This window comes from Perca flavescens, chromosome 8 (assembly GCF_004354835.1).
Source record: "Perca flavescens isolate YP-PL-M2 chromosome 8, PFLA_1.0, whole genome shotgun sequence".
In the NCBI taxonomy this organism is placed as follows: Eukaryota; Metazoa; Chordata; class Actinopteri; order Perciformes; family Percidae; genus Perca; species Perca flavescens.
In genome coordinates this window covers 10582825-10654913 of record NC_041338.1, presented here as the reverse complement: position 1 = coordinate 10654913, position 72089 = coordinate 10582825, and the positions used below count along the sequence as shown (strand labels likewise).

General features: G+C 40.6%; 2 protein-coding genes and 1 pseudogene across 8 annotated transcripts in view; 2 read left to right on the top strand and 1 right to left on the bottom strand.

Moving 5' to 3' along the window:
* Positions 1–11040, top strand: part of bmal1a (basic helix-loop-helix ARNT like 1a) — a 39977-nt gene extending 28937 nt beyond the window's left edge. For all 6 annotated transcript variants that reach the window (XM_028584900.1, XM_028584902.1, XM_028584904.1 and 3 more), the window contains 8 exons: positions 2565–2811; positions 4522–4628; positions 6025–6175; positions 6271–6350; positions 6515–6623; positions 7238–7331; positions 9073–9166; positions 9272–11040. In XM_028584900.1, coding sequence (XP_028440701.1) covers positions 2565–2811; positions 4522–4628; positions 6025–6175; positions 6271–6350; positions 6515–6623; positions 7238–7331; positions 9073–9166; positions 9272–9429 — 1040 coding nt within the window. In that variant the 3' untranslated portion in view covers positions 9430–11040. The remainder of the gene's footprint in view (positions 1–2564; positions 2812–4521; positions 4629–6024; positions 6176–6270; positions 6351–6514; positions 6624–7237; positions 7332–9072; positions 9167–9271) is intronic.
* An 8205-nt stretch (positions 11041–19245) lies between these two features.
* LOC114559675 (uncharacterized) lies at positions 19246–36029 on the top strand (annotated as a pseudogene).
* A 9230-nt stretch (positions 36030–45259) lies between these two features.
* Positions 45260–69811, bottom strand: LOC114559889 (BTB/POZ domain-containing protein 10). Of its 2 annotated transcripts, none has more exons than XM_028584889.1 (8): positions 69632–69811; positions 62181–62425; positions 61686–62007; positions 61102–61204; positions 53196–53316; positions 51143–51340; positions 49817–49927; positions 45260–46703 (listed from the first exon to the last, which is right to left on the bottom strand). In XM_028584889.1, the coding sequence occupies exons 2-8, from the start codon at positions 62365–62367 to the stop codon at positions 46231–46233; spliced, it is 1515 nt and encodes a 504-aa protein (XP_028440690.1). In that variant the 5' UTR covers positions 62368–62425; positions 69632–69811; the 3' UTR covers positions 45260–46230. The 2 variants fall into 2 exon arrangements, with proteins under 2 accessions (XP_028440690.1, XP_028440689.1); XM_028584888.1 differs by lacking the exon at positions 69632–69811 and adding an exon at positions 68169–68505.
* Positions 69812–72089: the final 2278 nt, after the last annotated feature.

The following is a 72089-nucleotide window of genomic DNA, read 5'->3' as shown; positions in this document are numbered from 1 at the left end:
AGGTCGAGTAGAGTCGAGCAGGTACCATGTAATGGAAAAACGCCAACAGTGTTTAAACAGTTATGTAAAAGGTCCTTGGACAACTATAGTAGTTGAGCCATTATGCATTGAACTACATCCTGCATTATTATTCTGATCAACATGAATGAATTGTCTTTTGAAGGAATTCAAACAAGTCTTTATCCTGTCACACTTTTAAGAGGGTTTTTCTTCTGCTTTCTGTCCAGCTCATTGTGTTATGTGTATTCCAGTGGCCTAAGAGCAGATAAAACATATGGCTGGCTGCATGTTGCCCTGCTTAGGCACTGACTCCCATTTGCAGATTGGCTGTGTTACTATTCATGTTGACTGTTTAGAGTGTAGCTGAATATTTCATACAGACAACTTTTATTCTTCCTCTGATGTCATGCTTTGTGTTTCACAATGGTGAAAAATTGAGTTCAGTCAAGTTATAAACTGACTAAACTAAAAACTAAACTAATCTTGTATTCTTATATTTTATAGATTATTTTTTTTTTTTTTTTTTAGAACATGAATCAACGTTCAGGCATGATACTGCGTGTAGGTCACCCATGTTTTGGCAGCGCTACGATCCCAATACACAATCACTGTAGTTATAAACATAAAACAGAAGAAAATGGACGTGAAGCAGGTTGCAGCTTCAAAAGTAAAGTGCAAGTAAAATGCAAGCCTTTTACGCTACCTGTAACAGCTGTATCTAATACAACTATAAAGAAGGGAATCTCTGTCCATCCGTCTGTCTGTCCGACCCACGTGGGCAAAAGAACAGTAGCAACACTGCTGGCTAAACTATTTAAAAATGGCGGGTTTGTTCAGGACACCCCAGTCTGTTCGCTAGTAATGATGACGCAGTGATTAATGACAATTTTCTCTGACCAGTCAGTAGTCTGCAGGTTTTCTCGTCACCTTTTGGTATTGCCTCAGCTCGCTTGGAACCTCGACGGAGGGGATACCAAAAAAACAGTACCTTTTGGCTAGTACCAGGTACTTTTTTTCATAATGGAAAAACAAAAAAGGCGAGTCGGGCAGGGGCCCGTTTCAGGAAGGAGATTTAACAAACTCTGAGTCTAACCCTGAACTCTGAGTTGATTTACCCTGAGATGGGAAACTCTGAGTTTTCGGTTCCAGAACAGCTGATTTGAGTTGGTTCAATCAACTCAGAGTAGGTTCACTCAGAGTTAAGCGCGTGCACCACCACAATAAAAATGCAGCATGAATGGAGCCATGATACTACGATTCACCATGGTAACAACCACAAACAAACTGGTCGACGGAACAACTCATGCATACTCATACAGTGAGTTTGAACATATATTTCGTTAAAAAAGCAACACAGTTTGTGATTGTGAGTAGCAGCGACTCGTGTTTTTCAGCTGCAGATGTAGTGTTTTGGGGGGCCCCCAGGCAACCACCATCTTCCTTTTATTTTTCACCCTTTTTACTCTACATCTGTTCAAAGATGAGCTTTCTACTCTAATATAATGCTGGATAGATTAATCAATAATAATGCATCATGTTTTAATTGTTGTATTTTGTAAGTAAAATCTGAATCTGCAACATAACCGGCAATATGTTTCTGTCAGGTAAATGTAGTACAATGTTTTCCTCTGAAGTAAAAGTACACAGTTAGTCAGTAGTATGCAGGTGAGTTTCATATTTTGTAAGTGCTTTGGGGGGCCTTCTGTAAGTTATTTCAGGGTACAGTGAGTTAGAATTGTAAGATATTAAATTTTTTTTTTATCTAAATATAATGAATCTATAGCTGTTAATACATCTATCGGCAGGTGCCGAACGGTTAAGTCTACTCTCAGTTTCCTGTGAACCAGAGTGTATTTTAACGGTGTTTATGATTGTGAGTAGGCGCCAGGTATGTGACGCAACCATGTCATGGCAGGTGTGTTGCTCAGGACCCAAGGAAGCGCAGTGTGGAGTGTGAAGTTGTTTGGATGAGCAGTTGTCAAGAAAGCTGCAAGCAGCAATACCACAGGCTAAGCAGTCGGACTGTTTTGAACAGGCACGTTTCGAAGGGACACTGCACATGCTTCAAATAGAAGTCTAATAAGACTGACACCTGGCAAATGTGACTGAAATTAATAATTTGGAGTACTTAGCCTTTAGACTGAGGAATGTCAAACTGTAGTTGTTGGAAGGAGATTGAACTAGCATCCCTAAAAAGGTCCCTTATGCTGTGCATATTAACCTAGATAATTTAGTGTCCTAATCTTAAACCTTGGACTGTGGAGAGAGTAATGTAATGTAATGGTACATTGGAGTTCGGCCTAGCCTGAGTATTTTCTTGTTGTCTTCCTCCTTATTTTTGTTCCACAACACACTGCAAAGGTTACTTTGTGAAGGCAAAATTCTTTTGCATGTGCAGTTTAAAAAGAATGTTTTTATCTCATCTGTTTTTAATCATTATAAATGTCAATTTAAATCTCAGCATATTTAAACTAAATAGGTTTTCTCAATCCGGTTTCATTACAGTTTCAAATGTGAGCCAAACCTCTAAAACTATTTCTGCCCCACTCTTCCTGTCTTTACAGCGGACCGTAAGAGCTTCTGCACTATTCACAGCACGGGATACCTAAAGAGCTGGCCGCCCACCAAGATGGGTCTCGACGAGGACAATGAGCCCGACAATGAGGGCTGCAACCTGAGCTGCTTGGTAGCCATAGGCCGCCTGCACCCCCACATTGTCCCCCAACCCAGCCTGGCAGACATCAGGGTAAAGCCCACAGAGTACGTCTCGCGGCACGCCATCGACGGCAAATTTGTCTTCGTTGACCAGAGGTGAGATGCAAGAGAGTGTCGGCGAACATTCAGCAGGGTTTATCTTGGATCAAGTTGAGACTACTTATTAATTTGTATGAAAGGAATAATATTAAATTCAACTTTTTCAACATATTCTATTTGAATTTAAATTTTGTATACATGGGCTACAACTTACATTATATTGTGCAACCCTGTGTTGTAAAATGACAAATAAATGAACCGTGTAAGTGGATCTGGCTCTATTAGCCAGGTGGCTATAGGACTAAAGGACACACAGCCTAAAATAAGAAGCTGTTCGGTGGTAAACTGGTTTGGTGCATTAACATTGAAAAGTACCACTGCTCATTGTTGGTGACTCAGGTTTGACACCCAACTAAGACTCAATTTCAGATTGGTGTATTTGGAAATATCAATAACAAATGACCAACAACTAGAGATGGGTACCGAAACTTGGTACTAAACGAACCCCGGGGCTAAATTATTAAAGACTGAAGTATAAATAAACTCCGACATTACCACTTTATTTATCTGTACTTTGATTTATGTTTTGGTATAATTTATTATCATGCTGTAGCATCTCCTCTGCTCTCTGTGCAGGTGCTGAGCTCCTCCAACTACGCTTTTTACTAGTGCTATGAAATCTTCGTAAATCTGTAATCTGAGTAAAGCCAATATTTTGCTCAACAAGCATAAATGTCTTTCAACACTTTGCCTGCGTTCCCATTTGGAACCATAGAGGCTTACTGTGCTCCATATGGAAATAGACAGACAGACAAGCGTTGCAATGCGCTTATGGTTAATACTCAGTTAGCATAGTTGTAACTTTATAGGCTGGCTCAAGGTAAAACTATACCTGACATTACCTGATACATCATACATCTGAGCTGTCCACGGTCTCATTCAGTAGTGGATGAGAGAGGCATGTGTATAAACCTATATGTTTTATACACGCGCTAGCTCGGCTAATAGCAAATTGTTACAAACAAACTAAAACAAAAGTCTATCTGTAAATGTCTAACTGTTTAGACCACATATCTTAAAATTAGGCAAATTCTTGTAAACTTAGCTGCTGGCTGAGACAGCTGCAGGGAATCACAGCTGCACAGGGCGGAGGACAGGAGGAAGGATGATACTGACTGATGTCTGTGTTCTTCATTCTTTCTAAACTTCACTCAGTATGTTGATGTCAGGAATATTATTTAATTTATTGCATTTTAGATTTGTTTCCAGTGAGATATTATTGAGTTGGAGACTTTGTATGTGCTAAACTAAATGACGCACAGCTCAAATGACCGGTCTATTACTGCATCATGTGGCAGCTTGAAAATATTTTTTTCTAAAAATAGATAGCAAAATAGCACATTTTACACTGCTAAGAGTTCACCAGTTTTGTGTGGGTTCAAGCTGGCTTTGTATGGTGTGTGGGGGTTGCATATGTGTGCGTCGTTGCTGCTAAAGAAATGGAGAGTGATGATGCGTTAATGGCCCATCAGTGCAAACAAAAGGATACAAACGTTCAGAGAGTTCGGTTTGGTGGTTATAGTAGCCCTAAAAAGCCTGTGGGTTATAGTGTTAATTGCTGGCCTTGAAAAAAACGAAAGAAGAGTTGCCTTTGCTGCGGATTAACATGTTGAGAACTTCTTTGCTTTCTTCCTCGTTCTGAGGAGCCACACATCAGCAACTGTAAATAAACACAACCTTTCTCTGTCTGTCTGTCTGTCCCTTCAGAGCCACAGCCATCCTAGCCTACCTGCCCCAGGAGCTGCTGGGAACCTCCTTCTATGAGTATTTCCACCAAGATGACATTGGCCACCTGGCAGAGTGCCACAGACAAGGTACCTGCTGTGGGATAGACAAAATATCTTCATGGATTTCAATGGTGAAGTGACTGAATGAAGTAAATGAGTCAAGTCTTCAGTATTCATGTTTCCATCAACATATTTTTATGCGCATTTTGAAGTATTGCATTATAAAATGTTGATGGAAACAGCAAAATTCGGGAAAACCTTTTTACGCTCGCTTGAGGTGGTTTTTGCCTTTTTCAAAAGAGTTAATGCACAAAATGGAAGAGTAAACAACTTTGCCAAATAAGTTGTGACGTGTAACTCACATGACTATAGTCCAGGTATTGGAAAGAAATGGGTCCCATCCAGTGCGGTGTACATTTGTGGCACAAGGTGAGTAATGGAGTTGCGGTGCGCTATAGGTTGTGCCTCAGCCACGTCGGGTATATTGACGAATTGGTTCAACAGCTTGAATCATATGGCCCTGCACACCGCGTAGACACAGCTGACACCAAATGTCTCTGCCACAACCCTGTATTCTGCACGGGTGGCCAACTTGTACCATGCTACCTCTCTTAGCTTCTTAAGTCTTTGATTTAGCAAGCCGATTTGCAATCTACAACTATGCGTAACGTCAACTTGTGACGAAACTACACTTTGCGTAGTTAAGTTTATTCGTTCTAAACCAGTTGATGGAAACGCTTCTAATTCGGATTTTCTTTTTTTTTCTTCTTTTTTGCGACATTTTAAAAGTTAGCTTAAAATTCGCTTGACAATTAGATGGAAATCTGAGTAGTGACTATGTTTACATGCATAAAAAAGTTTTTATCCCTTATTCCGAAAAAGACCATATTCCGACAAAGCTGTTTACATGGCTAATGAAAGTGAATATTCCACTAATATTCCCGTTTACATGTAGCCCTGCAAAATATGATTTTTTTCAAAGTTTACCAGCGGAGGCGGACTTGTTAGACCTTGCAAACACCGCATACCTCTTTCATTCCTTCAACCAGCTTCTTGAAAAGGTCGGCGATGTGTGCGCATATCCAAAAACCTGTTGATATCCAAGTCTTTGATGATGTTTAAAAGTAGCTGTGTTTCTCCTTCTTACCGGATCTGCAGCCTTGCAAACTGTTGGCTGGTTGGTTTGTGTACAGCAACTATAGAGCTGACCATAAGCCATAAATGGGCAAGAGGCGGTAAACTGCGGTTAAAAACCCAGATTGAGACGCATATTCCAAATGCGCTGTATACATGTCCAAAGAATGCCTCTAAAACCCGGATAATACTGGAATATCCCACGTCTTCTATTCGGACAAAGGCCTTATTCGGAATATCCAACCGGAATATGCTGTTTACATGACCTGTATCAAATTTGGAATATTTTCATATCGTACTCAATGTGTGTGTGTTTTTACTTACCACACCCTTATGATGCTGTCAACAGTGCTGCAGATGAGAGAGAAGATCAACACCAACTGTTACAAATTCAAGATCAAAGACGGCTCTTTCATCACGCTGAGGAGCCGATGGTTTAGCTTTATGAACCCCTGGACCAAGGAGGTGGAGTACATTGTCTCCACCAACACTGTTGTGTCGTAAGTAGACAAGAACACTCACACCTCATACAACTGATGAAGTACATAATTGGCTGTGAAATATCAGAACATTTCATGTGTGTTGATCTCTCCAGGTGTCCTATGATGGAAGGATCGGATTATCCTCAATCTGCTGCTTCACCACAGAGTATGGACAGTGTTCTCACCTCAGAGGGTAAAATACTAATTTAAACAAATGCACAGTGCTCCTTTACACCTGGCTGATTTATAAAAAAAACAACAAAAAAAACAGAGCCACTGTCAATAATCCCCCACTGGGAATTATTTATCTTTCACAATGAATAAAATCTCTTTTTCCTGATTGCTGTTGATTGGTAGGTGGAGGAAGGCGGGCACTGCAGACGGTCCCTGGCATCCCCGGTGGCACAAGAGCAGGAGCTGGCAAAATTGGACGCATGATTGCAGAGGAAGTGATGGAGATCCAGAGGTGGGAGATGAAATCAGTGTATTTCAGTCTCAAAACCAGTAAAGCTCACAAAGTCTGTTCATCCTTGACTGGAAAATCCCTGGCTCAGTGGGTAGAGCAGGCGCACATATACTGAGAGGTTTATGCCTCGACGCAGAGGTCCAGGGTTCGAATCTGACCTGTGACAATTTCCTGCATGTCTTCCCCCTCTCTCTCTCCCCTTTCTCACCTAGCTGTCCTGTCAAATTAAAGGCGGAAAACCCCAAAAAAATTATCCTTAAAAAAAAAAAAGTACCAGAAGTTCTTCACTGTGTAAAATAGGACAGTGTGTGTGTACACTGCTGGCTCCCCGCTTAGTTCTGAGTCCTCCAAACTAACGCAGACTCAGATGGCTGCTGTGGTGCTAAAATTATACCAATTGTCTCCATTGATAGATGTATTATCTACTTATTGCCATAGCAATGCTGACACATTCTAATTAAAGTGTTGAAAATTGCTGCATGTAGGTCACATTTGCACAAAGTGACAAACCATGACTCATTGCCATTTTTTTGCAATTGAGCTTGATGGTAAGGAAATAAACTCTATGAAATGTAAAGTATTTCAGTCATTGCAACCATCTTTGTCTCTATCAGGATTCGAGGCTCCTCCCCCTCCAGCTGTGGCTCCAGTCCTCTGAACATCACCAGCACCCCTCCACCTGACACATGCTCCCCAGGGGGCAAGAAGGTAACACACAGCAGAGATAGACACACAGAAATCTTTTGGAAATTTGCTTATTTGCTTTCTTGCCAAGAGTTACATGAGACAATTGATACCAATCTAGTGTTTGTACAATAAATATGACACTACAGCCAGCAGCTGGTTAGCTAAGCTTAGCATGAAGAATGGAAAATGGAGTGTAAACAGCTACCTTGGCTCTGTCAAAAGGCAACAAAATCCATCTACTGGCATGTCTAAAAGATCACTAATTAACATTTCATAACTTGTTTGTTGCCAAACAACCAGCGGAAACTCCAGGAAGTCACTGAAAAAGTGAATAAGATAATAATTTACTAACTATTAAAGTTAAAAATAAGATATTTGACATTTAAAAAACTAATGTTGGTCTATCGATTTGAAAGTTGCTCATCCAAAGTATCAAGATCTGGGTCAATCCGGGCATTTTTAATGGATTGTATCGGCTAAAATAAAGCTGATACTTCCTTTACTGTAGTCCACCTCAGCCAGCTACTTTTTTAGCGTTGATCTTATTTACGACAGCAGGACTCAATGCAATGTTGCCATTTTACCGACTTACTCTGTAGAAATTTGTGACTTTTAAAACCCCTTTTGTGGCGTACGTGGTGTAAGTACATGTATTGTACATGTCAAATGGCACCCTTCGGTGGTGAAAAATGAAGCCAATGCGCAAGTGCCAAAAACTGCCGTTCGTTGAGTGGCCACTTGAGGCTGGCTTCAAAAGGGTGTTGATCCCCATGTTAAAATGCCCAACTTTAAGTTTAAGTTGGCTGCTGTCACAAGAGGCAAGCGTAGAATGAAGGCTTCATTTAGCCCGGATCAGCTCCATCCATGCTCCACATATTTACCCATTTTTTGATTAGCTGACCTCGGGCACTGCCAAGATGGCGACAGGTGGAGTTACCAGAAGGTGAATTTGCCTTTGCTAGGATGGCGAAGGCATGTCCAGCCTCTTATTGGCTTACCCTGGTATTCTTACCCTAACCACTCTCACTCCTCATGCCTAAATCTAACCAATCCAACCAACGAAGGCAACAAGTACAAGCCAATCAGAGGCAGAATTGGGGCAGGTCATGCCTTCTCCATCCTAGGAAACGCAAACTCCATTTTGGCTCTTCAGAAATCAGTGGGTGACGTCACAGAGACTACGTATTTTACACAGTCTTTGGTACATGTATATGTACAGTACCAGTCAAAAGTTTGGACACACTTTCCCATTCAAGTGAATGAGAAAGCGTGTAAAAACTTTGGCTGGTACAGTTTGTATGTATATTTTATACAGTATATTCAGAAAGTATTGAGACCTTCACTTTTGCACATTTGTTCCAGCGTTATGCTAAAATCATTTCCCTCATCAATCTACACTCAATAGCCCATAATGACAAAACAAAAACAGGTTTTTGCAAATTCATAAAAAAATAAAAATAAATCTCTAGTCTGTTTCTTCTGCTGCTTTGACATGGGAATATGTCCATGGGGATCAATAAAGTCTTTTATATGCTACCTGATTATTATTAAACAAAACAACAAAAATTACTGTGTTGAGTGTTGTTAAGGAAACAGTGATGCATCTACAGTACATTCACACTGACCTGTCCTTTCCATGCCTTAGTGTCTGTTCTGTGGACAAACACAAAGATATTTGAGGATTGAATGGAAACCTTTTCAGCTCGGGTTGAAAGTGATCTGTGTTCACAGTAAACTGATATGTGCCTGTATGTGTCTATAGATTCAGAACGGAGGGACACCTGAGCAGCCGAGCACAGGGATTATTCCTGGCCCTGATTCTGTAGGCTACCCCTACTCTAACCAGTCCATCATGAGTGAGTTGGACACTAAACATTTTCGAATTTTATTTTTTTTTAGTTTTTTTTTTTTTTATCTCCTTTCCAAACATAATTTTTTGCAATGACTCTACTTCTGTTCAGGTGACAACTCCCACCTAAGTATAGACATCATGGACGAGCCTGGTTCCAGCAGCCCCAGCAACGACGAGGCGGCCATGGCGGTCATCATGTCCCTGCTGGAGGCGGACGCTGGCCTGGGCGGCCCCGTCGACTTCAGCGACCTGCCCTGGCCTTTGTGAGGAAGTTAAAAGGAAAGAAGGAAAGGGGGAGAGGGATACTCCCTCTTTAGCACCAGAGCCACTGATGAAAGAGTTCAGTCAGGTTGAATTCTGTCTGTCATGTTTCCTGCCCTCTGTACACAACTACACTGCAAAGAACCTTAGCACATTTTAATAGAAAAGGCTGTAGATACGAAGATATGTATTACACACAAGACTGTAGGCAGACCTTGGATTCCAATGGATTCCCTCCTCCAAATGATGCGTTAAGATGATCCACTTTGCAGTGTTAGTTGTCTCGCCACGTTTAGAGACCATTACTCTAACAACAGTCCAGAAAATGGCATCTCAAGTTACGGGATTGCGGTGCTAACATGTCTACTGATGGACTGAACTCTGTCTAACAGTGGCTCTGGGCTCTGTCATTGCCAGCTCAACAGCCAACGCCGAACCAACACAGAACTCCTGAGACATTCATAGATGGGGGTTGAAGTTTAATGTGGGGCGGAGTGGTGTTGGGTGGGGAGCGCTTGATCCTTCCGCAGCCCTCTCAACATCTCTAACTGTACGTCCGAGTCTCCTCGAAGGATGTTGGTGCCGTACAAACACGGCTGTGGTTGCACTCCCCTCCAAAAATGGCTTTATTTTTAGATGGCTGATCTCCAGCATGGGAAATGAACACACAACCGTTATCCTCTGATAATTTGCTCGGAAGATTCGTAGAGGTCCTTTATTCCCAAGCCACAGAATTCCACAAGCAGATAGTATTTCAGTTCATTTAAATAATGACAAAATCCTTTTTGAAAAAGCCACCTAGCTGCTGTTTCCTTAACTAACGTAAACTTTATCTTGTTTTTCTATAAGCTACTCATCCTCACTAAATTATATTTTCTGTATTTTTCCTGTAAGTTAAATTTGAAAGCTATCAAAAATAATACTCCTAAAGCTCTTGTTGTCATATGACTTGCTTAGTAGAGGTCTTCACAAGTAAAAAATGATGGACTCCATTAGGAACACCTAACATGATGTGCATAAATTTGCATGTGCATAAAAAAAATAGATTTTTATGCAACGCAAGGACACTCAGACCTGATCCAAAATTGTATTCGATCCAAACACACCAAAATAGAGACACTGGCAGCATGATGCGCCACCAGTTAATATAGTTAAAAGATGAAGTAAATAAGAACTTAAACTTCCATGTTTCTGGACCCATATAGCCTGTTAATCTGAGTCCCTATCTGACTGACTGTCCTGGCCAAATAAGTGGCAGGAAAATAATTAACTTACTTAGACTTTCTTTTTTTTATATCGGACCATATGGCTCAAATTTTGAAAATACATAGTGTCATATCGGACCGTTTTCCCTTTACTCAGATGAATGTATTCATTGTTTAACAACCATTGCTTTTATAATGGTTGTGTGTGTGATGAAGTTTCTTTGGGCCATTGTGCATTGCCTGACCTGCGATTCCGACCGTTGCCACTACACCAAAATCACCTCACAGCACTAATCCTGGACAGTTGAGCTGCGTCCCAATCCCATACTACATACTAATTGTAAGCAGGTTTTCACTATGTAGTGTGTTCACACTGGAAAAGCTATCAAATAAAGTATATTCAAAACAGTCAGCATGCATATTAAAGGCCCTGGAATTTTTGAGTGTGCTTTTGATGTGCACTTTTCTCCAAGAAGTCAATGCTCAAAGGAAATGGAGGAGCTGTTCAGAGCTAAAAAAAAATCCAAAGTAATTCTTGATGATGAAACAGCTTCAGAAAGACTTAAAGACAGGAAGACAGAAAACAAAAATAGAATCTGAAGTTGCATTCATTTGACATTAATTGTCCTAATAATTTCTTATATACTAAAAAATAAAAGCAGTATAAAATAACTATAAAAAAATTGTACAGAGTATACTGTACGTGGTACATGGAATTGAGACACAGTTTTGGTGTCAGGCCTGTCCAGGGTGTACCCCATCTCACACCTACTGCATGCTGGGATAGGCACCCTCCAAAGGATAATGGATGGACTGTACAGTTTATAATCTGGTTGCCTCAAAAACATTTTAATGATGATTGTCAGCAATATATTAATATGTCACATGCATGTGATGAAATCTAAAACCAAGTCGACTAGGATCCACTTAGGCAATACAACGGGTGCTTACACAACACAATATAATTTGGACCCAGTTCAGTTATTAGAAGCTGTCTGGAACTGTGAAGACCTCTACTGCTTTGTTCTCTAGTGTTCTCCTGCACATTTTAGCTGCAAAATCTCTGAAGGTCCTTAACGAGTGTTGATAGCAGGCAGTCAGCAGAAGAACTGTAGTGAAGCTCTGACTACTGTTTCAACAAACAATCAGACTTTAATGGAGAAAAAGAGGAGGTTAATTTAATCTGGTGGGAGCAGCGGCTTAGTGTGCAGCTGTGTGTTCATGGCTGTAACGGCACGCTTGATGTCTCTCTCAGAAGAGCTATTCAACTGCAAACCAAGACAATTTAAATGCAAAAATGTTCTTCACTGCCATTTTACTAAGGTCTACTCCTCTCAGACAGCTTTCTACAGGTAAACACATGTTGGCAGGCTAATTAGCATCACCCAGCTAACAGAGAAACCTGTGTTCTGGGTGACAGGTTACCCATCTACACCAATACCCATATGAAGCACTTAATAATGCAGTCAGACTTTTCAGTCACTAAACTCTATTCCTTCATCAAGAGGGCTTTTTTTTTTTTTTGACTTAATCTGAATATTTTAAAAATGAATCTTTTATGTCCGCCATCAGTACCTGGGCTGAAGTTTAGCCCTCAAAAAATGAAAACCGGTATAGCCACTTTCAAACTTGTTTTGCCGGTGTTGCGAGAAGTTAAAAAATAAACACCTCCAAGTTAAATTCTGCCGACAGATTTACAGTATTTTGATTTAAAAAAAAATAAATCTGTTTAGCACTTAATACGCAGATGTACTGTGGCTACATTTAACTGTCAATGAAAACTACCTTGTAAGGAGAGGGCTATAACGTAGACGAGGCGAGTATAAAAACCGATACATGTCTTAGAGATGGAGGCGACAGTAATCCTGCAGATTAGGTCTTTGTAACGGGGATAGAGCTAATCATGTCCTGTGACAGTTAACAAGGTCAGAAGGGACAGCCAGGGTGGAATTCTTCATTTCAGTGTCTGTTTTTCCTCTATGATAATGAGTATCCTCAACACAACCTTTAAACCTTGCCAGCTTTCTGCTGCTCCCAGGCATATAGATATACAGATATCTATCTAGATATCATATAGATATACAGATATAAATACATACATGCATGCATTGCATACATTGCAATGCAAACATCTTTCTGTATTAGATTTAAATATCTGGCTTAATATCAGTATCAATTTGTGGCTGAACATTTGGCACTCCTTCAAATTGAGATTCTCTCCATTGCAAAGCAGTTCCTGTGTTGCCCATCTGTGTAAATCCTTCAGTCAGTGTACACAGTTTGGTTGAAAAACTACTGTTGACATTGAAATACCTGGTGAGCTCAGGCTCCCCCCCCGTCCTCTTCCAATCAGGCAGTAGCTGGCGAGGTCCCCTCTGTATCTGTTCTAGTGGTTTTCTGTTTCAATGTTTTTACGCTACACACTACAATAAAGTGTTCCCCTTGTTGATATAGCCCTCCCCACCTGACAATAATGTATCAAATCTTTAAATATTATCATGTTAAGAGTATACTTTATGCAAATATATGAGTATGATGAGTGTATTGTATGTATCAGCAGTGAAATATTTTTAAAATAAAATTATTTGTTTCTGTCATTATGGCCTTGGTCTGTCAGTACAATGTGCTACTACATTTTTCCTCTCCATTTTGTTTCTTGTTTGTCAGTCATATACAAATCTGCTCCACATATTATTTTTTCAGTGGGTAAAAGTATTCTGTGTGTTCATTCATGGTTTACACGTGATCTGTTCTCTCCGTGCAGCCCATTGGTATTTATAAATGATGTTGCCATCCAGTGTGAAAGCTCTGCACACACAGAGAAAGGCTGAAGGAAATGTTGGCACTGCTTTCACAAGCCTCTTTATTAAACAGGCAGCTGTGAATAGGTCAGTGAACACCCCCCATGCTATAGAAAAAAACCCACAGAGCTACTTAGTTCAGAATGCCTGAAACCCTGTAAGCTTATTTGTGGTTTGATTTTTGTGACCCAAAAAGATATTTAAAGCATGAGCTTACACTTTAAACTTGTACATTAAATAATCATACTAACTATGGAAGCAGTGTATGCATATTTCTAGGGCTGCACAATTAATCGAATTTTAATCACGATCACGATTTTGGCTTCCCATGATCAAATTTACATGATCGAGCGATATTTAAGATATGTAATTGAGTTCATAGACTGCTCCGTATTAAAGTTTTTTTCCCCCAAAGCTCCATAAACCACTGTCTGATTACATGCCTCCATGAGCCAATCAGAGTTGTTCCCTGCACCGCACAGCTCAGTTTAGATGTAGACAGGAGGACAGAGAGTAACGTGAGGACAACAGATAGCAGTCGGTCATAAGTCGGTCACAAGGTTTACCGTTGAGCTGTCAGCATTTTAGCCGTGTTTAATCCAGTTCCTACTTTAGCTAACGGTAGGCTAACGTTACCTGCTGTGTAACATGTTATTAGTGTTTACTGTAGCTAACGGTAGGCTAACGTTACCTGCTGTGTAATGTGATATTAGTGTTTACTAGCGTCACATGCAGCCATGTTTCTGTTGCCTCTAACTTCTGTTTTGGAACATCAGAGCGCAACGCAGACATTTAAGTGGCACCGTAATCCGCGTTGCTATTTCGTCCGGTAGACGCCGGGCTCATCGGATTTTAACATGCGCCATTAACGTGAACAGAAAATTGCGTTGCCTGTATCTTTTCATGGCAAATGCGCATGTGTGGAAAGCAGGCGCACAACAGCTGGAATGACTCCGGCATAGTTTCCTTCAACAGAGGAGGAATGTAGCACAATATGGATGTGAAAGCATCCATATTGTCCTTATAATTAGCCTATGTGTGACAATACTTTTGTTTGTAGTTAAAATCAACAAATAATCGTGATTATTAATCGTGATCTCAATATTGATCAAAATAATCTTGATTATCATTTTGGCCATAATCGTGCAGCCCTAACTGAGTAAGGTCATCCTCAGCTACAGACGTTTCTTGATCAGTTGCCAAACCCTCAGTAAATATCCCATGCTAGTTTAAATGTTTAAACTCAAAAGGTTGATTACTTTGGTTCTGCATCCAAGACCTACTTGAGAACAACTACTGAGTTTTATGTATTTTTTAATGCTACTGCACAAACATTCTGGTTGAATTGGATTGGCAGACAATGAAAATGTGGTAGAAGGGCAGGACTCCCTGTTGCTTGTGTGTATATATAGTATATTCCTACATCTGGTTACAGTATTGATCCACAAAGGAGCTCCCAAAACCCTCAGAATGTCTTCTGTCATAATATGACAGCAGTGATGTGAGTAATACTGCACCAGCGGGTATGCAGAAAATCTCTGATGTGATTTAAAGCTAAAGCTCATTCCACTCTGATCAGCCTCTGGGCTACACTGTGTAGGCATGCACCATCTATCAGACATTTAATAATCACCTATAACTGCTTAAACATACAATATATGATGTTCTGCCGCAAGGGGTCTCTCAACTGAAAACATGGAAGTAAACACGGACATTTGATGACCTTGTGAAGTTTGGGAATTTTTGTCCTCATTGTTAACCACCATTGCCGTTTAAATGCATCTGTTTACAGATTAGTTAATGTATTAAAGTTGTATTTACGTTACGTAATTCTAATGAAATAGCTGCAGTTTTGTTCCGACGCGGCTGGTGCCTGGGGTCTGATGTGATCTGTGTTCCTTATTGCTGTTAGCATCGTTAACTGCGGTCAAACAAGTCGACACTCAGACCCCTGTAGTCAAATCAGCCAAAGCTAAAATTCTAGTGCACTCGTACTGACATTGACACCCCTGTGCCATGGCCTAAACTCTGTAACCCTCCTGCTCCATTCTGGTGATCTCGGAGACAAGCAGGTCCTTCTTCTCCTTGTCTGCTCTAGTCTATAAGCTGAGTTGGTCACAACATTCGAGGCATGCCTGCCCTGTCTGGACCCTGCCCACCATCTCCTGGTTTTGCAGTCTGCTCACCAACTTCTACTCAGCCCTCCATTTCCTTTCTGTTGCCATTCGGACATGCGCATCCCTCACTACCTTGTCAGAGGAGTCCCTTAACTCCATTACCAGTCTCGACTTCTCCTTCATGTATCAGAGGGTGATAAAATTCAGGGGTATGCAGTGAGTTCCAATGTAAGTATAGGCTTGAGTCTTTCTTGGCCAGGCCTTCTGACAGCTGCTGAAGGATAATTGTCCCCATCCCCTTGTCTGAGAGGCTTTCCAGGTTCAGATGTGCTGATCTGTGATGAGGGATGTTTTCCACTCCGATGCTGAAGGTGGCCTCGTCGTTTCGCTCCCCTTTCTTGACTTTGCTGCCAGCAAAAGGTAAAGTTCTGCAGCGTGAAGCACATCTACATGTCCTGGAAGTAGGTCATTACCATGGCCTCCCTTTGGGATAGAAACCACCACTGCCCTTTGCCACACAGATGGGATGCTCTTCTTGGTCCAGGCAACTCTCATGAGGATCCAAAGGATCCTCATGAGACAGTTATTGGACAGTTATTGGACAGTTATTATACAACTTGTACAGTATTCTAATGCTGATGCTAATATTGCTTGCATGATCACATGCCAGACCTCAATGAGTTTGGGTGGTGATGCATCAAACAGGGCAGATGGTTCTGGAGGCTTCGGTATGTAGTCTGGTGGGCCTAGGGGCTCGTTCCTTGAAGGGTCGCTGTACTGAGTGTGCATGCGTTCCTCTAGCTCTTCTTTAGAGGCTTCCATTGTTCCTCTGGCTTTTCCTTTCAGGAGCCCACATGCGTAGTGGAATGGATTCTTGAAGAAGTTTGCAATCTCCTTCTCTTTCCTTTTCTTTCATCGCCAGATGCGCTCTGCCCTCCCTAGGTTGGCAAGGCTTACTCTGATCAGGTTTATCTTGATATAAAGGACTGAGAAGTCTATCAAAACGGAGCAAACAGCTGGGTGGCGCCATTATCAATCCGCTCCACCAGGCAGTGCCTTCCAAGTAACAAAGAGCAAGCAATGAAGCATCTTTATTCTCTCAATTCAATTCAATTCAATTCAATTTTATTTATAGTATCAAATCATAACAAGAGTTATATCAAGACCCTTTACAGATAGAGTAAGTCAAGAACACACTATAATTTACAAAGACCCAACAATTCCAGTAATTCCTCCAAGAGCAAGCATTTAGTGTGACAGTGACAAGGAAAAACTTCCTTTTAGGGAGAAACCTCAGACAGACCCAGGCTCTTGTTAGGCGGTGTCTGACGGTGCCGGTTGGGGGTGTGATGAACAGTGGCAATAATAGTCTCAATAAAGAGAATGGAACTATGACTACAAATAGTAGTTGTAGTAGTTCATGGCATAGCAGGGCACTGCAGGGCATAGCAGGACGTAGCAGGGCACTGCAGAGCGTAGCAGGGTGTAGCAGCGCATTAGCAACAAGCATTTCTGGGACATGGACGCACACAGATGGAAAGAAAGAGGAGAGAGGAGTTCAGTGTGTCAACGGAAGTCCCCCGGCAGTCTAAAACTATAAAAGGCAAGGCAAACCCGAGCCAGTTATATAAGGGTTGGTAGATGAATCTGGAAAACACTGGACAGAAAACATTACATGAGGAAGCAGTACATTGACTTCATGCAGAAAATGTTGGAAAATGAGCATTCAGAGCCTGTTCCTCCACAGAACACATAGTGTTTACCTTACAGTTCCTAATATGGATGTATGGTATAAGGTAGTCTCGCTTTGCCAGACCCTCCTCCAAGCACCGCTGCAAAATAGGCTCGGAAGGAACTTGTTTTGGTGGAACAGGTGCATATGTGTAAGTCTAGCTAGCTCTCTGGATTTAACCTAAAGAGATCTGAGAAAAGGTTAACCATAGTCCTAAATTGACCAGAGTTTAAAATGCCAACACAAAGGAAACCAAAGGCAACGGATATCCGGCGGCCTAAATGAGTGAAATCCGGACGATTTTCTGGGAGCAACGGAGCAATCCCGGATGTGGATTATCAAGGATATTGACTAGGTAAGGTTAAAAAATATATGAACCTGGCTCTAAAGAAACATCGATAACCAGACTTGAGACATGGAGGGAAGACTTAAAAGAGGACATTTTGGAAAAGGATTGGTAGGGGGAGACCTGTGACACATCTCAGAAACAGCAAACATTAATTTAAAGATAATCTAATATAATTGGCTGATGCAGACATACAAAACTCCTGTCAAATTAAATAAATACAACAGTAATATGCCTGACCTTTGTTTTAAATGCAATGAGGCTAAAGGACCTTTCATGCACTGTGTCTGGGACTGTGGGTGGGGGGGTATAGTATAGTATAATTTGGGTCTAGTATGACATTACATGCAGTTTCAAATTACAGCATAATTTAGGAATATGGTGTCTAATTAGGCTATAACTGTGTGTTTGTTTACTGCCTAATATCTGTCTTATTACACTATTAGTGTACTGTAAAATAAAGTGCGGACCTTGTTGCTTATTCACAGATGACTTTGTTTGTACGTATCCTGGCGTTTTTGAGAATACTGCAACGAACAATACATTAAACGTTTCTGTGCATGCTCGTAGCTAGCGCGCCATCCATGGAGGCCCACGCCATGGTGTCACGCCGAGTTATAAACAAAGCTTTATGCCGATTACCATCATCATTATTACCATCAGCTACTTTTCGATCTCGGCGACACTCATTTTTTGGTCTAGTTGAGTCAGCTTTTTCATTGAATCAGAGAGAAACTTTGAGAAAAGGGATAATGGCACAGTCTCCATGCTACACTAAAAATAGTAGCAAGGCTTTCCTCTGTGTACACATATCCCACAAGTACTTTTACTTGTTACTTTTACTGTTACAAACATGTCAGATTTACAAGAGGTAATGAGCAGAGGTCATTTGCAAAAAACTGATACAAGCCATTATGAATAAACCAGTTAACACCAGATAGATTGATTTTCCCTTTTGAGTGGAAAATCAAAAAATTGATTCATGAAAATAAAAAATAAAAATGAGATTTCTTATCAAAACAACAACACCAGATGATATTGATATTGGATTGATATTTCCTGGATTTATGAAAATAAAAACAGAGATATCTGTTTTTGCTAATGCACTTATATGTAGAGAACATAATTTATCTTTACTGCGCAGCAGGGTGGACATTTGTTTTGGGCTAGAAAACTCAATAAACAACATATCTATGTATATACATATATACGGTATGTATGTATGTATGTATGTATGTACTTTATGTACTGTATTTAAAGAACAGAAAAGAAGAAGCAGGTTTCACTCTGTATGCTGATGTTGTGATGGCATTATCTTATCTGACTTGAAACTACAGTTGTTTCCATGGTGACAGAGTCCAGGTCAGATAGATCGGGTAGTTCCCATGATGAGCTGAAAGAGTAAACACACTGAGGACCATTGTCCTTCGTACTCCAGACAGAGGCCTTCAGCTGATGATGAAGAGCTCCAACTGACCCTGAGATCTGTTGACTCTAAACTGACCTCAGATCTGTTGACTCTAAACTGACCTCAGATGTGTTGACTCTAAACTAAGAGTATAAATTCAGTCTGTGGGGTGAGTCGCCTCCACTCTCTCCCTCACTGTCTATTGGGGATCAGATGATGAAGGCTGTTCAGTCTGCCGCTCTGTCTCTGATGATGATGGTAATGATGATGATGATGATGATGATGATGATGAGGGTCTCCGCTGGTCCTCTTCCTGCTTCATTCGACAGGTGAGCTTTAAACGCGTTGAATATGAATCTCTGGTCAGAAGATAAAAGTAGAGGATGGATGGAAAGTTTGTGGTGCAGGGAATCAATTCCCCCCAAAGATAATTTTTCAAAGAAAAAGGAAAGTAAATTCCTGCACACATTTGTCACCTCTGCATTGGTTCATTTATTTGGTTGACGTTTCGGTGACAAGGACCTTTGCCATGTCTAGATACCCAGAGGTCAGGAACCCTTACTATCCAAAGAGACATTTTCATATAATGAAGGTAACAGTTTATTTAAGTGTAAACTAGCCTAGTAGGTCTAAATGAGCATTCATTAATATGTTTGTAGCAATTTTTAATGGCCCTGTCTTTGACAGTCATTGTGGAGAGGGTTATATCATACATTTTTTACACTTTTCAAAAGGAGGGAAACAGGGGGAACAGACTTCTACGCATCACCCGGCTGTATGTGTACGTAAGCTATGATGCACATTTTAGTTGACTGAAATCTTATATAGCATAAATGGAGAATGTAGAAATCACTTTACACCTACAACATTAATACAAACAAAAAAAGAAGAAGCCATTATTCATTTCCATATAAAAAAAATGTAAAAGCCAATGCAGAGATGACAAGTGTTTTCTTTGGAAACAGAAGATAAAAGTAGAAAAGTACATGTGAAGATTTTATCTGTGTGTAGGCATGATGATCTGAACGCTGACACTCACCTGCTGAAGATCAGAGAGGAAAACTCCACCAGGTGAGTCATGACATCGTCTTTATCTCCACAACATGATGAGAAAACATTGTCATCATAAAATGTGAACATTGACAAAGGTAAAAGAAATAATAATTATGTGAAACACTCCTGGTAATTACATTATATCATGATGTCATTGATGAAAAGAGACAGAAATAGTGTGAGAAAAAATCTTGTACGATGTTAAATCATTTTAGGAAAAGTTCACAGTTATGATCTTATCTTGTGACAAACACAAGTCTAACATGACATATTTATGACTAGGTAATAAGAAAATAATTTGTTAGTTATAGAGTGTGGTCTAGCCCTATTCTATCTATAAATTGACCTGGGATAACATCTGTTATGATTTATAAAACTATAAATAGAGTTCGATTGAAATGTCTTGTAATAATATTAATGACTTAGTGACAGAAATCTCTGACTCATCGTTAACAGATAGATAATTATAATAATCTCTAAGTTCAGAATCATGTTTGTACATACAGTTACAAGAATAAATCTTAAAATCATAAGATACAAATGTATATATGTTTAATTTTGTCTTCTGTAAAACACTGCTGAAATAATCGGTTTCTTGTTTCGACAGCAGGTTCGAGTCCCGTCAACACGTCAACAACACAAGGTCACAAAAATACACAAAATACACAACACATACACAGTAATACAAAGTAATACACACACACAGACTGAGAATATGGCCCATTGTGTCACTTGATGTGCTGAACTTCATTAGAAAAATCATCAATTTATCCAAAGTGTTCTTAAGAATACTATAAGAAAACATTGCTGCAGCTTTAAGAAAGATGATGTATTTCCTCCTCAGAGACATGTCATCAAACAACACAGCGGATAACATGGCCGCCTCTACGTTCATGTACGTAGATTCTTTTTCTCACTTTTTTAATCAGCTTAGATATCTGTTCAAACGTGTCTTTGTTTGTTTTCCAGGTTTGTGTTTCCACAGGACAAAGTGTAAGACTTTTTTATTCAGCAGATATTTACTTGTACAGATCTGATTCACCTGTACAGATTTGATTAGATTTGATTTTGTTGTTTATTCCCACCCTTTAATACGATCCACAAAAGCGTTTCATAAATTAGCACCCCTAACTGTGGCAGAAAATAATCAGAGAATAGTTGTGGTTTAAAAGGGTAACTACAGTTTTTTTCAACCTGGATCCTATTTTCCTATATTTTTGTGTATAAGTGACTGATAGGAACAACAATCTTTGAAACGGGTCCAGTATTAAGCGTGAACGCTGTAACCGGCAGCCACAGACCGGCTGCAATGTAAACCCTATGGGGCAAATGTTCAGCATCAGTTTGATTCACTAAAATTGATTTTTTTGCCACTAAAAGGCTTAGATTATTATTATTCTCAGTGTCTGACAAAATTATGGAAAGGATCCCTACATAGATAGACCATTTTAAAACCTATTTGATACCTTACTGTTTAACTAGAAACGCTAGCACTAAACCCACCAGACTCCATTTAAAAAGAAATACTTTTAGCATGTGTAGAGCCATATAAATCGGTAAACTATGTGTTTATTTCAACAAAAACTAGAGTTGTGATGGTTGGAAAAGTGGAAAGACGACCCTAAACGGCTTTTCATAGTTTTATTTTGTTTCTGTTGACTTTGAATGGAGTATATTTTACAATGCTAAAATTACTGCTTACTATTTCTAGCCCTTTTTCCCTTTTCCTAAGTGGCTTTGCCACTTGTCAGGCTGCCATTGTAAATAAGAAACTGTTCTTAATGACTTGCCTTTAAAAAAATAAAGGTGAAATTAATAAAATAAATGAAACTAAAGTCTGGTTGGTTTAGCGAACACAATTTTGCAGATGTTTTTATGTTACTCTTTAACAGAAAGGTTGACCTCTCAAGAAATCCTTTCCATAATGTTGTAAAACAAGCACTTTTGTGAGCATAAATACATGCTGGACAATTGCCCTATTAACTTACATTGTAGCTTGTTTAGCCGCTGCTGACTGCAGCAATTTCGCTTAATACTGGACAAATGTTAAAGATTGTTGTTCCCATTAGTCACTTAGACACAAGGTTTTAAAAAAACTGGTAGTTACCCTTTAAACTCGTTGGTTTGGATTCAAATCTGAAGCTGCTTCAGTTCTTGTTACACGCGTGACGCAGAACCAACCCATTCTCACTCCCAACTCGTAAAATACGGATGGTTGGGCAGTGGCCCTCAGCGTCAGATACGACGCAAAAATTACGTCTGTATGGAACGCACCGGGCAGAGCACCAGCGCAACCGTGACGTTGTAAGATGACGAAGTATTAAAGTGATGGTTCGGAGTAATTTCACCCTAGGGTCCTTTGCACCATGACCTCGAGCCAAACACCCCCCCAGAAGCTTTTTTCACCTGGGTCGAACATTGGGAGAGTTAGCGTAGAGTAGCGTTATCAGCTGAATAGCTTAGCGCAGGGGCTAATGGATCCAGTGATTTATCTCGTAAATGACCCCACTAATAATGCCCAAAATGATACCAAACTTCTACACTAGTACAAATAGGTTATGCACTCATAAAACGATGGATTGGAAAGTTTGTAAGTACACCAGAAGTGTATGTAAATAACACTTGCCTGCTGGCTTCTGCTCTCTGCTGTTGTTGTTGTTGCTGCTGCCGGCAGTTAGACGAGTGCTTAGGGTTGTCTACAAATTACAACACCGAAAAGAGATGCAACAAAAATATTTATTAATTTAATGATTAAATAAGGTAATGTCTCTAAACTTACCTCAATTATAACTTGTCTCCTGCTAGTTATACTACAGCACTTACTTTAAAAAAAAAAGTGAAATTAATAAAGATTTTTGTTGCATCTCTTTTTGGTGTTGTAATTTGTAGACGGCCCTAAGCACTCTTACTGCCCGTTGCTCGCAGCAACAGAGACGAGAAGCAAACAGGCAAGTGTTATTTACATACACTTCTGGTGTACTTCCAATCCATTGTTTTATGAGTAAATAAACTATTTGTACTAGTGAACTAGTGTACTCCCAAAATGATACCAAACTTCTACGTTTGGTATCATTTCGGGCATTATTAGTGGGGTAATTTACAAGATACATCACTGGATCCATTAGCCCCTGCGCTAAGCTATTCGGCTGATAACTCTACGCTAACTCTCCCAATGTTCGACCTAGGTGAAAAAATCTTCTGGGGGGGTGTTTGGCTTGAGGTCATGGTGCAAAGGACCCTAGGGGGAAATTACTCAGAACCATCACTTTAAGAGCGACAAGGGTAGCGAGTAGTAAAAGGAAGGAAGGCCGAAATGCCGCGCAAGGAGGTTGGTTGGGGTAGTGGATGGGTCAAACAACACAGGATTTTCACCCAGGAGAACAGGGTTTGTGTCCCGCGTGTCACTGAAACGTACATTTAATAAACACCCACCATCTTTTCCTAAACCTAGCTGTCTCGTTCTTGTGATTTCAAGAGTCATGACGCTAAAAGAGACTTTTAGGGTGAATAACAAACGCCAAAGGCACATGGGCAAGCTTCCGTATTTTATGCGATGCGAGGGTGAGAATGTATTGGCAGCACGTGATGTATCTTCGTTTGTTCAAGTAAAGTAAAAAAACTTTACTTTTATTTTCAAACAGGACATGAACCCCAGTCTTCTGGGGGAAAATGCTTGTTTGACACATCCACCACTCCAACCTGCCTCCTTACACAGAAATGTGGTGCTCTTAAGCCCCTGACACACCAACCCGACGGCTGACCGTCGGCCGAAAAGGCAGTCGGACTGATCAGTCGGCTCCCCGAGGTCCAAAAGTGCCTTGGAACACACCGAAGCAACGCTGTCTTGAGCATATGTTCTGCGCATGCGTGAGACGTAATACAATAAATTAAAACCAGAAATGACAACGCGTCACGTGGGTCTGGCTTCTCCAGCCGATAGTTCAGGAAGCAGTACATTGACTTCATGTAGAAAATGTTGGAAAATGAGCATTCAGAGCCTGTTCCTCCACAGAACACATAGTGTTTACCTTACAGTTCCTAATATGGATGTATGGTATAAGGTAGTCTCGCTTTGCCAGACCCTCCTCCAAATGTGCTAAGCACCGCTGCAAAATAGGCTCGGAAGGAACTTGTTTTGGTGGAACAGGTGCATATGTGTAAGTCTAGCTAGCTCTCTGGATTTAACCTAAAGAGATCTGAGAAAAGGTTAACCATAGTCCTAAATTGACCAGAGTTTAAAATGCCAACACAAAGGAAACCAAAGCAAACAGGCAAGTGTTATTTACATACACTTCTGGTGTACTTCCAATCCATTGTTTTATGAGTAAATAAACTATTTGTACTAGTGAACTAGTGTACTCCCAAAATGATACCAAACTTCTACGTTTGGTATCATTTCGGGCATTATTAGTGGGGTAATTTACAAGATACATCACTGGATCCATTAGCCCCTGCGCTAAGCTATTCGGCTGATAACTCTACGCTAACTCTCCCAATGTTCGACCTAGGTGAAAAAATCTTCTGGGGGGGTGTTTGGCTTGAGGTCATGGTGCAAAGGACCCTAGGGGGAAATTACTCAGAACCATCACTTTAAGAGCGACAAGGGTAGCGAGTAGTAAAAGGAAGGAAGGCCGAAATGCCGCGCAAGGAGGTTGGTTGGGGTAGTGGATGGGTCAAACAACACAGGATTTTCACCCAGGAGAACAGGGTTTGTGTCCCGCGTGTCACTGAAACGTACATTTAATAAACACCCACCATCTTTTCCTAAACCTAGCTGTCTCGTTCTTGTGATTTCAAGAGTCATGACGCTAAAAGAGACTTTTAGGGTGAATAACAAACGCCAAAGGCACATGGGCAAGCTTCCGTATTTTATGCGATGCGAGGGTGAGAATGTATTGGCAGAACGTGATGTATCTTCGTTTGTTCAAGTAAAGTAAAAAAACTTTACTTTTATTTTCAAACAGGACATGAACCCCAGTCTTCTGGGGGAAAATGCTTGTTTGACACATCCACCACTCCAACCTGCCTCCTTACACAGAAATGTGGTGCTCTTAAGCCCCTGACACACCAACCCGACGGCTGACCGTCGGCCGAAAAGGCAGTCGGACTGATCAGTCGGCTCCCCGAGGTCCAAAAGTGCCTTGGAACACACCGAAGCAACGCTGTCTTGAGCATATGTTCTGCGCATGCGTGAGACGTAATACAATAAATTAAAACCAGAAATGACAACGCGTCACGTGGGTCTGGCTTCTCCAGCCGATAGTTCAAAATACGATCTCGTATTTTACAAAAGTAGAGACCCAGCAAGTCAGGTCGGCCAAAATGAAGACCGACAGCTCCTCCGATGGATGACGGCACGAAACACACCGAACAGACTCAAGTCACTGACCTCACCAGACTGTCCTACGGCCAATTATCGGGTTGGTGTGTCAGGGCCATTATACTTCATCACCTTACTTCCTGCTTTGCTCCCATCATAACTACTGTGGCCACTAGAGGGCGCTGCTGCTATAAACTCATATGCTGCTTGATCAAACGACTTATGGTAATGTTTTTCGGGGGAGGACAGTCTTTCTGATTCATCTGTACAGATGTGATTCAGATCTGATTTACATGTACAAGTAAATATCTAGGTGCTTTGTGAAACAAGGTATTCCTTTCTCTCTTTGTGTTTCAGGGATTTGACTTCGGGGTACGTATCAATTCAATACAATTTAATTCAGTTGTATTTATAGTATCAAATCATAACAAGAGTTATCTCAAGACACTTTACAGATAGAGTAGGTCTAGACCACACAATTTATAATTTACAAAGACCCAACAATCCCAGTAATTCCCCCAAGAGCAAGCATTTAGTGTGACAGTGGCAAGGAAAAACTTCCTTTTAGGGAGAAACCTCGGGTGGTGAAAAAAACTTCCTTTTTGGGAGAAACCTCGGACAGACCCAGGCTCTTGGTAGGTGGTATCTTATGGTGCCGGTTGGGAGTGTGATGAACAGTGTCAATAATAGTCACAATAAAGATAATGGAACTATGACTAGAACTAGTAGTTGTAGTAGTTCATGGTGTAGCAGGGCACTGCAGGGTGTTACAGGGTGTAGCAGGACTAAGCAGGGCATAGCAGGACGTAGCAGGGTGTAGCAGGGCATAGCAGCGCATAGCAGGACGTAGCAGGGTGTAGCAGGGCATAGCAAGACCATGGCAACAGCAGCAACCATGATTTTGGTGCCACCCTAATCCAAGGAAAACTGCTGGCCAAAAAAAAGCTATACACCCTCCCCCGCCGGTCTAGGCGAACGCTGCAACTCCTCACTCCCTAACTATAAGCTTTATCAAAGAAGAGAGTTTTAAGTTTACTCTTAATTGTGGTGACGGTGTCTGCCCCCCGAACACAGACTGGGAGCTGGTTCCACAGGAGGGGAGCCCCGGCTACTAGCTCATCGCTCAGACAGTCATGCTCAGAGACCCCCCGGTCTCGTAACTAAGATGCTTTTATTTCGCCGCTGATGGATCGTTTGTTTAAATATCACAACACATGTCCACTGGCCGTCTCACACACACACACACACACACACACACACACACACACACGTCCACAGCGCAGCAGGCAGAGGCGGAGGCGAGAGAGATACTTGTTTCTCTTCGGGAGACTTGTTAAAATTATGACAAATATGCTATATACATTAGTTCATACTTTTTTTTGTGTATTTGTTTTCTGATTTTAATGCTATAAAGACCGTTGCCGTGCTTGCATTACTCCCTTACCCCTCCTATAGTCCCTATGGCCACTTGGCCAGTGCGAATGCAAATGGAAAAAACGGTAGAGTAGTTAGTAGATCTGCTTAGAAGTGGACTTTTCCTATAACTATGTTCCTGTAACTACTTGGTCGGAAAGCGGCTTAACTCTGCATTCTGGGAGCGCAGTGCTCTAGTGGGACAATAAGGTACTATGAACCCTTCAAGATATGATGGTGCTTGACCTTTTAGAGCTTTGTAGGTCAGGAGAAGGATTTTAAATTCAATCCTGGATTTTACAGGAAGCCAATGCATAGAAGCTAATACAGGAGAAATATGATCTTTTCTTAGTTCTTGTCAGAACACGCACTGCAGCATTCTGGATCAACTGGAGAGTTAAGTGACTTATTTGAGCAACCTGATATTAAGGAATTACAGTAGTCCAGCCTGGAAGTAACAAATGCATGGACTACTTTTTCAGCATCATTTTGAGACAGAATGTGCCTAATTTTGGCAATGTTACGAAGTTGAAAAAAGGCTGTTCTTGAGGTTTGCTTTAAGTGGGTGTTGAAGGATATATCCTGATCAAAAATAACTCCTAGATTTCTGACAGTAGTGCTGAAGGCCAGTGCAATGCCATCCAGAGTAGCTATAGCTTTAGATAATGAGGTTCAGAGGTGTTTAGGGCCCAGCACAATAACTTTTTAAAATTTTGTCTGAGTTTAACATCAGAAAATTGTAGGTCATCCATGATTTTATATCTTTAATGCATGCTTGAAGTTTAACTAACTGACTGGTTGCGTCTGGTATCACTGCACGACTGTCTTTTGACCTCTGTGAAATAATGTGATTGGCTGAGGGAAACAGCAGTGTACGGAGTCACAGAACCCCCTGATGATATTATTATCACTGATATCCATTCAGAATAAACGTCCATAAATCCACTTAGAAAATCATAAGTCTGTCTCACCAATACACTGTAAAAATAATGGACGTAGCATTTGTGATGGCACCCATTGGTTTGTGGACTGCCCTTTTGAAGCCTTGAGTTTGCTGACATCTCTCTTTTTTTTTTTTAACCAGACATGACAATTTTTGGGGGAGAGGGTGGAGCCAAGGCAGTGTTGTTTATGGTTGCAATGGAGCTCCGCTAAGCTAAACGCTAAAGAGTGAAATTTTCAACCCTTTGAAGCGAGTCATCCAGCAGAGATTTACCAGTGGGTAAATTAGCATGTACGGCAGTACAGAAAATCTGCCAACTTTCCCTTAAGTTAACAGCTAACGCTAGCTATCTGTAGGGTGACCAGGACAGTCCCGATTTTCAGTTGTGTGTCCCGAGTCCCGACAAAAGCCTGTCGGGACGCTAAAATGTCCCAGTTTACACCAACCACTATGAAATTGTCCCGGTTGTCAGCGATTACATAGCCGACGTGGTCTTATTATAGCCCAATCATTAACTAAACCCATGTAGAAAGACTAATAAAGGGTCCAACATATGATTTTAAAAATGTGTATGTGTGTCAGTCAATCATAGCGGTCTGCATCTGCATAATCTGTGCAGCCAGCGTTACAATGTATATTTGTAAACATTGTTGCAATGCCTCTTCTTATCTGTCTCGTTTTAACCAGTCCCTCCAGGATTTTGCAGCCTTTTTTTGAGATTGTTGCGGCCCAAAATGCCTGATTTTGCGGGAGCTGTCCTCAATTTAGGTCATAGTGTTGTCTCATCTCCGGTTTTTCCTGCATCCACCATGTGTGTTTGTATATGTGTGCGCACGTCAGTCGTGGGGAGAACTGAGCAACAGCCCCGCCCGCTGCAGAGAGCCATCAGGATTGAAACAGCAGCAGCTTCAGCGACTCTAGAGTGAAAAAACGTTACAGTGTTCATTAAAGTGATGGTTCAGAGTAACTTCACCCTAGGGTCCTTTGCAACATGACCTCGAGCCAAACACCCCCCCAGAAGCTTTTTTCACTTGGGTCTAACATTGGGAGAGTTAGCGTATAGTAGCGTTATCAGCTGAATAGCTTCTTAGCGCAGGGGCTAATGGACCCACGTTTTTATCTGGTAAATGACCCCACTAATAATGTCCGAAATGATACCAAACGTCTACAGTAGTAAATATAGGTTATGTACTCATAAAACGATGGATTGGAAAGTTTGTAAGTACACCAGAAGTTTATGAACACTTGCCTGCTGGCTTCTGCTCTCTGCTGTTGTTGCTGCTGCCGGGAGTAAGATGAGTGCTTAGGGCTGTCTACAAATTACAACACTGAAAAGAGATGCAACAAAAATATTTTTTCTTCTGGGGGGTGTTTGGCTCGAGGTCATAGTGCAAAGGACCCTAGGGTGAAATTACTCCGAACCATCACTTTAATGTTAAAATGTATAAAGGTTGGCAGGATGGTCTGAAATGTTTTGCATGGTCTTTCGCTGAACGTTTTGTTGGTAAATGTGAGATGTAAAACAAGGAAATGAATTTGGCGACGTACGCAAATATTGATTTGAACGCAACTTGTGCATAATGATGTAAACTACCCACCGTACCTAATGCTTTAGTTGATGTGTTGTTCATGCATGAGGTCATGAATGAGAGGCTATGAATTCATGTCAATTCCTGATGATTCATAAGATATAAAGGAATGAAGTAATGCACAAATCATGAATTAAGTCATGCATGAATTCATAATTCATGTACCCTTAACCGTAAAGTGTTACCATAACTTTAGTTCAAGCCTGCATGCAATTAAAAATACCTTTTCACAAAGTTTTTCACAAGTTCAGTGCATTTTCCAAAAGAATGCTTTTTTAAATTTTATTTCTAGATATGTAGGCTACATACCAAGAAAATTCATTAATATTAACTGAGATACCTCATTATGTTGTGAGCAGTAGGCCTACGTGTGCCTTTTGGCAAAATTGTGTCTAATCTGTCTGTGTCTATGTCTGACCTGGGCTGGCACAAAGTCGTGTGCGTGCACGAGCAGTACGGTCACGCGCAAAGTGTCCCGGTTTTAGTTCCGGGAAATCTGGTGACCGAATGTTCCAATTAACTTTAATGAAGTGAAAACAAACAGTGATACGGTCAAAGTTTAAGTTGAAAACACGGACAACACCCAAAAACAAGTTCAGGTCTATTTTAATGGACACAGGCCCATGGCTGGTATTGCTAAGCCGCTGTCCTGATTGACAGGTTGGCGTGTAGCCACACCCTAAAGCATCCCCTGCTTTATACATGGATTTCTCGGCAACGTCATCACTGCTTGCGCACGCAACCAGGAGGCAGAAAGAAGACGTGTTTCGTGTAGCTAGTAGTAGTAGCATATTGTAAGTCAAAAGGCCAAGGAATTGTTGCATGGTTAATTGTACAAACATGATGATTAACATACCTAGGGGGAAGCATGCTTTTGCCAAAAACTGGCAGAGGTTATGGCTTCAAGCCATAAGAAGGGCAGATTGGGGTCATATGCAAGGAGTCAGGCTCCCATTGTATCAATCAGAAAAATTGCAGCTTGTTCAGTTGTTTAGCTAAGTGATATCTACCTGTCAGGGCTGTAGTACTCGAGTCCGGACTCGAGGCAAGTTTAGACTGCTAGCTAAAGCTACGCAGATGTTAGCACAACAGCGTTAGCCTAGCCTGCTAGATAATTATTATGACTGCCTTCGGGGTTTCTTATATCTGCGTCCACGCTGCAACGTAAGACCTGTGGCGTTAGTTGCTCCTTTTGTACCATCATTTTATTGAATGAAATATTAAGCGTCGCTCTTATGAGATGGGTGGGTTTTTGTTACGTTACGCACAAAGCTAACTGGCTATAGTTAGCCTGTACATCTGCTAGTGGACATTAGCTAACGTTGCAACGTTGAAACTCTAGCGGCAGTAGAGTTTTGGCGAGCTAACCACAACAGTGTTGTCGTCCTGTCGTCCACAATCAACCTCTTCTGCTAAAAACAGTCAACGTGCAGTGATGTTTTAAAACAGAGACACACATATCATACCTTTTCCTGGAAAACCTGGCCATTATTTTAAGGCATAAACCAACCATAGGGGTACACTCAGGGGTAACCCTGCTGCTAACATTGGCTATTACATTAGCTTAAAATGATAATTATAGTCATACATATATATCACAGTAACACGGCAAAATTAAAGACAAACAAACAGATCACGTTTTATTTTATTTATATACAAACAATAAGGAAAGCTTCAATACTTAAGGTTGTTGCAGTAGTGGCCAGTTTACCAATCTGGCTTTCTGCCTCCGGTATGCGCACGCACCCAGTAATGTTTGTAAACAGGAAACCCGTGTATAGTGAGCGAGAGCTTAAAGTCTGTAGTCTTACCAATGGTCTCCATGTTTACATATCTCACCTGTGGTCTCCATGTTTACCTGTCTCACCTGTGGTCTCCTTGTTTACTTGTCTCAACTATCGTCTCCATGTTTACATATCTCACCTGTGGTTTCCATGTTTACCTGTCTCACATGTGGTTTCACCTGTCTCACTTCAGCATGATTAAAGGTAGATGCGCCCTCTCCACCTGTCTGACCGCGAACCTCGGCGCCTCCCTGCAGGGTGGGGACGAGACAGCCGGCGGCGCCACCACCGACCCATTCGGCATCGGAAAGAAGTGACAGGAAGCAGCTGTTAACACAGTCATCCTAATCATCATCATCCATAGTTATATATATATATATATATATATATATATATATATATATATATATATAGATAACATATTTGGCTTGTGAGATCTTGAGATGGACAACAGACCCGTTCTGCCCATGAAGACTCATAGAAAAAATACTTTTCTGCTGCTTTTGGATGTTGATGCAAAAGAAATTCCAAACTAAAGCAACACTGAATAACGGTGTTTACAATATTTTACTGTTATGAACGTATTGGAATTTAATTTCACAAGAGGTAACGTTAATCCTTCTTGTGATGACCCTGTGGTTGTCCCTGTGCTATGCTGTTTTGGTGTGTGTTTAACTGTGTTGCAGGGTGCCTGTAGGCGGAGCCAAGGCCAGAGGAGATGTGGCACACCTGTATGGCCTGGGTCACATGAATTTAAGATGGCTGCAGACTCTGCTCTGGTCTCTCTCTTCACCATACACCACCCTGGGGACACTCCGGCACTTCGTTTATTTGTTATACTCTTTTTTTTTTTTTTTTTTCTTTCACACACACTTAATGTTACACTCATTTGTAGTTTGGCCAAATAAAGCCTTTAAGTACAGTATATGTTTGTGTGAGCTTACTCTTTTGTTTAAAGAAGGAGCCAACTTGTAACAATCTTTTAAGCCAACATAAAGTTGACTGTAAAGTGACTGTCCTGATACTGATTTAAGCTAATGGTAGCTTGTGTCAGTTAAAGCATTTTTTATTAAAGTAATTAATAATATATCAATAAGATGCCATTGTTATAACATGTGTTATTGAAGCGGCAGCTCTTTGGCTGAACTGCAGGTCCTCGACTGGCCACTTGAGGTGAGTCAATCTCCATCTTAAAGCTGCGTACTGCGACTAGCTACACAAGATATTTTGGTTTGAAAACCTGCATTGTTAATTTAAACGAGTATCCTGTATCATGAATATGTGCTGGCATTTGTAGCAAAGCAGTAGCCTGGTTGACACCAGACGCTTCTCAGTTGTAACTGAGAGTGGGTCTGGGCAAGCTTCATTCACAGCCCATTTCCAAAGGGGTGTCACCAATGGACGCTGCTCAAATGCCTCTGGGCATTGCATAGTCCTTCAAACAATCAGACCAACGATCTGGGTGACGTAGCAGCAACAGCGGCATAAAAGCGTTGCTGCGCTTCAGTGGTCGTCATGTTGAATGTAAACAAAAAGCTGCTTGCTGTCGCTGCGCTATCGTCATCGTGTAAAGCGCGCCTCAACGGTTGTGATTGGTGCCTCGATTTGGAAAAATTGGAAATGGGCTTGAATGGGCTCTTGGCCAGACTTACTTGCAGAGCAAATCTCAAATTTACCGGAAGTTCGTCAGGGTTTTCCCAGGCTAGCAAAGCAGGATCTTCAGCAAAAACTTATCCCAAATGTAATCCCATCCCTCCAATTATCAGCCGCAACCAATGCTGTATCTACGTAGTCTATATGTATGAGTGAAGCCCATCTATCATCTGCTCCTCTGCTCACTGCTGTGTTTGGGGGTGTTGTCAGGGAGTGATATGGGGAGACAACATGCGATTTCTTTTGATAGGAAGTGTGCATTTGACCTCTGAGGAAACTTACTACAGACAGCTAGATATTACAATAAGTACTTACTTTGCTTGGGTTCTGCTGCTTTTTCTGCTTTTTCTACCTCTGCTGTGTAGGTTTGCTGGATTTGCTGTGTTTTTTGGCAAGAATTTAGTGGTTTTACTTAAAATGACTGAAACTGCGTAGTTTCAATCTAGCTAAGTGTGAAGTTTGTTGTTGGGAGTGTAGTTTTAACGACAGACGTGCAGGTGCTTTGTTGACTGATTAGCTGCGTGGGGCCTCCACAGCTGCAGCCAACACCAATCACCTCCTTGTATTTAAAATTAGCATTTACGTGAAGACTCATCGGACGAAGACTCAGAGGACAAAGACAAAGGAGTCTACGCGGGAGTCTTCGTGGGAGGCTAAGTGGGAAGTTAAGTGGGTTTGATATGTCATATCTCTCTTACACTGCTCTTTGTCTTTATCTGGAAATGTGCTGTTTCTCCATTCCTGTCCGTGTATCCTCTCGGAGATACTACAAAGTTTAGATACTTGCATAAGTTTGCAACATTTCCGCAATCCGACATCTCTTACCTATCCCACCCGCTCCACACACACTCAACACCTTGTCGTAGGTGGCCTGTGGAACTGCCAGCCTGCAATCCCTTGACTTCCTTGCTCTCACTGTGACCTGGATTACACCGACTAACACATCCACCCCTGCTGCTCTCTCTTCTGCCTACTCTTTCACCAAACGCCAAGACCTACTGGCCTACTCATTAACCCCAAGTGAAGATGAACTTCATGCTGTTACCATAACGCATCTGGTACAACTAGTCATTGTTGTTATCTACCACCCACCAGGTCGTCTGGGAGAGTTTTTGGAGGAGCTGGATGTCCTTCTTTCAAACATCCCTGAAACTGGCCCTCTGCTGATTCTTCTGGGCGACTTCAACATCCAGACAGAGAAGTCAGCTGCCTTTCTACACCTTCTCTCTTCTTTTGCCCTCTCACTCTTGCCTTCCCCACCCACTCACAAAGCTGGCAACCACTTAGATCTCATTCACCAGAAACTGCTCTACAACCAACCTCAATCTTACTCCACTCCATACCTCAGACCATTTCTTTGTCTCTTTCTCTATCCCACTCTCCCAAGCTCACAACCATATCTCAAAAGACACTATGTCTGTCTGCCATAATATTCGTTCACTCTCATCTTCTTCTCTGGCGTCATGTACTATATCAACCCTTCGTCCATCTGACTCTTTCTTTCTTAATCTAGTGTTGACGAACTGACCGAAGAGCCGGTTAATTAACACGACTCGTGTCACTGAGCCGGGAGAATCGAGTGCCATACGTCAATGAACTGACTCACTCCTGTTTTTTTCTTTTACTTCATTCGTGCCGTTGGCATTATATATATGTCAGTGGTTGGCCGTTGTGTAGCTGGTATTCTTCTGCTACTGTGTGTGTAGTAATCTAGCTCATTAGCGCCTCCACTGGACTGGAGTGGTGGTGGTAGAATCAATTAGGAAATGAGCTACCTAGACCCTATGCCGCTCGAGTCTAATGTAACCGTGCAACAGGCCGGCCCGCTCGAGTCTAATGTAACCGTGCAACCGGCCGGCCGCTCGAGTCTTACGTAACCGTGCAACCGGCCGGCCCGCTCGAGTCTAATGTAATCACGCGGTGTCTTGGTTCTCGGCAAGTTTGAGTTATTAACCAAACCTTGTTTCTGGTGCATCTTAGAGGATTGTGTCCAAGGCAATTCACACATTATCGATGGGGAAGTACAGTACATCACATACAAATACACGTCATGTTATTTTGGTAGTTATGTTAAGTTAAATGTTAGAGAAGTGAATGTTGCTACGTGGTAGCTAGGCTAGGCTGTCACAAGGAGACCGCGCACCAGGCTACTGAACGAGACCGTAAGGACCGTAACCAAGGGTAGGGTGCTGCATGAGTCTATATTCAACGGGTGTCTAGGTTCTCAGCAAGTTTGAGTTATCAACCGATAGCAGAAGCCTTTATTTCTCGTGCATCTTAGTTGATTGTGTACATACAAATTAATAGATTACATTATTGATATCACATACAAATGCACGTCATGTTATCTTAGGAGTTATGTTAAGTTAAATGTTTGTTACGTGATAGGTAGGCTGTCACCAGGAGACTGTGCACCAGACTACTGAACAAGACCGTAACCGTGCCTAATGCATGAGTTATGTAATCAAACGGGTGTCTAGGTTCTCGGCAAGTTTGAGTTATCAACCGATAGCAGAAGCCTTTATGTCTCGTGCATTTTAGAATTGTGTTCATGGAAATTCATATGATACATTAAGGGGAAAGTATTTGGCCTATATCACATACAATTACACGTAATGTTATCTTGATAGTTATGTAAAGTTAAATGCGATCACCCCCCCATCCCTTCCATTTCTTTCCAAAACTCTTGAGCATGCCATTTATAATCAACTCTCTACCAGAACAACGTTCTTGATCCCCACCAGTGTGGCTTCAAGGCTGGCCACTCAACAGAAACTGCCCTCCTTGCTGTCACTGAGCAGCTTCACATCGCATCCTCTCTCCTCCGTCATCCTCCTTCTGGACCTTTCTGCTGCCTTTGACACAGTGAACCACCTGATCCTCATTTCGACACTCCGGGATCTGGGTGTCTCAGGCTCTGCGCTCTCTTTGCTCAAATCTTACCTGGCAGACCGAACCTACTGGGTAACTTGGAGAGGATCTACTTCAGAACCTTGCCCACTCAAAACTGGGGTTCCTCAGGGATCAGTCCTGGGTCCCCTCCTCTTCTCTCTGTACACCAACTCTCTCTCGTCATTCAGTCGCACGGCTTTTCTTATCACAGTTACGCAGATGACACCCAACTAATTATCTCCTTTCCAGAGTCTGAAACTCAAGTAGCAGCACGTATCTCGGCCTGTCTGACTGATATTTCTTCATGGATGTCCACACACCATCTAAAACTCAACCTCGAGCAAATTTGAGATTTGCTCTGCATGTCAGTCTGGCCAAGAGCCCATTAAAGGCACCAATCACAACCGTTGAGGCGGGCTTTACACAATGACAATAGCGACGGCAAGCAGCTTTTTGTTTACATTTAACATGATGGCCACTGAAGCGCAGCAACCCGTTGATGCCGCTGTTGCTGCTACGTCACCCATATTGTTGGTCTGATTAGTCTGACGCCCCTTTGGAAATGAGCTGGGAATTAACCTTCCCCAGACCCAGTCTCAGTTACAACTGAAAAAAAGGGTCTGGTGTCTCCCAGGCTAGTATAAAATGTTTTCCTAAAAGCACCAAATTGTTGAGAACAAAATCTACCTTCTTATCTTCAACAAAAACACCCAACTTCACTGTAAGAGGTGGTATCTCAATTTCCCTGGTCTGTGGCCAACTCTGCAGATCTCACCAGAAAGATTGCACTGACTCACACAGAAAAAAATACATGTTCTCAATTTCCTTTTCACAAAAAACATAGTTATTTGTATCAAAATTGAATTTGGGTAGATTTCATTTAACATTTTAAAGTTGACCTCTTTTACCTCCCGAAGAAGAGGGAGTGAGATATTATTTTCATATTATTTTCATATCACCAAATTCTTTCAACATATATTTTCTTCTTACTGGATTAGGATAATATTCCTTTCATAGAATATTTCTAATAACTTTGTTGGTATATTTATAGTCACAGAAATCCATTCCTTCGATGCAGAGCTGCCTCAGACCAGGAGAAACTTTGGAGTACCTAATGTCTTCTCTCACCATGGATTTTAGAGACATTGGTATAGCTTTAAACCATCTATCACAACGCTTTGCATTGAAGTTGATATTTCTCATAAAACTCCATGTGCTGTAACAATAATCCATTACCGTCCATAAAATGAGCAATTGCCCAGATTCCCTTGGATTTTCATTCACCAATGAACACAGATTTTCTGCTTATCACTATGTATATATTATTCCAAACTGGAGTATAATGAGGAGTAAAATTATGTTTGTAGATTAACTTCCAATAGAGAAGGACCTGCTAATGGAAAGCAGAAAGTTTGACTGGTAATGACCATAGACAGTATATATGAGAATGGACCAACAGATCCCGTTGCTCTGGACGGAGACCAGTGAAGGCTATTAGAAGCACTTTTCCGGTGAGTGCTAGCGTTACTGCGCAGCCTACAACTGAGAGAGACAACGTAAATGTGACATGAGCAACCTGTCTGAAAGTTGTAAGTCTTCTGGTAGCTGTGCCAAGAGAAATCTCAATCATTCCAAATCTTGCAGAGACGGAGAGCGTAGGTATATGTAAGGAGATAACATAGGCACAGACTAATTATTGCTAACTAAAATGATAGTTAACATTAGTAATTAAACCTAAACAGCTCATGTAAGTTGAAACTGCCTGCGAGCTTCTCCTGAACTAATTAATTCCACTACTATGTGACAGAGTCGTTAGCCTATTTTTACAAAAACGTCTGCTACGGAGCCATAACGTAAGGTACAAGGTAATGGAGCCTTTTATACATTGTCGTGTTTCTTTAGAAATAAACAATGGACAAATAGAGGCTTTAAATGCTTCAGATGTAAAGTTATTCGCTGTCAAGTGACGTCAAAATGAATGGCAGTCAGTGGAATGCTAACGGGAGGTGATCGCTTTGTAGCATCAAAATGGCGCCATAGGAGGTTCGAGTTCTGAAGCGAAGCTTACCCCCTTGGTAATGACTTGCATTCAAAATCCAACCTGAAATGAACACTGCCCCTTAACTCAATCTGTGGCAGTTTCACGGAATTGTAAAACCTTCTGTTATGGGCCCACGGAAGAATTCCGTGAAATGACCACGGATCACCAAAAATTCCGTGATAGGCCCAGGGAACAATTCCGTTAGATAAACACAGGCCCTTAAGTTAAGGAAAAGGTCATAGGTGGGCTTAAGGTTCCGTGACACGCGGGAAGAACGGGACGGTTTGGTTCAGGAAAAGGTTGTGGGTGGTCTTACGGTTCCGTGACACGCGACAAGAACGGGACGATTGGGTTTACGAAAAGTAGAAAGCGACTTTAGGAAACGTGACTTGCGGGACACGATCCCCGGTCTCCTGGGTGAAAGTCCTGTGTTTGACCCATCCGCCACCCCAACCAACCTCCTTATATGGAATTTCGGCCTTACATACTACTTGCTACTGTAGTCGCTCTTAATTCTACATCATCTTCTCATTGATTTTACATTGGCATTGTTTTCCGTGGTGGCAACACGGAATTTTCACACATTCCGTGCCACCACCATGTAATGAGCTGTTAACAGTTCGTGATCATTTCACGGAATTCTGTGAGACCAGGCTGTCAAAATCACATCGCAGAAGAAAGTCTATTCCCCCCATTTTTGAAAATATTAAATTGGGGACAATAAACCAAAAGGGCTGCCTGTTATTAATAAAAGATTTTAACCATTTTAATTTCAAGACACCATTCATAATATCAAAATCAATCGCATTTACACCTCCATCTTCATAGTTTTTAACCATGTCAATTTTCCTTATGTACTGACATTTGTTTCTCCATATGAAATTAAAATTGACCCTTGTTTATGGCTTTGATCATATTTGTAGAGATAGGTAAGGAGAAGGCTGGGTAAATAGGTCTGGATATTTTGGATAATAAGACTCTCCCAAAAATTGTGATATCTCTCTGCAGCCACCTATTTAAGATTAATTTACACTTTCATTTAGTCTTATCCTTGGAAATAACAATCCCCAAGTATTTAACTTCTGACTTGACCTTTATGTTATACAGAGGTTGTAGGGGATAATCATGTAATGTTAAAATTTCACATTTATCTAAATTCAGTTGTAAGCCTGAAGCTCTTGAAAACTGGTCGGTAATTTGTAAGGCTAAGGGAATTTGATTTTCATTTTTTAGAAATAAAGTTGTGTCGTCAGCCAATTGACCATTATGAATAAAAGTGGAGAGCTGCTGCAACCCTGACGAATTCCCTTCTTCATCTCAAATCGGGGACAGGTGCCATGCCCTAGAGCTACAGAACTATTGATTCCATTATATAGCATCCCAATTATATTCATACATTTCTCCCCAAATCCAAAATGATGCAAAGTTTTCAAGATAAAGGGATGTTCAACAGAATCAAACACTTTATAAATATCTAAGAATAAAATAAACCCACTATCATGAATAATATCGCTGTACTCAAATAAATCTAAAACAAGTCTTATGTTGTTGTGAATTGACCTTCCTTTCAAAAAACCTGATTGTCTCACCAATTATGGTTGACATACCTTCCTTTAGCAACAACTCCAGAGAGTAACTTGTAATCAGTATTCAACAATGTAATTGGTCTCAAATTATCTCAAATTCTCTTGTCTTTACCAGATTTAGGAATTAAAGTAATTAGACCTTGTTTCATAGATGACATCAGTTCTTTCTTCTCTATACATTCCATTACCACTTTAAATAGTACATTTCTGACATTGTTCCAAAGGAATTGATAGAAATTTGTTGTGAGCCTGTCCATCCCTGGAGATTCATTCAATTTCATCTTGAGAATAACTGAATCCAACTCCTCAATTCTCAGATCTGACTTGCAAATATCTTTTTAAGGGATCATCAATGCATAGGATAACATTCTTGATTTGATCAAACAAATAATCAGCCTCTAAACCAGAATAATTTGAGGAGTACAATTTGGAGTAAAATGAGAACACTTTATCTATACTTCTAAAATCTTTGCTTTTCACCCCATTTATCATTAAACTAGTAATTGAGTTTCGCTGTGGTCTATTTTTTTCCAAACTACTAAACTATGAGGAATTTTTTTGCCTGCCCTTTTCCCTATTTAATTCCTTTCAAAAATTTACTGTGAATTCTCTAATCTTAAATTTAGTAAATTCCCACCTACCAATATAACCTTCAATTGAATCATCCTTTTCATTATCTCTTATAATTTCCCTAACCTTAATGCAATATTCCTCATTTTGTAACATCTTAGAATTACACTTCCAATATCCTTTGTTTCTGGTTACCCTCAATATGGGTTCTAAAATTAGATCTATGAAACAGTGATCAGATAGTGGCACTTTAGAAATTTGAGTTTGTTTATCATATGTCAGAAAGTGATTGCTTACCAACCAGTAATCAATCCTAGATTTACTTTCTCCATTAGGCTTAAACCATAAAAAGGTTTTAACCCTCGGATTAAGGATTCTCCATGCATCAATCAAATTGTTGACTGTTATAAAACTTTCCATGATGTCATTATGCTTTGCTTTCCTTAGTCTAGGAGGCATTCTATCATCCCATTCATCTGGAGCCATTCCAGTCACCTTCTGCTAAGATCGGAATCGAATTCGGTAGGGTACAGTACTCGGCTCGATGAGTCAATATTTCTCCAGGGAAGTTGTTGAAACATATCGCCACACCTCCAGATCGGTTAGAATCACGACTAAATAAGATTTTGTCTCCCTATTGATTAGTCCAAAAAGCTGAATCAGCTTCAGAAGAATGAGTCTCTTGTAAAAACAAACAATGAGACTTTTGCCCTTTACTTCATTTAACAATGTCTTTCAAGCCCCTGACATTCAAAGAACCAAAACAAATTTTCTCATTTACCATGAACACCAGAAATAAGAAAACAAAAAACTGCTAGTTTAACAAATGTTAACTTAACCGACTCAGAACAAGACAAAACTTAGGCTTTGGGGAAAGTTACATCCCTCCAAAGGTTTCCACTTTATAACCATAAACAGACAGTGTTCCCTCAACTTCACCTGTCGTCTCCAATCTGCCATCCGTCGATGTATCCATGTGGACCGCGAAAAAAAGCTAGTTTCCCGGACCGCCTTGGTTGTTCAATTAGAGGCCACAACCTCTGTCTTTCTTCCCAATCCTCTTGTGGCAAAACTTCAGCCTCACCCATCACCCATGATGATATGCCTGATCTTGACAATGTCCACTGCTTCTTCCAGCTTTGACCCCATATATGGAGCAATCATAACCAGGATTTGGGTGACCTGCGTATGGATATCTTCGTCTTTTCTCTTTTCCAAACCTTTTATCCGGAGGCACCACCTCATCCTGTACCTTTCTTGTTCTTTTTCTCTCCCCTTAAGCTCATTATTCTTTTTACAAAGATGGTCGTTTTGTATCTCCAGATCTTCTACTTTCTTTTTACATTTTGTCAGTACCTCCATGTTGAACTGGACAGTCTTTGCTAAGCTAGCAATCATGGTGCTGCTTCGTTTTGTTTGCTCACTTAAGTCGGCTAGCTGCACATCCACTCTGTTCCAGGGCCAGTATCGCCTCCAAAATAGTCTTATTAGAAACTTCATCACTCTCACTGACTTCAGTTGACTTGGCCTTCTTTTCCATGGGTTGCTTGGTAGGTGTTGGTGGTGCAGAATCATTACCAGAGCGGTCCCTTTATTTAGCAGAGATACATCCATAGCATAGTCATTCTCCCCTTCACGCACGTTTTAAATTTTTTCGACAATAGGCGAGGATTTCTTTTCTTTGGGAGCTATTTTAAGTGTTGCAGGTTTAATGACACGTTTTAGATTCATTTTCACACTTCAAACAACTTCTAACTACTTGTGAAGAGCTTGGAAAATTGCGACTGCTGAACTAGGCATCTTGCCGGCCCCCCCGGCACCAATTTTTTTGTAGCGGAAACTCTGCCTAGGCTCGTTCGAGATGAGCCAGGTCTGTGCAGAATCGATCACCAGCAATCGCTGCCCAATGCATGCCGGTTAGATTTGTGTCCAACTTGATACTGATTTGCTCGGTACATGTGGGCAACGATAACCTCACCAGATCAAGGCGGCCGCAGTTCTGAGACGCAGGCAGCGCAGTTGCTTTTCAACGACTGCAAGACCCAGGCGGACCCAGGGCATGCTGAGAAACGCTGGCCTCTCAACTGATCTAACAGCTGATTGGTTCAGAATCGACTCAACATGATGACGTTTTATATAAACTTTTTATTGATTTTGAATTGGAGGGATTTTAACTGCTATTTGTCTGATTTAAAGGCTTACTCTGTACAGAACACATGTTGTGTGGCTGATAGTGACGTTTAGAAGTCAGAGAGACTAAATCCGTTCAGATTGAGGCTCATCTAAGTGTGTTGTTAATTAAAATCCGCAACAGATCGCATGTAGAGCATTTTGAGAGCTACTCTGTCATAATAAAAACAACTGGAGACTGTGCACAAGCCGATATATGGGTCTGATAACATTTTATTAAATCGGAATCGGACCACAGTGTTTCTGTGACTTCCTGTACAGCCTGAAGGCTGCTGGAATCGGCTGGAAACTGTCCAACTTGACAGCGGATTTTTGTCACCGCCCCCTGTTGCTGTTGCCTGCTCTTGTCCACTTTACAGGCGAGGCGCAGTTCATCTCGAACGAGCCTATTGGTATACCACCTGGAGCAAACTGGTCCTTCTTTAAGCAAATTTTCAAATATTATCTTACGTTAACTATAGCCCAGGGCCTTATCATTTGTATAGGAGACTTAAGTGCCCCACGCTGGGCTCTGCTCGGTGGCCCAGTTCTCAAGGCAGCTCACTTTGCAGAAAAAATGATAAGATTCAGACTCAGGTATAATTAATGTGTTGAGAGAACTTCACCCGTTAATTAAATAATTTGGCTTTTTTCATCTCCCCACTCTGCCTAGTCTCAAAGAAATTACTTTTTAATGTTCTACAAGGATGTGCGTGTGGTAAAATCATGCAGTTTAGGAATAATGGACCTAATTTTGAAAAGGAGGATTTCGTCATGGAGGCTGAACTCTTCTATACCAGAAGGGAAATAGAAATTATCAGGAAGAAAACAATAATGGTGAGGTTGCTCCCCCCTTCTTTCTGGGCCGCAAGGGGAAAGAATTGCTGAAACAGCTGCATTGGACAAAAAACACAGGAAATTATTAATTTAGAAGTAAAATTGAAACGACTACAAAGGGTACAAGAAACAACTTTGGACCCAAATCTTGCCAAAGAAATGCAACAGATAAATACTCAAATACATATCTAACAAGGAGACTGTACTGTTTTTGGAACAGAAACATTATGAGGTAGGAAATAAATTAACAAAATGATTGGCCTATAGACTATAAAAACTGTAAAGACTGTTCAAATTACACACCTGTGAGTCTCTTAAACCAGGATTATAAGATTTTTGTATCAATACTAGCTAAAAGACTGGAGCAAATTTTGCCCGGAATTATACACTTAGACCAAACAGGCTTCATAAAACATTGCCAAACTCAAAACATCAGAAGTATTTTACATGTGATTCTACAGGTAAACCAGGAGCAAACGGAGGCAGCCATAGTGGTTTTGGATGCAGAAGAAGCTTTCAAATCAGTAAACTGGTCATTTATATATGAAACTCTGCATACGTTTTAGTTTCACAAGACAAATAAAGCCCTTTATATCACACTAATAGCAAGAACAAAAATAAATGGCTCGGGCATCTGGTAAGGATGCCCCCTGTGCGCCTCCCTAGGGAGGTGTTCCAGGCACGTCCAGCTGGGAGGAGGCGTCTGGGAAGACCCAGGACTAGGTGGAGGGATTATATCTCCAACCTGGCTTGGGAACGCCTCGGGGTCTCCCAGTCGGAGCTGGTTAATGTTGCTCGGGAAAGGGAAGTTTGGGGTCCCCTGCTGGAGCTGCTCCCCCCGCGACCCGATACCGGATAAGCGGACGAAGATGGATGGATGGAAAAATAAATGGCTCAGGGTCCTTTGAGTTGAAAGGAGGATGTCGTCGGAGATGTCCCATCAGTCCCCTCCTGTTCGCGCTCTTCATAGAGCCTCTGAGTTGACTGATCAGGCAAACTTATAAAATATATTGAGTATCACTGGCAGGAGAACACAAAATTCCATCACACGCAGACAACGTTTTGGTTTATTTGGCACCACCAGCTTCCTGTCTTCCTGCTTTATTGCAAACACTTTTAGAGTTTGGATTAGCATCAGGGTACAGATTGAACTCTCATAAATCCAAGCTGCTAACATTTAAATATACTGTACAACCAGTCAACAATTCAGATTTTACAATTATTCCATTAGGGAGGTAGACAGTTTAAAATATCTAGGTGTGCAGATACCAAAGGACCTAAAAAGGCTAACATTAGAAAAGACCTGGTTAGGTGGAGTCTGTTATCTTTCCTGGGATTGAGCAACATATAGAAATAGTTAAAATGAGCATTCTACCAAAGCTGCTGTATATTTATTCCAAACACTACCAGTGTATATCGCAGATATGACATTTGTAGAAAGTTGATTTCGAGATCCCTGTTGCAGGGAAAGAAACCGTTAGAGACAAGACCCTCCAAGTGCCTGGGGATACAGGGGGTCTGACACTCCATTGCCTAAAAAGTTATTGAATGCCAGCACTCAGTTAAGCACCCACTACAGGCTATTATTGGAGACAGCGATTTTGAACATAACCTAGGGGAAACACATAGCTAGATCTTGCATCAAAACCTGGCTTAACCCTTGTGTTGTCTTCCCGTCAACCTTTTTTGATGCCTTTTTTTTTTCACAGTTTGTTTTTGCTTTTTCCAACGTTTTAAATTGTAAAACTTTTCTTCTACACATTTTCAGCACTTATTTCTACGTCCCATATTTTCGGATATAAAACAAAAATTGAAAACGGGTCAAGTCCTTTGGGCCTAAGGAGCTCTATTCACTGATTCGCTGGGTAGTGAGACACTGATCCTGCTGGAGAGGCTGTGGGACAGAGAGAGCAAATCACTATCATGAATTTTAGGAATGCTCTACTGTAAGACAATTAGAGATAGCATTGAAAAAGTTTAAAAAAAATCAAGGTTGACTTTTGTTTCCAGGTTTAGTGCCTGGGTAGGTACTACAACAGCTTTTTGGTTTTTCTAAAGCATGCATGTTTAGAACAATGCTAGTAAATAAAAAAATGGTTAAAATGGTTAAATAAAGGACAACCGACATTAGCAGACTGGTTTAATGTGAAATATAGGCATATTTGATAAATGTTCAAAGGATGGATTGAGTTAATCAACCCATATAGAACAACGATTTTAAGTAAAAAAGCTTCAGTGGTTCTGTTACATATACTCGTGTTTTGTTTTTTACTCCCTTTTTGTTTGTCTGTTTGGTTGATCTTTGTTTCGTGTACAATGTAAGATGCTTTGTACATGACTTTCTACTCAAAAAAAATAATAATTTGGGAGTCAGTCATTCAAGAAGAGTGTTGTGTATACCATTTATTAGAAAAACATTTTGTTCAACATCTCTTCTGACATCCTGTGTGCTCACAGCAGTGGTGATGCAGGTCAGCTAGAACAAACAGGAGTGGAGCAAAAGAGTGAAAACATGGACTCAACATGAACTAGGAACCAAATCAACTGGGTTAAAAAATTAAGGAAGTTAATCATTTTCTTAAAACCTGGATGTTGTGTAAAACAAAAACCCTTTCATCAAGGCATTCACATTTACTAGAAAAAGTGGATCTTAGCCTCCAAATAAAGACCGACTATAAAGAGGGACTGAAATCCACTTTCCCAGTAAGGTACAGTATCCCAGCAGCACAGTTCACACGCTCACAGCTCTTACACATGCTTCAATGCAATTAAATACAGTACTGTTTTTTTCCACATGTATACAGAATGCAACTAAACTGTCCTTTGGTCAGATAAATAAAAAACAAATAGAGTGACCAGAGGTGGGTGAGGAGGCCTGCTGATTGTGCTTCATTCATCCTTGGCTGCTGGACAATTTCCGCTCATTCGGACACTGTGTTGACTGAGAAAGGCTGCAGCGGAGGTGCAACAGAAGGCAAAGTGGTGTTTTCCCACTCAGGAGGTGCAGAAGGGGAGCGGGAGAGCAAAGTCTGCCTTCACACTGAAAGCAACAAGTAGCAACAACTTAAACCTTGTGTGCTTATTGGCTGTTAAAGGCCAGGTGTCTGTGCTTCTTAGCTTCTTTACCAGTGTTACTACTTCCAATTTCCTACATTTTGTGGAAGGACTGCAAGTTTGATAATCAATGCTCACATTACAATTATGTGAAAGTTGTTTATTTTTTAGTTATAGTTTAGTTTAGCATTTCCTAGCTCAGAATTTGTCTTAGTGAAATTATGTAAATAAAAGCACTTGTTGCTGTTAGTGTGAACACAGCAGTGGAGGGATGGATTAAGCGTGCAGCCAGTATCATGCAGAGGGTGACGGTGTGTCTGGGTCCGGCTCGTAGTGGTAAGTGGCCTGAGTGTAGCTGCCGCCATGCTGCTGGTTGCTGTGGGACAGGCTGTGCGTAGTGTCCTGAGCCTGCTGGTTCTGGCCCTCGTAGCCTTGCGATAGCTGGGGGCCCGCATTGTTCTCCGGTCCCTGTCCGAGCCACAGCTGATGGGGTTCGTTGACGCCCGGCGGCTGTGGCAGAGTGTCCAGCTCGTCCACCTGTGGCCCGGGAGGGTGCATGACCACCAGCTGGTCCTGGGGAATGTCTGCGGCGGCCGCGGCCAGGTTGGTGGTGGACTTTGACTTAACGCACTGGAAATCCACATGGCGGCTCTTCCCTTCCTCCTTCTCCCAGGACATGCGGATGAAGGGACGCTGGACGTAGTTGTAGATGACCTCTGGACGACCTCCAGGACGCCGCTTCACCTTCTCTTTATAGGTCGGGTAGCCTGGAGAAAACAAAAGAACAAAGATTTATCAGAAGAACATTTAGAGAGCCCCTATTATACTCATTTTCAGCATCCCATTTGTACTGTTGTGGTCTACTAGAATAGGTTTACATGCTTTGATGTTGAAAAAAACATGTATCTCATAATGCCCATTGGTCAGCTGGACCACTCTGTTGTGACTGGTCAACCAAATTCAAACAAGCCACTGGGCAGGCTGTGCTTGCTCAGGCAGCACCTATAGAGCTCAACAGTGTGGTTCCGGAAGTAAAAATCCTGTTGATTTTCTCCATAAGTATTTTGATTATCTGCCATAATGTCTAAAGCAGTGGTTCCCAACCTTTTTTCCTTGGCGCCCCCCCTACTCCTGGCTAAGAAAAGCTGAGCCCCCCCGTCCCCCCAAAACTGAAGTTGAGGAAACTCTCGAGATAGAGCCTTACCTTCTTTTTTGATACAGAGCAGTTATCAGCACCTTTTTTTTTTAAGCGAGAACAAAAATATAGTTTTTATACCGACTTTTGTACACAATATATATTCTAGTGTATTATCATAATTTGTTTAAGATGTGCAAATATTTTTTTTTTACCTCAACCTCAAACCAGATAAAGACTTGCACCCCCCCCTGTGATCTTTGCCGTCCCCCAGGTTGGGAACCACTGGTCTAAACCATCCAAGGTAGACTGACCACGAGCTGTGAGGTTGTGAAACAAAAGTTTCTGCTCCTGTAAAAGCTAGAAGTCCGTATGAAATCAACCTTCTTTTGAGAAAAACATGTTTTATTCACAATCTTATAGAAAAATCCTACACTACCCCCAATCCTAAGCCGAACAGCGACTTCTCTGATTGGTCCAACTCAATGTTACCATGGAAGTGTTTACTGTACCTGCGAACACCTAGAGTGAGCTGCTACCATTGAGGTCTACAGTATGTTAGTTTCTATACAGTCTTGTACCTTTGCCTTTCTTGTCGTACACAAAATGTTTTTTTGCCCTGAATTAAATGTTTTATGATTCCTTTTGTAGCTGGTCGGCTTAGTTTCAGACGTAAAACTCTTTATACAAGCAATTTTTGAAACGTCAATGGAACAATTGAATGGGGATAAACACTTGCGGAACCAGACCCGTTAAAAAAAAGTGTGCGGTCCCAGTTAAGTAGGCCTGCTCGATATTGGAAAAAACTGACCTTGCAATATTTTTTTTCCTGCGATATATATTGCAATATAAAAAAGAAGACAGCTCTATTTGAAAATAATAAATCATTCTCGACTACCGGGGTGATTTTTTAGGGGAGTGCATCGACATAGAAAATTAACCAACCATTCTTTGCTGAACTTTAAAACTTTACATACACCAGAGCAAGTAAGCCCTGTGACTACTCTTACTCTAACCGAAGTTATTTTGGAGAGGGAAATTAGATGGTTAAATACATTGGTTGACTGACATGACACCATCGTACTATCAACTATATGTAACTATACTATCAATCCAGGCTAAAGTGAATGATATTAATAATGCATGCATGTTGCTTCCTTTAAATTTCAGGTTGTGGTCGACTAGCGGGGCCGGCTTGTTTGTTTGATAAATTCAAATCAACATTGATTGTGATTGGTGGTTCGCTGTGCATGCACTAGCAACAAACTGTGTATCCAAGAACACTTAAATCAGACACAGACTGCTGTTGTAGATTAGTGTTACGTTTCCAGCTTCACGGCTCCGAACCGTAACGTAAGTTGGGTCAGACGCCTTGTTTCTTTAGCCTTAGCTGGTAGCAGCTTTCTGCAGCGAACATAAAACACTGACTACCATAGCTTCACTACCCATGGAAAAGCATGTGCATTATTGTGTCTGCAGCAACTGCCGCTTACTGTACTGAACTACACCTTTAACACAGGTTACCTGTGTTAAAGGGAAAGGCTCGGCCGGTAACAATCATGTAAAAGGAGAATGGTGAAAGTTTACTTTTCTATCATGTAGCAAAAAAGTTTTAGCTTCAACATTGCAACGTCCTGCGATGTGACGTGCACATCACGATGTAGACGATGAAACAAAAAATCGTGCAGCCCTACTGTTGAGCTCTTTTGGCAGGACATATGAAAAACTGGGCTGGCATTCTCAATCAGTGACATCACTAATTGAGGAATTTCAAACAGGAATGTGGGTGACGCATTTTTAGGCAGTTGAGAAAAAGTGCTGTCTATGGGAGAGAAAATTTTTTTTTTTTTTTTTTTTTTAATACATCTATTACATACACAAAAAAACTATATTAAAACACTAAAATGGGGAAAATCCAAAAAAGCGTATTAGGGGCTCTTTAAGGAAACAACTACAGCTGTCTTGTTGGAGTTAAAGCAATAGTTTTGGAAATACACTTGTTTGCTTTCTTGTTGAGTTAGATGAGAAGAATGATACCATGCTCATGTCTATACAGTAAATATGAAGCAGAAGCCAGCAGCCGGTAAGCTTAGCTTAGCAAAAAGATAGCTTATATGTGCCCAAAGGTAACAAAATTAAGCTACCAGCACCTCTTTAGCTCACTAATTGACCACAAGTATAAAAACAATTAAAATATTCCTTGTTTTACAAGTGGTATTTCGAAGACTCTAGGAAGTGGCAAAACGGCAAAATATTACTGCTTGGATTTGACGTTTCATAAAACATGTTACTAAAAACACACTTTTAAGAGAGCACATGTGATGCCAAAATCATATTTTAAAAGCTCGGGAAAGGTTCCCACTGTGGCCCTGGTGGGGAAGTTCCAGTATTTTTAACTGGTTCCATGACCTAAAATGTTCTTCTAGTTTTTTTTTTGTTTTTGTTTTTTTTAACTCGGAAAGGTCCCCTGGGGTCAACAGTGTTGTATTCACTACAGTTGGGCTACTGTAGCTAAAAACAGCTAAAGACAAACGAAGAAATGAAAGAGCCAAGTTATGAAATATTGTACTCTGAGCTTTATTCTTGTGAAATGGCCTATTTGCAAAATTATGATTGCCCTACTGAATTCTTCAAATCTCCCGACTTCAAATTCTAAAGCAGAAACAGAGATAAAACTCCCCAGTATCAATTACATGTATTAGTGTGATTGTAAATTATTCTTTTAGTTTTGGAGAAACTCAGTACCTTCTATTCCCAGCCGGATCTTTTTCAGTCCTCTGTCCTTCAACACTGACTTGGCCACATCTCTGTTCTCTATGTACTTGAAGAAGCGGTACAGTTTGGTGCTGTAGATGACTGTTGGGGAAAAATAGGGACATTTAATACATGAATCCACCACGTCACCTTCAGCAACGGCTGAAGATTTTTATCGTCATTGAATCCCACAAAAAGACCAATACTTTCCATGTCTCTCAATACTTTCTGACATCCCTACCTCGAGTGTTGCACTGAGCCTTAAGCCCACTGATTAGCACTGAAGATATAAATCTTGAAAAGAGGCAAAGCGTCACGATGGGTCTCAAGCTAGGTTTATGGTCGCCATAGTGTTCCCAGCACGAGGAGCGTAGACCCCCTTGTGAAAATGCCCAACTTCACTAGCCGCTAGGCTGCAGCTCTGCTAGGTGTTCCTGTCATTTCAGCTAATATTAGTTGAGTCATTGCACTTAAGTGCCTGGCTGTGTGTGTGACATTCTGAGAATCTTTCATGCAAATATCCAACACATAATATGGCTTCCTGTGCTTTTAATTGTACTAACAAATCAAGAAGTCTGCGCTACATTTTTTTTTCGGTGAGTAAATTCTAATATTTTATTTAACATTATATGTTAGCATTATTAGCACGTTAACTAGCTAATTAGCCATAGTCAGAAGGAATTAGCCTTGGAGCAAGACGCCCAGCTAACAAGAGCATAATAGCCAAAGTTATGAACGTTAAACCGGCATGCACCAAAGTCAAAACATCACTTTGATAGAGAAGTGTTAAAATTTAGAGTGATGATACTTTCAAACAAAAGGCGTTTGTGTGAGGTTGGAAAATAAAAAGTTCCACCAAGTTAACTAACCCTACTTACACCTAACCCACGTTAGAGCTTACTATAGCTCAGACGTAATGGACAAAGCCAGTGAATGAGTATGTTGGTCTGCTTAGAGTTGAGTAGGCGGCCCTTCAGTGTGGCCCAGGGCACATTCCCTACACACTGCTAAAACAATGTGGTCTGAGTGATCGGATTTCAATGAGTCTTCAATGCGCCCTGGGTAAATTCACACCTGTACTTAGAGCCTTTTCGCTTGTGATCAGATCACTCAGGACGGGGTCTATGACAAACAGCTTATCACTCCACCTTCAAGTTTGGCAACTTCTGAAAATGCCAGAACTATGGCAGTAAAAAAAGTGTGAAGAATGCAGCAGTTGCAGAAAGTGTTCATGCCACAGTAGCTGGTTTTCATAAAAGAAGGCATCTTAACCGGGTTTTTGGTAACAGAATCGTAGTGATGGTGACAGTATCTTACTCTGTGAGTACTCCTCTCCCATCTGTGGAGGGTACTCTTCATCCCAGTCCACCACATCGTCATCAGTCAACACCACCACGTGACACTCCCGCTCTCCGCTGTGAGCGCTGGCCACCATCAGCGGCAACACCATCTCCTCCAAGTAACACTCAAACTGACGCCGGGCCCCGTCATTAGACAGCTCGTGCATCAGGGCGCCTGGGGAGGAACCATGAAGACATCCGTGTTGAGAGAAGACAACGGAAAGAGAGAGGACAGCATGTAGAACACTTTGCTGAATCCATTACTTGTCCCCCAACAACTAGGATAGCCAAGTACTATTTCTATTAAGTCTTTGTAAATTAGACCTACTGTGTCTGTCTTGAGATAACTCTTGTTATGATTTGATACTATAAATAAAATAGAATTATTTTAAGTTTGAGAATATTGTACATAATCTGCTACTACTCATTACGATGAGTTTAAATTAATGATTATATTTAGATTGAACAAAACATGTGATCACCCAATCAAGCAAGTGGTCAGAGGTGCACTTGGATACATTCATACCAAACTTCTTATTTCTTAAACACAGCATCCACATACAGTACAGTACAGCACACACACAACTTTTACAAATGCAACAACAAATAGGACGAGACATTCAATATAACCAAACCACTGATTATTAAATACTGACAACTTCAAGTATGAAAAAGGCAATCAATAAGGTAACAATGGTTGAAAAGTTTAGCTTTTATCGAATTCACGAACGGACACATTGGAAAGTGTAAATTATAAGGTTTCTATCAATATTTTTGCCATGCTTGTATGATAAAAACAAGCCATTACTCTAAATATATGGAAAATGTATTCTAATCCTGCTCTGCCCCAGAGGGTTAACAGCTATCCCTCTCATGGGCTTAGTTTGTACACAGGCTAAAGGAGGTTTTCCGTAAACAGTAATGTGACCAATTTACCTCCACTATAGTATGTCTTCATCTGAGCAAGGCTGTATATTTATGGAAACTTCTTCCTCTACAGTTGACTACATTCAGGCAGTACTGCACCTGATAAGACCTAAATATTACCTGTGTAGAGCTGCTTAAACATTTAAACATAATACATGTGAATATAATGACCTTCTGAATGCAAACTCTTAAAATATACAAACAGAAAACATAGTTTATATGTACAGGCTTAGTGTGGGTCTATCTAGAGCAGAGATTGATTTAAAGTAGACTCAAATTAACCACAAAAACCACACTGAAAAGCAACAACTAATGACATAAAACTCTGAAAAATCACATCCTGTTGGTACAAGAATAAAACCAGCATGCCTTGGTTGGTTATGTGCCTGCATAACAAGTATTAGATCTCACAGCTAATCACTACCTTCTCAGAGCCACACACACACACACACACACACACACACACACACACACACACACACACACACACACACACACACACACACACACACACACACACCTGAAGCCGTTTCTCCCACACACTCGGAGGCACAAACAAGAAGCACAAACATGCACAAATATTACAAATGCACACGGACGTGCACCATCTACAAAATGGCATTTCCATGTAACAGTATGTTGGCCACAAGTACGTCAAATATGGAAGAACAACATTGAAGAAAACATGAGCCTGTCACAATTTATTATTCAGGTATCTAGACTATTGTGCACTTATGATGATAATCGGAAGGTCTGTGTCTAGTTTTAGTTCTGACAGAGGGTCACATTTACAATAACAGCTGCAGTAAATGCCGTATTTATGTCTATCAACGATATTGTCTGCTGTATTGTGGACATAATATTGCTGCTAACTTGTTTTCATTTATTTTAAATGAAAATAAGGTAGTGGCTGACTATATGCAAAATATACAGGTATGTCCACATTCTGTCTTGATGAAAAAATTATGAAAACAACCTTTGCTTCAGACTCACCAAAGTCAACGTGTCAACAAAACCAGCAACTACATCAGTCTGCAGCTCTACACAGATCAGACAGTGAATCAACAGCTAAACAAGCCACATGTACAGTTTTGTATACTCACTGAGGTCTCTGCACTTTATGGTGCTGTAGTTGAAGGAGATACAGAGGTAGTCACATGCCTCCCTCAGCTCGGGAATGGAAACGCCATCAGGGCAGCGGATTATCCCCGACTTGTAGTAATCCTGACATTTTCAGCAGCACGCACACGCACAAATGAATAAACGGCAGAATGGCGGGCATTCATGCGTACACACAAGCATGGGAGAAAAAACAAGACGCCATTATTGGTGCTGCTTCAATCACACAGGCGGCAGAGAGAGAGAGAGAGAGAGAGAGAGAGAGAGAGAGAGAGAGAGAGAGAGAGAGAGAGAGAGAGATATGGGAAGAAGAAAGGGAGGGATGGAGAGCGAGCTGTGATGAAAGTAAAAAACAGACGTCACGAGAGAGAGAGAGAGAGAGAGAGAGAGAGAGAGAGAGAGAGAGAGAGAGAGAGAGAGACTAGGAAGAGAAGGAGGAGGGGTGGAGAGCAAAAGCTAACGTCACTTTCCCTCCTTGCTCCACTTTCCATCCTCTTGTTGTCTCTGTGCAGCCCCTGTCAAATAAGACACTCACAGTGGCTGTTTCCTGTTTCAGGAGTTTCCACTCAAACACTAAAAGACCGCATCACTCACTACCTTTTCTGTACTTCTCTCACTTATGCCATAACCACAGTTAAGTAATTATTAGAGAGAGAGAGTAAGAGAGAGACGTTGTCTCGTGCTAATCATTAACGAATTTAACACTTCAGCAGAGGTGTTAATTTCCATTCGTTTAGTGGCTTGACGGTCAACGGTAAAGTATGGGATTTGATTTGCAGGGTTATTTTTGCAACGTTAATGTTATTACTATTAGTGTTGTAAATTAGTGTTGTAAATTAGCAGTAGACTTAATTTACCCGACCCAGGGTGAGTGTTATGAAAACTGATCTGAGAACTGTCAGCCCGTTTCAACGCTGAGATTTTTCACATTGCACAGCGTTGAGAAGGAATAATCTCAGAGATTACATTATGTTCTGCCTCTGTTTAGAAGTGTATGTAGGCTACAGCTCAGAGCAACTTAATACTATAGTGTGTGGCTTTTGTTTGATATTTAGTGTTGGCAAATGGCTTTTATTGACTTTCCTCTTTGCAAAATAATAGACACTGAAAAGCGTAGGGCCTCCTGGAAAGTGAAAAAAGTTAGTTTGGTATATCCAGCAATCATGTAGCTAACGTTGGAAGCAGGAAAAGAGTCAAAGGCGGTAACTAAATAATAAAAACTGTTAATCACAAAAACAAAAACGGCAGAATTTAAAGTAGAGTGAGACCTCTTCCTGCAGGCCTCCATCACCCCTCTCTGTCTTGCCCCTCCCATCAGGCAAGCAAGTGCACGCACCGGCTTTATACAGTAACATTTACAAGTACTAATCATTCATTTCGTGAGAATGTGCGGTTTTCTTTGTAAAGGGCTTTGAGATTACATACTGTGAATCAAGGAGCGTTTCTCAATCCCAAGAATGCAAGGAACGGACTAGTGTTCTTAGGGAGAAAGTTCTTGCCAGTTGTTCCTGGAAGAATGAACTCTCAAGGTTACGAGCACACAAAACGCAGTTGACACCATTCTTGCTGGTATTGCGCAATACCACAAAAGTCACCTGCAGTGCTTTAAAATAAGCAGAAATTAAATGAAATGAAAAACCACATCAATACACACAAGTTATAAATCATTTTAACGAGCTCCGGGCAAAAACAAAAACAAACTCTTATCACTATTGCAATATTATCGATAAAATAAAATGTATTGAGCTTTGAATTTTTTTTGTTCAAGACCAATGTTGGTTTACTTTATAAGATACTGCATGGCTCCAACACCCGTAAAACTATTTATTCTAGATAGACCGATAGATAGACAGATAGATAGATAGATAGATAGACAGATAGATAGATAGATAGATAGATCTTTATTGTCATTGTATGCAATACAACGAAATTCTGTTAGAGCAATCCTCTCCAAATAGCAGCATAGAGTAAAAAAAGATAAAAGATAAAAATATAGCTACATTATATAGCTTGATTTTTATTTTGTGTGAATTTGTCATAATTAGCGTCTGAATCCTTAAGACAGTGGTTCCCAACCTGGGGTCCGGGCACCCCCAGGGGGGGCGGCAAAGATCACAGGGGGGGCGCGAGTCTTTATCTGGTTTGAGGTTGAGGTAAAAAAAATTGTTTTGCACATGTTAAACAAATGATAATACACTAGAATATCTAATGTATACAAAAGTCTGTATGAAAACTATATATTTTGTTGTATCTTCATTTTTCCTGCCGCCACGGCATCACTATTTTATGAATGAAACATGGAGGAGAAACGTAACAGTGCTGATAACTGCTCTGTATCAAAAAAGAAAGTAAGGCTCTATCTCGAGAGTTACCTCAACTTTGGTTTCGGGCGGGGGGGGGGGCTCAGCTTTTCTTAGACATGAGTAGGGGGGGCGCCAAGGAAAAAAGGTTGGGAACCACTGCCTTAAGATATGGCCAAAAATGAATTTTCTGAGGGCACAGTAACATTGACCTTTGACCACCAAAATTGGTTCGTTCTAGAGTCCAAGTAGACGTTTGTGCCTTATGTAATGAAATATCCTGCAGGCCATCCTGAGGTATCACGTTCATGAGAAGGGGACAGAAGGCTGGACTTGGAAGATGCACATGGTGCACATGATGACATGAGGCAAAGCACTTGTATATTTTCCTTTACACAGCTAAACTGAAGAATCCAAACAGCAGAAGAACGTCCATATAAGACTGAGCTGAACATCCCTGTCAGTACAAGCAGCAACAATAGACCAATGCAATAGAGGGGTAGAGTGGAAAAGAACTGTCAGAAAAGGAACCGGAACAGAGAACGAGAGAGGTGGTGGTAGTTTCATTGAAATTCATTACATAACTTTGTTGAATGCTTGATTGTGATTGGTCAATCACGGCATTGTCTGTTATTGCTGTATAGCAGACCATTGCTATGTATAAAAAGATTGTCGCCATAGATGTAGTTCTGATCATAGACTGTGGAGGACCACCTCCATCATTCCGCAGAAAGAATTCTGGTATAATTTAACGTTTCTATCTTTATAACGTTTTTTTGCTTTGTGTACAAAAAACAGGGAAGATTTTTCTAAAATGTTTTATATATTTGGAAAGCACGCAACTTTCGATTCATTACTTTCGATTCATTGTTAATAGCTGAACTGTCCCCAGTAGAGTAAAGAAAAAGAGAACAAGAAAACAGAAGTTGAAATTGAAGAAGACATACATGAAGTAAACACTAAATGGAACACTGCATAGGCTATGGGAGTGTTTAAAGACTGGTTAATTGCAACAACAAAAAAAGAAGAAGAAAAACATCAAAGGACTTTGAGAGTTACAGGGCAGAAAACCTCTATCAGGTGCTGTGGTAATTTGTTTCATAGTTTATGTTGCTATGAATGTAGTTCCAACCGTAGAATCTAAACAGACAATATTGTTTTAGCGTAATTCAGGGCTTTAGACTTCTAAACTCTAGGACAAGGCCGTTGTGTTTAAATAACGGCCATGCTGATTCCAAACAGACAGCTTTGTCAAGGCAGTTTGGGCTTCAGACAGCTTTTACACAGTGGCCATCCTTAATGACAAATCGTGTTCCTCTATGAATGTGCACACGTATATCACAAACACGGTCGGTCAGTGAAGGCGCAGTCACAATGGTAGCCGTCGTTACAGGTGTCGTGCCAAGGTACTTATCTCCACCAGGATTTGTATCCTGCACTCGGAGCGGAGCTTCGGTCCCCCTACAAGGTTGTCTCATTGGAACTACAGCTGCAACTAAAGGTTACGTAGTACTGCTTTAACTGCTGCACTTCAAATTTACCTCTTAAACGTACAATATGTAACTTTCTGCCGCTAGGGGTCTCTCAACCAAAACAATGGACGGTAAAACTGGACTTTTGATGACGTTGGGAAGTTGCGTGGAATTATGGGAGTTTTTAGTGTTAAACACCTTCGCTGCTGGTTAGAATGCATCAGTTCACGGACGAGTTTACCCATTCAAGTTTATTTACGTTACGTTTAGTAACGTTTATTCATGTTATTGTAATAAAATAGCTGCAGTTACCCCAACATAATTACGTTTTTCTTGATTAGATTTTTATTTGTAGCTGACCAGTTAGCTACTGAGCCAGCAAGCTAACAGTAGCCAGCAGCTAAAACACAAAATATTTCACATATCAATGTCACCTTTTGGATGGTTTCAACACCGGGGCGGACAGGGTTTGTTGTACTACTACTACTACTACTACTACTACTACTACTACTACTACTACTACTACTACTACTACTACTACTAAATGAGGCCGAGAGACGGGTGTGGAGGGGGGGTTTGTTGTGGAAATCTCTGCGATAGCGAGCCAGGACGTTCGATGCCTGTTGTGCAGCAGCAGAACATCTCCCAGCTGCCCGGAATTATCTCCCCTTCACTTTTCAGTAATCTTAACTTTTCGTTTTGGTGCTTAACCCACCTTTTGTTGGGTTAATTTAGCTAACTGTAAAGACAGCTAAACGCGAAGGTGGGAGAAATTCGGCACATAGCTACACCGGTAGACCTACGGAGATGTAGCTATAGCTACCGCTATGGATGTTGCTGCTGTTGTGACTCGGTGCTGGGTCTGATATAGCTAGTCGGTTTCCCGACGTTTAATTAAACTGCCGTTAGCGTCGTAAGCACCAGGCACTGGAGATAAGTTCTGGCCGGGGGTTGCTGTAATGAAAGTAGCTGGCTGATAGCTGACTTGGGGCCAACAGTAACTAGCTAGCTATATGTCCCGGGGTTGTTGTCAGCTGTCATCCCGACTGAGTCTCTCTGCGCCGGGGGAGTGAGGCAGACAGACCTGCGTGTGCTACTTTGGCTAAATTAGCATTAGATTAATCGTCTATCTATACAGCTAACGTTAACGTTACTAGTGAAGTTATTCGTGGGTTAGCTCAGTCCTGTTAGCTGTGGTCGAAACGGTCATATAAAAATAACTTTATTAGCGTGTTGAACGATGTTGTAACCTCATAATGTTACCCACAAAGCTTTAGCATCAACGTTAGCACATTGTAGTAACGTCAAGCCGGTATCGATATTGAACTTTCAAAATAGATAAGGTCTCGGTTGTATTACTGTGATAAAAAGTGGGATGTAATTAATCACAAAATGATGCTGTATGGCAAAAAAAAAGCAGTATTACGGTTACAAGTATTTTTTTTCTGTCACATTGTATGATTTACAATTACTCCTGAACGTATCATCTTGGTGCCAGTGTTCTGACAGAAGTTAGAGTAACTGGAGGGTAAAAGGTTATATGACGCCACTGACGGGTGACTAAAGGAAACGTGCCGTGTCTGAAAATAAAATAACAGATTTCTCTGGGTTTGACATTTGGTGGAAACATTTGGGATAGTGTGAGAACACAACTCATAAAAATATATAACATAGGTATGGTCATTTTAAGACATTTTAAAGCAGAAATGTTACATATTGTACCTTTAAAATGGAACAAATGGCGACGTGGAAGACTCGACAGGGTTTTCCATAGTAACAAGGGTCTCATTTATCTACATAAATACGTTTATCTGTTACATTAAGGCAACGTGTGAATTGTTTAATGCGTTGTTTATTATTGTGGATTAATCAACAATGTTTTCCAAAGTTCCATATTGACATGCACCTTAGCTACATAGGCCTATCTATGTAGGTCATGCAGGTTTATGAACAATATTTTTTCCTCATCTTTGCTAACCTGTCCCTCCCTGCCCTCTAACGTGATTTCGGTTTTAATTTAATTTAGTTTAATATGGCTTTTCAATTAACCGCTTTGTTCACCTGTCTACCATATAAGTTACAGAGGGGATACAAAAAATAGCAGGCCGTTTTTTCAACTGCTATAATGTGTATCCCCTCCCCTAACATGCAAAGGGTCTGTCCTGTTATTTTCTGTGTCTACCAGGTCACAATAAATAACATGAGATAATATGGAGATGTCTGCTGTTTACAGGGGATACACATTATAGCAGATGAAAAACAGCCTGATATAATGTGTATCCCCTCTGTAACTTTTGCTAAAAAACAGCAAACATCTCCATATTATCTCATGTTATTTATTGTGACCTGGTAGACACAGAAAATAACACACATGATGACAGGACACACAAAATATCAGGTAAAAAACCATCCTAATATTTTGTGTATCCCCTCTGTAACTTCTATGTTAGACAGGTGAACAAAGCGGCTAATTGAAAAGCCATATTAAACTAAATTAAAACAGAAATCACGTTAGAGGGCATGGAGGGACGGGTTAGCAAAGAGGAAGAAAAAATATTGTTCATAAACCTGCATGACTCACATAGATAGGCCTATCAGTCGGCCTATGTAGCTAAGGTGAATGTCAATATGGAACTTTGGAAAACACTGTTGATTAAGCCACAATAATAAACAACGCATTAAACAATTCACACGTCGCCTTAATGTAACAGACAAATAAACGTATTTATGTAGATAAATGAGACCCTTGTTACTATGGAAAACCCTGTCGAGTCTTCCACGTCCACGAAGAAGTGCAATAGTTAAACTCCACTCTGAGTGTACGCACGCTCCCGGGGATAAGTACCTTGGTACGACACGTCTCCACCTTGTCCTCTTGTCCTCTATTCATGCCCATGCACCATTTGTTTTTAACTCCTTTCTCAACTAAAGCTGTATCTACATGCTCCAAGTTTGATAAACTTTGCCTACATTTTTTTTTAGCTGCGTTACCACGGAGACCACACCATACTCTCCGCTATTCGGCAAAGACCCGCCCTACTTTGTATCTGATTGGCTAGAACTCATTTCATTGGTAGGTGGAAGTTCAATGACGATTAAATCCAGCGCATCAAAAACAAATCCCATGTGGACTTAATTTATTTATTTTCTAAAATAGTCATACGCCAGAAATCCAGAACCAGGCCCGAATACTTTAAGCCCTGCGTTAGTTAGAGCTGCGTTCCTCTCATATGATTGGTATGTGAAATCAACTGACTCGAAAATATTAAACTGCATGCAAGTTTGTTTGTTTTTTCCTCATCGCCGCATGCCGGATATCCGGCACGGTGTCGGAATACTTTAAGCACTGGTAATTACTAACATCATTTTTAAATTTAAATTATTTTTCAATATTTTGTGTCAAATTATTGATTTTTTAATAAGTAGTTAGTAAGTAGCCAGGTTATAAAAGGGGGATCATGTAGAGTGAGGGTGTCCTGCATCACCATGTCCGTGTTCATTTAGCAATAATGACCCACTCATTCTACATTATACCTTACTTATACCACGGTCTGGGTGAATACTCGATTCTGATGCAGGGTGTCCATAAAAAAAAGTTACAGGACACCTGCTAAAGGAATTCCAGTGAAACTGGACTGTTAACCGCTCTAAATTGATGCGCTACATTAAAAGAAAAAAGAAAATGTGACTCTGTTATTTCCAACACTGTGCTGTGCTTCAGTGCCTTGTCCTCTGAACACCACAGGATGGCGCTAACACACAACCTGCAATAAGTAAGTGCTTTTTGCCCCTCTGAACTTACTTTGTTTCACAGCAAATAAGGTTATCTCTCAGCCTGTTCACTATTCAGGTCGCTAATTCAAGCCGCGGCCGACAGTACACACAACGGATCATTTTTTGTGAAAATCATATTGTTTTGGGGACAATAACACAACACAAAGATGTATGATGTAAGATGTATGTTTCAGGAGGGTTCTGAACTCACTGGGAACAAGAGAGGGGAGGGAGAAAAGAAGAGAAGCAAAAATTTAAAGAAATGTATAGTGTATACAGTATATAGAGCTGTTCTGAGCTAGAACCATCAGCCACAGATGAAGAACTAAACTCAGCATTCTCACCAGAATGGCTCTGAAGACAGTGGAGCTGATGCCATCGGCCACCTCAAACTCCCCTTTTTCATTTGGTCGCGTAAAGTTGTTGTCACGCCCAGAACCAAACATCCTAAAAACAAACAACACGTTAGGGGAAAAAAACAGGTATTTCTTTAACTTGTGATCCTGGGTAATAGAACAAATTGAATATCAGAACAAATGGACAGCTAAGCAGACTAGTGATCATCTAATGTATTGCTACTGTTTGTTTTACGTTCTGATCCGCTTAAAGCGGATACGGCACATTGAAGATGTTAAATGTTATGACATTGTAGTTGTGGCTTAAATACTTCTTACTAATCTAAATGTATGTAATCCTAACAAAAACATAAAAAAAAAAAAGCCATCATAAAAAAAGGTGTCAGCACGAAAGAGGAGGATGGCACTGCTCTATCACCACTAATACAGTTATGGGAATGGCACTTGGTAGACTGGAGTGAAAGGTGAACAGAGCAAAAGCAATTTTATGCTGAAAATAGTTTGATGCATTCCGCAATCTTTTTTCACATTTAAGTTATTTTCCTACATTAAATCTATCTCGTAGTCATTACCTGCCCAGCATGGTGTTTGGTTGAGCTGTGAAGATGGCAGGATCCACCACAAATCTTGTATTATCCACAATAAGCGTTACTCTCTCTCCCAGCCTCAGTCCACTGCGATGCCCCTCTTTACTGCTGAGGTCATACACGTAGATCATATCGGACATTCCGGGGCCCAGCGTCTTCAAGTGGTGGTCTGCTCCAGGAGGACCCAGGGACCGAGGTATGTGTCCCCCGATCAGGGCCCCTCCAATGTGGGAATACGGAATAGAAACTCTGGGAGGACGTGGACTGGAGGATCTGGAGGATGAGCCTCCATCGCCACGTTCACGGTCTATGGGAGAGAGAAGGACACATGAACACCAGTGAAGCAAGCTTTGAGTCAAACAATACATTAATACATATATGTTGTTTAGAGATTGGGACAAAACAGTGTTGGGCAAGTGAACTGACTTTTGGGCTGTGTAATCAAGACTAATAATCATTTCTTCTTTCTTTTCTCCTCACCATGTTGCCGAGTAGGAGAAGTGACATTCCTGATGCAGGGCGTCAGCTGGCTTTCTCCTCTCTCATGGGAGGAGTCACGTGAGCGGTCGCTGGAACGCCACTGTTGCTCCCGGTAATGTTCTGCGCCTCCTCTTTCTCTTGCTCCGCCGATGGCACAGCTACTGGCACCGGCCCCGTATAGACTCATGGTGCTGACCTGCTGCTGCTGGTCGCAGTCCAATACTGACAAACCACACTGACGGTCACTGATGGAGAAATGAGGGCACACCGAGGAAATCAAAGTTAGGAACATGTCTTTCATTTCAGCTGAACAGCGACTCAACTTAAAGTCAGACTGCAAAACGTTTCGCTGAATATTGTGGCAAATAGTGTGTTCAAATTGGACTGAACCAAGAATGTCATGTGCTCTGACTTTGAGTTTTTATAGGATTGAAGATTACTTATAGGAACACCAATGTCATTAATTTATGACTATTTTGACACGGTTGTAAAATACTGACACTGCCAACTTCAAATATGTTGGTTCCAAATGTGTTTTTCTAACTATAATTAATTTTTTTTGCAACTTAGCAAAGCATCTCTTATGTTACGGTTTTAGTCAACTTGCTTTTGATGCAGTCGAATGTTGAAAATGAAGTTACTGCTACTGATGTTGAAGTTATGGTGGGCACGGAAGAGACAATACTTTTAAGCTTTCCAAACTGAATTCCCAAACTGCCACAAAAGTTTGATATGGTCACAACTTCAAGTCTAAGTGGGATGACACTACTAATTATACAGAAACGATTTCATGGAACGATGAGAAAGATAACTCAATGCACAGATAAGATCCTCTCTGGGCACACTCATTCAAGGATTTATTATTATTAACCCTTGTGTTGACTTCGGGTCACATTGACCAGTTTTCAATTTTTGTTTTATATCAGAAAATATGGGACGTAGAAATAAACGCTGAAAATTTAACAATTTAAAACGTTGGAAAAAGCAAAAACAAACTGTGAAAAAAAAGGTGTTGAAAGGTTTTGCAAGGTTGACGGGAAGACAACACAAGGGTTAAGGATGGAACAGTTCAAGTAAAAAATCCGAACTCGTCACGGTCCAGGTCATGTATGGATGGTTCGGTTCATTTTAGCCTCATAGATTTGTGTCAAAAAGGCTTATAATATGGAGAGAATTACAGATTTAGCGCTACCTGACAATGAAGGAAAAAAGTGGTTGATAAAGCAGTGACTGTGTGCAAGAACTGTGCAACTTGGCTTATATTAGCGGCAATACTTCCAATATGATAGCGCATTCTCAAAGACATCGTGCCAGTGTATCCGTTGACAGCGCAAGGAGGAGAGAGTCAGGTAGGAAAGAGCAACACCTCCTCATAGCATTTAAACAGAGCAATCCAATCCATAACTAAGCATTTTGCGGGTTTATAGCAATAGACATACAGTCATGGAGGATGCAGGATTCCAGCATATGATTAAAGTAATGTTACTTGAGCCACTATAATAACCCCTTTCGCCAATATTTCAGCAACCCAGTAAATCCCAAACGGCATTTATTTGCGGATCATGAAAATAGAATGAACAGAGCAGTTATGTTTTGAAAAAAAGTGTACAATGTGTGTTTGGGTTATGTTGCACCTAATGGGTTTATTTTTATTAACACAGTGGCACTTTTCCTTTTGATAAAAAAAACAAATCCAGCCATGTTCTTTTCGTAATACACTTTAATTTTAAAGTAGAAAAACTACTATTTCCATTATGATCTGACATGTTATAGGCTGCTTGCTGAGCTTTATGTTGATGGACTTAGTCAATATATATATATATATATATATATATATATATATATATATATATATATATATATATATATATATATATATATATATATAAATAAATAAATAATGTGGCCATTTTTATATAAAAATAACAAAAATGAAAACAAAAAATTTGAAAAACCTAATTCTTTAAAAAAAAGATTTGACAATGAAGAAGTATTTATATTTATGTTCTCAAACAGAATAATAGTTAAAACAGTTGCCAAATAAATAAATGAAAAGTATGTAAAAATTGGCAATGCACTCCAAAAACTTACCAAACTGAACATTGTGACTCCAAAACCATGATGTGACCTGAAGCATGAATTTTCTGAACTCTTCCACCCCTAATTATTGTGGTAATACAATACAGGATTGCACAATGAAATCTAGTATACACTGACATTAGAGATGTTCCGATACCGATACCAGTATCGGTATTGGCTCCGATACTGCCTAAAACGCTGGTATCGGTATCGGGAAGTACTAGAGTTTATGCACCGATCCAATACCACGTAATAAAGCCCTGAAGAAAATCTATGTTAAAGTAGTTTATTTATGTTCTTTTTCCCTTATAACCGACTGTCAAACTGGAGAATAAAAGAAAGTTGTACGACATTCATTGTTTGTGTTTGTTCATGTTTCACAAAGAGTTTAACCTGAGCCAGACCGACAACAAAGACAGAAATCATATCACATCCATACAGAGATAGTAGTATACAGTTGTTAAAACATAATCAAATATATGACCCACTGGTATCGGATCGGTACTCGGTATCGGCCGATACGCAAGTTCAAGTATCGGAATCGATATCGGGAAGCAAAAAAGTGGTATCGGACCATCTCTAACTGACACAAAGAGTTGTGCAAAAATGACTCCGGGTAAAGGGTTTGTTTTTAGAGTGCTGAGCTGTGGAACGAGAAGAGAGCCTGTAAAAAGTCTGCAGTCAACTCATTACAGTAGCAGTGTGCTGCAGAAACAGGGCTGACACCAAATTACCCAACCTCAGCCTACATACACAGTGCCCCAGCATTCATTGGAGTGTGTATCCATGTGAGACAATCTTGAGTAAGCGGAATTCACTTAGGTACAGGACAACAAATAAAAAGGGCCTCAATTGTTACTTGCTCCAGAGACCGTTTTTTCAGAGATTTTCTGACCGATAGGTATAGGGATGGGTATCGGAACCCGATACCTTGGTATCGACCGAAATAACCCAGTACAAAGTAGTATCGAGACTTCTCCAGTCAAATGAAACCTGTTTGTGATCCTTTCTGTACCCACGTCTAGAAAATAAAGAATTTGTACGGTTTTGCACGTAGCCAGTCACCGCAAGCTTCTTCGATTTCACAAATTACACATATTGCTTGTTTAAGGAATAAAAAATTGGATTATACTGCACTATCAGATACTAAAGGTTTTGGTATCGATATAAGAGAGGGGAAGAATGGTCCCAAACCATTTTTAACTACATTATTGTTCAGTTGTATTATGATAAATTACATTTCTGTAGTTGTGTTGATGAATGTATCCATTTCACTTCCACTGCGACAGTTTAGCTGGCTATCTGATCAATAGTGTTGCTTTATACGCCAGAAACATCCAGGTCTCAGTAATTAAGAGAGCCTTGCTCACTTGAGAAGAGCTGCTATGAAATATAATGATGACCATCTGCTGTAGGCTATCAGAGAGAAGGAAAATGGGAGCACGGAGGGGTGGAAGGACAGAACGAGAGAGACATTCTTTTTTTAAATTTGATAAAAATTGAGTATGTGACGTAAAAAGAACAGACTTCTGCACAGCAAATGGCCAGACTCTTAAATAAACCACTAACACATAAAGCCTTGACCTAGCTCATAGACCTTTTTCATGGTAGAAATGTCATAGTAGGAAAAGCACAGGTGTATTCGAAACCATTAATGATGGCTGCATTCCATTTAGGAGAGGCCCTGGTATTGTGCATGCTGACTCACTGAAATAGCTTACTGTGACACTTGATGGAATTGAGCCATCGTTAAGGTTATCAATTTCAGCTGTGCTTTTCCTACTATGACAATTCAAAATGTCTGCTGTGAAAAAGGTCCATTGAGGCAGATTTAGGAGTGATTTACATAAGGTAGGCTAACTACTAAATTTGTACAATAATACAATACTGTTTATGAATACAAAATGCTATGAAGTGTAATGTTTTCTATTTTGAAATAGGTGTAGATGTTGAATCTACAGCAGTGTAACAGACCGACCCTATGGTTCGACATGCATGTGAACCGCAGATTAATTGCAAATTTGACCATCATAGTACGAAACTGTTTAATTGCCGCTGTTACGTGAACGGGGCGCAGCAGTCTCTGCAGCTTGTTCAGGGAGTCAGGGCAATGCCGATAAAGCGGTCACAATTTTGACTACATTGTACTACTGAATTTACCTGACAGAAAATGTTGCACATTCAGATTCTACACACAAAGTGTAAAATATGTTGCATTATTCATTAAACTATCCAGCATTATATTACAGCTGAAATCTCCACCTTGAACAGACGTTAAGTAAATGCAAGTACATTATGCTGATAATGCCAGTCATTTTACTTTGAGTAAACATTTGGAAGCAGAACTTGTACTGTGCCATAGGCGGTTTTACCATGTGGCATAGGTAAAGGGCCTCGTGAATGTGTGGGTTTTTCATAATGTTTTTATAAAACTCAACCTGTAACACGTTGCAGCAGTTCAATGAGCCGCAGTTTGGCTGTGGCTCATTTAGAAATTATCTTAGAGATTCCTCAACTTTTATACACAGGTCACTGTTTTGGTCCTTTTTTTCCTCAACCTTTATGGAGCAATTGTTTAGTTTTATTCACAGTTGATTAATATCCAATATCCAACGCTGTCCAAACTGCTGAAAATTCCAAAACACCAAGTTTATTGGGTACCAGGAAGCCAAGTGTGAAGTTCCTCGATTTATAGTTAAATAAATGTATACATTTTTGAGCTCTACTCAGAAGGGTAACCTTTCAGGAATCAAAGAGTAAAACAAGACCCTGTTCTATTTCAGTTTTTAAAATATCAGCTTCACAACATTGCTGCAGAATCTTGCAATGTCCTTGAAGACAAAGGTCATCATAGCAGCTGAGGAAAGATAGAAGGATGCACAAGTGCACGTGCAAAAAAACACATAATTCAAGGCTCTTCATATAAAAAGGCAAAGAACAGTAGTCAGGCCTATTATTCATACCATGATTATACTATATATATATATATATATATATATATATATATATATATATATATATATATATATATATATATATATATACACACACACACACACACACACACACAATGAGATTAGAATGCATGGCAGAAATGGGATACTAAAAACAAAAGCAGGTCTTCAAGCCAAATAGGCAGGCAGCCAGTGGCCAGACCAGTCGGCTATAGGGAACAAAGGAACTGAAGCAGCAATATTTCACTCAGGGCAGGCAGCTCCTATCATCTTTCACATGGCAATGCACATATACAGCAGCCAAGATTTCACACAAGCAGAGAACTAGAGGAGGCAAATATTTCATTTTTCTTGTTACTGGGCACGAGCCCCCTGATATTACAATCACCCTCTTATTTTACTGCATGGCCTTTATGGTGCTTACAAAAGCTCTGGGTGCACGTTTAAGGTGTTAAATACAAATACTAGTCAAGTTCACCAACACATCGACACAATAATTCAGATAAAGAGGTATCCTAGCAGTCTATTAAAAGCATGAGGTGAGAGCCCCGGGTGAGGGTCCCATCTATTATTTAGTGGCTGCTGACACCAACACACTGACGGGCAAGGGCAGAGAAGCTGCTCTCTGCAGCAGTCTGGGTTAAAAATCCATTAAAAGGATGATAAATATTAACAGGGAAAAACAACCTTACAACAACATGAAAAGCATCCTTATTTTTTTTATTTTAGTGAATATTATGGGAATGTATCGTATCATATCATGGAACATAAAAGACGTACCGGTATATATCATTAAATATATAATCACTATTTACTCTCTGAGTACCATCGAGGATAATACAGTCAGTCTATTATAATTACAGTAAATCCTACCAAGAGCCGGGTACCAACTGTGTACATGTAATACAATGACAGAGCTTAACCCCCGGTGCTTTGAAAGCGGACATGCACCTACCGGTCGGTATCGGAGGGCCAAGTGAAGACAAAGCAGCAGGGGATGAGCTGCGGGATGACAGAGGCACAAAAGCCTTGCGCTCCTCCGAACAAAGCGGGCTTCCCGGCAGCTTCATCCTCGCTCATTACTTTCCAACTTCATCAGCATCGTTTCGCACACTCAACCTGGATTTTAACTCGCCTGTAAAAATCCACCGCTTCGACCCAAAGTTCTAAATGTGTCTAAATGGCGAGGGAGACGCGCGCCGGCTAGTCATTCAGAGTCATCGAAGGGACCAAACTGTGAATGGCCGCGTGCTTGACTGAATCAGAGCGATGATGCCTTCACGTGCTCCTTGTAAGCTCCCACTTCTGAGTTCTTCATTTGCTATTAATGCATTTTATGGGGGGATAATACTTGGGCCTATGTCATCAACAGCAGGATTTATTTAGCGTCATTTCCCAGAAGACTCCCAATTAAAACTTCATGATCCAGATGGAGCCATTAATAAGTCACCTCCGTCTTTCTCGTTGTTTTATTTTAGAGTAAAAGTCAATAGGTATTCAGATAATGCAGAGAGGAATTAACCATCGGAACATCTGTCTGTACTACAACACCAACATCCCGACTACTTTACTCAGTGGGCTAACTGTGGTGTTTTCAGTTCACGTTAACGTTACACATCGATCATCCATCAAATAATATGCAAACGATATAGTCACAACGTGAACACTTAACCTCACAAAACGTAAAAACGAATTCATTGAAAACACTATACTATAACGTTACATGCTTGAAATATTAATTTCAAAGTAGGCTGCACGTGTGTGTTCCTTCAAGTTCCAATAAATCAATGAACAAAAGGGCCCAAATTTGTTAAAGTATGACCAAATTTGGTTCCACCTCAGCAAGAGCTTGTGATCTGCACGGTGTAAACGTTACGTTAGCTTAATATATCATTCGTTAGTGTTAGCTAAGCTACATAAAGTAAAAAAATGAAACGAACATTCATAAATTGTAGAATTTATGAATGTTCGTTTCACTTTTTTACAACATGGCTCCTCAAGCTAGACACACTGTGGTAAATTTGGCTAAGTAACGTTATTTCAGTAGAAGTATAACATTAGCTAACGTTAGTTAAACAGATAACGTTGCCGTTAGCGCTAAAGGAAATATATTGACACATTTATTCTGTCTGGAACATCAATTCTGATATTCAGAATATTCTAGCTAACGTTACACGGCTGATAACGTTAACGTTACCGAATAAAATTCAATTCTACCGTTTTTGCTTTTAAAATGTTTTGTATATGTAGGCTAAAAAGCAAGAAGTCACTCGACATCTTGCTTTATTTGACTTTAGAGCGGCTAAGTGTATTTTAGACTTTTTGGTTAGCCTGGTAACCTGGTTTGTGTCAACCTCTAGGTTAAGCTAACGTTAACGTTAAATACCTCGCCAGAGTTTATAGACAACATTTCTTTACCTCCTTGTGTTACATAACGATTTGATGTTTTGTCCGGTTGCTGAAACAGTCCGCTGGACAATCACCTGATTCCGTGTAAGACAAAAGACAAGAGTTTTCTTAGAAACCCCCGATACCTTGAACTACACTTGGCTGTGGATTCTTTGTTTTGGTTTGGGAAAGCGGAGCTCGCGTGAAACATATCGCGAGACAATCGCACATTCCAAGGGACAACCTTATATATATGTCAATGGGGACAACCCCCCGCAATCACACCATGGATGTGTTAAGAGAACAAATCACACACACACACACACACACACACACACACACACACACACACACACACAAAACACACACACACACACACACACACACACACACGCGTCTATTGTAGCATTAGCATACATATAGAGAACAGTAATACATATAGAGAACAGTAGGGCGACATTTCTGAATGTATAAAACCCGGTAAAACAACATAATTAAAAGCAATTTTATTCAATTCATGCATGCATTTATTTATTTATTCATATTACACCGTAGACTGTGACACGTACATCTACTTATAAAAATAAAACGGCCTATAAAAATATTATAACCTATAGTATTTCATTTACATTTAAACTACATTTAAACTGAATTAAATTGAAATGGAAGACATGAATGCCCTTTGATACAGGCATTGCCAAATCATAAACAACATGGTCCAACTCTATCTCCTTCAGTTTAAGGAAGTAGCCTAGCGTAAGTAGCTTTGAGAGAGATTTACCTACACCACCACCTGTTAAATAAAAGGTCTATAGCCTACTCAACGCGAAAGCGTTGCCTCGTCAAGCCAGTTTATCAGACAGTTTCATAAATATCAATTTCATAAATAAAAAAGAAATACAGGCCTAGTGAAAATGTAAAACTTTAAAAGTATAGTCATGGCCACATTCTAATAAAAGACGACACATGCAGTAATCTAAAAACCTTTAAAAAAAAATAGAAAGTAGTCTAAAAGTCTGTAAGAGGGGTGTTGGAAATGTTGCTGCGACTGTCAAAGGTCAAATAAAATCAACCAAAATAAGTGCTTTGACTTCACGAGCTTTCTAGTTTTGCATTGCCAGACCTCCACAGCGCTGCGGAGGAAGAGGAGCTTTCCAATAAGTTCAAAGCGTATAGGCTACTGGATCTCCTCCGGTGTCATGCCGGCCTCCCCACTGCTGCCCCACGCCGGAGCGGTGTGGATTCCCCGTAGCTTCATCTGTAGCCACACCTGACGCTCCTGCACCTGCTTCAGCTCCCCAAGGTTGTGCATGAGTTGGACCTCACTTACCGTCCTTTTTCTGTACATAGGATTATAAAATGTAGACTACCTTAGTTTGACATTGTAAAAACAGACTGTGCTGCTAAGAAGAGGGGCAAATAGCCTAAATGAGGTAGCCTATTAAACTTGTGAATGATCTCAATTGATCTGAAAGAGTCGATAGGAGGGAGAAATTACCTTAGGGGGCGCGCTTCACAGAGAGTGAAGAGGTGTAAAATGCAGAGTGAAATGAACACGAGTTTATAGTCCAGATTGCTCATGTTGACCTGTTATTTAAAAAGAAATAATCTCAAAATCATGTTTTCTTGTAAATTTAAAAAGCTTTAAAAACTTTCAATATTTAGCAAGAAACAAAATAAATAACAGCATTTCGAATGTCCAACCTTTAGCCTTAAGTTAAAATAAGTGAGCAGCCTATTGGAGGACCAAAATGAATTACATTTTTAATTAAAATGTAAGTTGTTTGTTTTTATATTGAAAGCTCCACATTCAAATATATCACAATGTCAGCCTAAGCTGATTTAGGCTTATCTAAAATAAATAAAAGAATAAACTATAGTTTGGGTGTGTTTGGCCTACATCTCAGACAACATAGTTCAACAAGCTGAACATACCTCTGGTGCTCACTTCTCCTCAGTCTGATAAAAGAAAAAGTTACCAGGATATAAAGTGAAGTCAGTCTGGTTTGGTGGTTAGCTCCTATTAGTTATGATAAGCACTGCTCCCCAACTTCCTTTTATAGCTCCTGGGCCCAGTCATTGATGAGCTGCCTTCATTATTGCTGTTGATGTCATACCTCCAGCTCCTGGAGGGGGCAGGACAGGAATGACACAAAACCTCCTCTGAGTGTCAGGCTTTTACTGTCATACCAGACCAAACTAATGGCTTTGCACAAACGCACATAAACCAAAGTTCCAAACCTTTAAAAGGAATGTCTGTAATTCCTTTACATCTAGTAATTTCTACAGGGATTTGATGTCTGGTGACATTTTATGTCTCATGTATCACTACTTTGTAGAATCATCACATGTATGTTAAAACATGAGTTGTTAATAAAGTGATAGGATGATTTATTTTTTTTTACTAAAGGGTTTTACATAAGAAACCCTGTTTCTAAGATTAACCTTCCCCACGCAGATTTTCCCCTCCACATTTTCAATTTTGCAT

Coding starts and splice junctions, on each gene's coding strand:
- LOC114559889 (XM_028584888.1), bottom strand. CDS start 68,293: ATGAGCGAGGATGAAGCTGCCGGGAAGCCCGCTTTGTTCGGAGGAGCG. Junction 62,426..68,168: donor TGGCCCTCCGATACCGACCG/GTAGGTGCATGT, acceptor TTTCTCCATCAG/TGACCGTCAGTGTGGTTTGT. Junction 62,008..62,180: donor TTCTCCTACTCGGCAACATG/GTGAGGAGAAAA, acceptor TCTCTCCCATAG/ACCGTGAACGTGGCGATGGA.